At 41.1% G+C, this 72,089-nt stretch overlaps 1 long non-coding RNA gene across 1 annotated transcript; it reads left to right on the forward strand.

Annotated features, from left to right (window-relative positions):
* Positions 1-1,023: 1,023 nt before the first annotated feature.
* Positions 1,024-55,613, forward strand: LOC137499036 (uncharacterized). The gene is made up of 3 exons (XR_011017984.1): positions 1,024-1,136; positions 40,800-40,964; positions 54,264-55,613. It is a non-coding gene; the product is annotated as an uncharacterized lncRNA (long non-coding RNA).
* The last annotated feature ends 16,476 nt before the right edge of the window (positions 55,614-72,089 follow it).

Consider the following 72,089-nt stretch of genomic DNA (forward strand, 5'->3'; position numbering starts at 1 on the left):
ATTATTATTATTATTGCTAGGGGCTTTACGTCGCACCGACACAGATAGGTCTTATGGCGACGATGGGATGGGAAAGGCCTAGGAGTTGGAAGGAAGCGGCCGTGGCCTTAATTAAGGTACAGCCCCAGCATTTGCCTGGTGTGATTATTATTATTATTATTATTATTATTATTATTATTATTATTATTATTTACTTCCTTACATACCGAGCGAATTGGCCGTGCGGTTAGGGATACGCAGCTGTGAGCTTGCATTCGGGAGATAGCTGGTTCGAACTTCACTGTCGGCAGTCCTGAAGATGGTTTTTCGTGGTTTCCCATTTTCAAATCAGGCAAATGCCGGGGCTGTACCTTAATTAAGGCCACGGGCGATTCCTTCCCACTCCTTTCCTATCCCATCGTCGCCATTAGACTTATCTGTGTCGGTGCGACGTAAAAGAAAGTTGTAAAAAATTGACGGGCCCCGGGAGTTTTAAATCTGATACTGGTGGAAGAGAACAAGAGTTGACCAAGGGAGGTCGGATACGAAAGATGAAAGTGAGGAGTCTGACACAAGTAAGTACAAGCAATTTCAGTCTCAGCTAGAGACCCAGTAGTCACCACCCTACTCTCCCGAGTTGAGAGCCCCTTATATAATGATCGCATCTTACTACAGGCCCCGAGTCATAAGGGAATAATGTTACCAATGGTTCGAATGAAAACTACAGCAGTCCAGCCTATACAGAAGCAGCTTGTCAGTAATTTTTTAAGGATGGGACAAACAATAGGGTTGCCGATGACGAAATTCAAACCCACCTTCTTCCGAGTCTAAGATCCTATTAATTTATTACACTGGATGGACTAGCAGCATACAGCTAACCACCTTAGAAACAGGGGTGTTGGGTAAGGCATTCAAACAACGATAGGCAGTCAACAAACAGATTGTTTCGTCATCCGTAGTAAGCAAGTCTTGAACACTCTGGATTTCTCTGGTGCGTAGATGGGGAAGTGCGTCGTTGTCGAATGAGTCAGAGGGTGGTTCGTAAAGCAACTGTGGAGTGGTCGCTCGGTCGAGGACAGGCACACAAGTCGCTACATGCCAGGAGAGGAGTGGTGACGTGTTCCAGGACTGCGGCTGCACAACACAATATCCACCAGGTAAGGGATTATGTTACTAAATTAATACTGAATGAGATTTGTTTATCTAAAATGTATGCTACGCGAGACCAGTATTCACAGATTCCTGGAGTTCAGTAAAGCGGTAATTATTATTGTATGAAACTTCGGGAGTGATAACTCAATGCCATCGTTGATTGTTACTTACTAGAACATTTCTCAGGCCTCAATGATAGTTTCAATTGAGAGTGAAGTCGAATTCGCACCAACAAGCACAGACGTAATGTTTTACTTCGGATATTAGATGTTATTTGGACCATGTTTATGTTTATACCGAATAAATTCACACATTTTCCTTTTGTTAGTCCAGTATAGCTACTATTTTTAATACTATGCAAGTTTATGATATACAGCCGTTGAAGAAAAGAATGAGTGCATAGTAATCAGGTACACTTTCTCGGAAAAATGCAGTATATTTGAATGTATTGATCTAGTGTTGGTTGTGGGTATCCAGAAGGTGTGTATCTACACGGGGGGCGAAATATATTTTGATAATGATTAAAATTAAGTCAGATATAAAATTCTAGGAACATAAAATACCACGCGCTCATTCCGTTTTTGAGCGGCTATGCATAATAATTTAATAGTATATACAGTTGAGTAAGCTAAAATGGCCATTTAAAATAATTGGTCAACCTCAAGAAATTTAAAAAAAAATTCTTTTTTCACTTCAGGTGCTGTTACTAAGGAGCTCATAATCGAACTTGTAGTGTTTGTGCAGGGTTTTCAATAATTGTAAGTGTAAATAGAACTATATCGTTTTCTGCATCAAGCGTTAGAAATACGGACATTGCATATTCAGGCGTGTAATTATTTTTAAAATCCGACAAGCATTTCTCAAGGAGACTGTCTTCAAAACGTGCTTTGTTCGTCATCCCTATCCGAATGAATGTTGTCCAATTATATTTGCTTTACTTCCCACTAACTACTTTTACGGTTTTTGGGAGACGCCGAGGTGCTGGAATTTAGTTCCGCAAGAGTGCCAGTAAATCTACTGTCATGGGGCTGACTACCGGACTGAGCCAGGATCGAACCTGCCAAGTTGCGGTCAGAGACCAGCGCCTCAACCGTTTGAGGCATGAATGTTGTCTCTTGAAAGATTTAGCATATTCGTGCTTTCTTTACGTGTTATGTCCGGCTCCTCGGCTGAATGGTCAGTGTAGTGCTCTTCGGTTCAGATGGCCCCGCGTTCGATTCCCGACCAGGTTGGAGATGTTAACCTTAAATAGTTAATTCCATTGGCCAAGGAATGGGTGTTCGTACTGTCCCCAACTTCCCTGCAGCCCACACACCACATTCAACACTATCTTCCACTACAATAACACGCACTTTACAATACACGGCAGATGATGCTCACCCTCGTCGGAGGGTTTGCTTTACCATGGCTGCACCCGACTAGAAATAGCCACACGTTATTATTATTATTTTTTTTTTGATTCGTTGTGCCCAGCTGTGGAGCGCGTTTGAACTTATTTTGCACAATGTTTCTTCTTCTTTTCTTCCCAATATCTCTTCATTTTTTCACTGTGTTCCTTTCTGCGTGTTTCTGTCCAGCCTGTATTTTTTCTTGTTGGTTTCTCTGCAAATTTATGTTTGTTTACTAAGCTTCTAAATTTCATTCTATCTTGAATGGTTTCGTCCTCAATACCCATTTCTTGTAGATCTTCATGAATTTCTGCTAACCAATTGTTGCGGATTTTCAGGGTTAGAGCTAGATTTAGAATTTTCTTAGTCAGCCTGTTGTTATCCATTCTGTGTAGGTGTCCGTAGAATTTTAGTCGTCTCTTTCTGATGGTATCTGTGATTTTTTCTGTGAATTGAAAAATTTCGTGTGGTTTCTTTTTCATCCAAATTCCATTTTCGAACTTTGGTCCTAGGATTTTTCTGAGAATTTTCCTCTCTTGTTTCTCAATGCTTTTCATTTGTGACCTGCCGCCAATGATCAGTGTTTCAGATGCATAAAGTGCCTCTGGTTTGATGACTGTATTGTAGTGTCGTAATTTTGCATTTTTTGATATACATCTTTTGTTGTATCTGTTCCATGTGATTTTGTAAGCCCTTTGCAGTTTAGCAGTTCTTTCTTTGTTAGCTTCCTGATTTAACCCTGCTGGCTGAATAATTTCACCTAGATATTTGAATTTGTCTACTTGGGAAATTATTCCACAGTTGGTGATTAATGGTTGATTGTCGAATCTTGACTTAGTTCCTTCCATAAACTGCGTCTTTTCAAATGAAATTTGAAGTCCGGTTTTTGCGGCTATTTCATTCAATTTTTCTATGGATTGGATTGCTTCTTGTCTGTTGTTCGAAAGGATCGCAAGGTCATCTGCGAAAGCTAAGCAGTCAAGGTGAATTTTGTCTTTAAGAAGTCTGCCAATGTTTATACCTTTAGTTTCTTTTCTCCATTCACGAATCACTTTTTCCAAAACTAAATTGAATAGTAGTGGGGATAGTCCATCTCCCTGTCGGACGCCAGTTCTGATTTCGAACGGTTCAGAAATTTCTCCCAAGAACTTAACTTTTGATGTTGTGTTGGTCAGAGTTTGTTTAATCAATTCCCTCGTTTTCCTGTCGACTTGAAATTCCTCTAGTATGTTGAACAGGGTCTGCCGATCTATGGAATCATACGCTTTTTTGAAGTCAACAAAGGTGATTACTGTTTGTTTGGTTTTGCGAATCTGTAGTATGGTTTTTAGGTTTAAGATTTGTTCTGCGCAGGATCTCCCTTTTCGGAATCCAGCCTGATAATCTCCGATCAGGTGGTCTGTTTGTTTCTCTAATCTATTAAGTAGAGCTTTAGAGAAGATTTTATATACGAGTGAGAGGAGAGAAATTCCTCTGTAGTTGTTAATATCTGATTTGTCTCCTTTCTTGTGAAGTGGGTGAATCAATGCACATTTCCAATCCTCCGGAATTTCTTCAGAAAACCAAATGTCCTGTAAGATTTTTTGAATACTCTGGGCCAGTTTGTCACCACCAATTTTCAACATTTCAGCGATTATTCCATCTTCTCCTGGTGCTTTGTTGTCTTTTAAATCTCTGATTATTTGTTTGACTTCTTGTAATGTGGGGGGTTCTGAATCTGGATTAGGTGTTGGTTTTTCATAGGTGAATTGTTCCTTTGGAGATTCACAGTTTAAAAGGTCCATGAAATGGTTTGCTAGGAGTTCACAATTTCCCTTATTACTTGTTTCCAAAGTCCCATCTGTACGTTTGAAACAGAGACTAGGTGCCTGGTAATTGGATAATTCTTCTCTGAATGTTCTGTAGAAGTTCCGTGTATTGTTTTTCTTGAAATCTTCTTCTATTTCTACCAGTCTGTTTTGATCATATTTTCGTTTTTCAGATCTGATGATTTTTGAGGTTTGTTTCTGTGTTTTGAAGAATTCATCACGATTTTGATCAGTTTTATGGGAACTCCAGTTTAGCCAGGACCTAATTCTGACTTCTATGGCCTTGTCACAGGTGTCATTCCACCACCTGTGTTTGCGTTTCCTTGGGGGATTGCTGATGTTTTGTGAAGCTTTCAAGAGTGTGTCCTTGAGTTCTAGCCAGTTTGAAGGAGCATCGTTGCAGATATTCGCAAGGAAATTGTCTGAGTTCTGTCTCAGAAATTCAGGGTCGATTCTTGGGTTTCTGATTGTTTTGGTTTTCTTCCTGTTGGGTTGAAACTTTACTTTAACAAGAGATAGGTGGTGGTCGGAGTCAATAATTCCCTTTTTGACTTTAACGTTCATAATTTCTTTTTGGTTTTTCTTGGAAATAGCCACATGGTCTAGTTGAAATTCTCCTAAATGCATGTTCGGGGATCTCCATGTCATTTTCTTTTGTGGAAGTGCCAGGAAATGGGTTGACATCAATTTTAGATCGAAATTCTCGCATAAGCCAATTAAACGTTCTCCATTTTTATTGGTTCTTTTGTGAGCAGGGTAAAGTCCTACAGTGGTCCTAAATTTCTTCTCTTTGCCAATTTGTGCATTGAAGTCCCCCAGCAGAATTTTGACATGATGTTTTGGAACTTTGGCTGTAGTTTCTTCTAGTAATTCCCAGAAGTCATCTACCTTCTGTGGGTCTTTTTGATTGTAATTGTTTGTAGGTGCATGTGCATTGATTAGTGTATAAGCTTTGTTTCCTGATTTGATTGTCATTAGCGAAATTCTTTCAGAAGGAGATGTAAAGTATAATACCGAATTTGTGATATTTTTTCTCACTGCAAAACCAGTGCCAAATTGTAATATTTTGTTAGGGAGGAGGGTAGCTGGTTTACCTTTATAAATTCTATAGTTTCCTGATTCAAAATGATTTTCGTCACTGTACCTAGTTTCTTGGAGTGCCAGAATTTGGATGTTGAGTTGGTCTAATGTGTCTGTTAAGTGCTTCAACTTTCCAATTTTGCGAAGCGTGTTGATGTTTAAAGTGCCAATAAAATGTTTTTCCTTTGGGCGAAGAGATTTGGGAAGCTCCGATACATTCCCGCATGATGTTCTCGGTCCCCCAGAATCCGATGACCGAGAAAACCTAGTATGAATACTAGGGCCTGGGGTAGTAGTATCATTAACTGACGTTGCCATCATGCTAGTAAGTTGAAGATAATGGGGAGATTGATCTTTGTCAATCTCATAGTTACAACTAAGGTATTGAGCCTCAGAGGTTGCCTCAAGATGTTTTCTGGCTGTGCCTGTTTTTGGTCCGCGAGAGGTATTTTATTTCCCTCAAGCCCTCCGGACAAGTCCGGCGAGCCCCCCGATCCGCCACCTGGGACGCGCTTATTATTATTATTATTATTATTATTATTATTATTCTGCCTGCTGTCATTTCTTGATGGATACAGTACTTTTGCATACATCTTTTGGCACAGGCCAGAGTAAAGTGTAGCTTCCACCGAAGTTCCAGTCAACATCCATGGCTGTTACAGTATGAAAGCTGCTGGGGTATGGGTAGTGGTGAGTAATGGCATTCAGAGCACGACTAGTGCATCTGAGTGTTATTAAAGGTGCTGCTCATAGGATCAGTCGTGCTGCAATAGTACTTTCTGACCCAGTGAGGAAAGCAATGGTAAACTACCTCACTCCTCATCTTGTCTAGTACGTCTCATTTTGGTTCTGCCATTGGTTTTTGGGGTTTCCTTATAACCGCATAACCTTTCGTGGTGCTATTTGAGGATCCAACCAGCCTCTGGCCTGATGACCTAACAAACAAATTATTATTATTATTATTATTATTATTATTATTATTATTATTATTATTATTATTATTTGCGGAGCCCATGCATTACGAGTTATATGAATATTATGGTAGGAGGAGAAACCAGTGTAGTTCAATTTAGGTAATAAAAATTATTGTATTTAACGTTCCATTAACTATTTGTACGGTTTTTTGGAGACGCTGAGGTACCAGAATTTGGTCCCGTAGGAGTTCTTTTATGTGCCAGTAAATCTTCTGACATGGGGTTGACGTATTTGATCACATCCGAATAACTCCGGAATGAGCCAGGATCGCATCTGCCACCTTGAGGCTCAGAGAGCCGTCTGAGCCACTCAACCCACCTTCATTTTAGAAAGAATAAACGGTATACAGTTATCTCTTCAGATTACGACACCCTGGAAAATTATTGAAAATTCAGTAAGAGCCCCTTTAGCAACGTTATTGAAAACATTCTTTTGACATCTTGAATGACGAGTAATTTTAGGGGAACATTTTATCTGATTCTGGATTGTTAAGGCTGTAACACTTGAGGAAATTGGTCGTCAGAGTTGCGTACCGAGCAGCAAAGTGCCGTGCTACTGCTGTGGAGCCAAGCCCTACATTCGGGAGGTGAGTGGATTGGAAACCCACCGACGGCTGTCCTGAGAATGGTTTTCTGTGGTTTCCCATTTTCACTTGTTGGCGAATGACGGGACAGTTCCTGTTCGTAGGCCACGGCCGATTTCTTTCACAGTCTTATCCAATTTAATTCACCATCATTCATTTGATCTTCAGGAGCTCCTCAACTGAGATTGGCGACATGAAGGGCATCCGGCCGTACAAAATGCCATAAAATACCATATCACCTTATCTCCGACCCCAAAATCAGGAAACGGGTCATATCTGCTCATATCTGAGAAAGAAAGGAAGATCAGAAGTGGAAGGATGAAGAGGTTCTGGGAGGAGGAGGAGGAGGAGGAGGAGGAGGAGGAGGAGGAGGAGGAGAAGGAGAAGAAGGAGAAGAAGAAGAAGAAGAAGAAGAAGAAGAAGAAGAAGAAGAATCAAGTTCAATGCGGTCCATAGGCGGCCGAATTCGGAAACAAGAATAATAATAATAATAATAACAATAATAATTTTTTTGCTATGGGCTTTACGTCGCACCGACACAGATAGGTCTTATGGCGACGATGGGATAGGAATGGCCTAGGAGTTGGAAGGAAGCGGCCGTGGCCTTAATTAAGGTACAGCTGGCCTGTTGTGAAAATTGGAAACCACGGAAAACCATCTTCAGAGCTGCCGATAGTGGGATACGAACCTACTATCTCCCGGATGCAAGCTCACAGCCGCGCGCATCTACGCGCACGGCCAACTCGCCCGGTAATAAAATTTTTTTACGTCTCACGAACTGCATTTGAGTGATTTGGGAGAGGCCGAGGTGCCAGAATTTTGTCTCGCAGGAGTTCTCTTACGTGTCATTAAATCTACCGACACGAGACTGACGTATTTGAGCACCTCCAAATACCACCGGACTGAGTCAGGATCAAACCTGCCAAGTTGGGATCTGAAGGCCAGTACCTCAAACGTCTGAGCCACTCAGCCCGGTGGTAGGCATACAAGGCCGTTAGTTTTCGTACCGGATTGTACGTCGAATTGGTCGAATTATACCGATGCAGATATTTCAACGTTTACATTCTTTAATGATAAACATTTAAGGGAGGAATGGATATCTATGTGTGCACGAGTTTTGTATTAGCTTCTCCTATGTATCACCCTCCGTATCCTGAGATCGCTGTTTGAGACCCGGCGGAGGTAGTCGGACTTTTGGAGGGCGGAAAAGAGTACATTCGGCACACCTTTACTAAGTTTACATGGGGATTGCTATCGATTCGAATACACAGACCGTGCTGAATACAATCCCCACTTACATGCTGTATTGAGTATCGTACAAAATCCTGGAAGCAATATCGACATGAATAAACGATACAGAATCGCGGTGATATCGATGTGATATTTGTAAGGTTTCTATTTTCATACGTGCTTTCTAAATAGCCTAGCGAAGTGAAGTAGCCAGTAAGTTAATTATGGATGTATTAAAACCAAATTGGGGGTCAGAAGACCAGCGCCTTAACCGTCTGAGCCATTGAGCACGTCAGTAATAATAATAATAATACTAATAATAATAATTGTTGTATGTCCGGCGCTACCTTCTCGCTCCGACAGCCAGCTGCACGCGCGCCTGTGTATCATTCTGCTAGCTTCGACGCGCAGCCCTCAGTGCGCGTGCCTGACCATCAAGTGTACTATAAATAGGAGCTCCCTGCCTGCTCACTTGCCCACTTGCCCGGTGTCCAGCTCCAGAATACACCCTACGTCGAGCACGGAGGCTACTCCTCTTGAAAATGTGCTTCGACCAGGTGGACTGAATTTCTGGCAGTACGAGGTTTCACCTCTGGTCACCGCTCCCTTACCTGTTTCCACTGCCTATGTTCCATAATTCTTTTACAAGCCATTTTCATTCCCTAATTTACGCAAGCTCACTTAGTTTCGCTAGGTGGAATTTCTTCAATCAATTGAACTTGCTTTTTAGGAATTCAGGCACTTCAACCAACAAGGACTCTCAAAGACATTTATGTTAGTGTGCCAGATAGTTTTCGACTATCAACGTGTCAATTCACAAAGACTATCTTTTCAAGATAGGAGTGTATATAAAGACTGTAAACCTGTACATATTGTATAAAGACAGACTTTTCTCAAGATTCAATATTCCTTTTTGCTTCAAAATAATTTTCAGTTATTTGTGTAAATATCATAAAGTGAAGCAATAAAAGTTGTGTTTTGTAAACTTCAACCTTGGTTACAACACAACTCTATGGCGACGAGGTAAAAACGCGACAACCTACAATTCTTCGACCCCAGTTGCCAACTCTATGGAGACGAGGTAAAAGCAACACACTACACGTCATCGGTCCCAATCGCCAACTCTATAGCAACGAGGTACACACGACACTACAATTCAACAGGCCCAGTTGTCAACTCTACGGCGACGTGCTAAACAACAACGACACTCCAACCAGTTCTGACACACAGCTTACCTTACTCTTTCTTGCACCCATCTCGCAATGGCTACTGCGGAACAGCTCGCTACGGTCTTCCAAGCCTTACAGCAGCAACAACAACAGTTTATGCAACAACAACAGGCAGCATTACTTCAGGCTATTCAAGCTATTTCTGTCTCTACACAGCCATCAGCTATTCCTCCGTTCTCTGCTTTTGATCCGGCTAAGGAAGAATGGTCAGTTTATTTAGCCCGTTTACAACAGCATTTCATCTGCCATTCTGTCACAGATGATCAACGCCGCCGCGCACTATTTCTTAGTTCGGTTGGCAATGCTACGTGTGAATTACTACGTAAATTAAGTCCGGAAGAACACTTATCTGAGGTACCCTTCACGCAGCTCTTGGCCCGTCTCACGGAACACTATGCCAAAGCTCCTCACATAGTGGCTGCTCGCTATAAATTTTTTCAGAGCAGAAAGCAACCCCATCAGACACATACTGAATGGATAACTGAATTGCGTGGTCTAGCTAAACCCTGCCAGTTCATCTGCTCCAAGGACGGTTGTGGTTCATCCTACACTGATTCTCTCATTCGGGACATGATAATTTTACATACTCCTGAAGACAAAATACGTTTTGACGCTGTCAAGCAGAGTAACCCTTCTTTAGAAGACGTCCAGCGTAATGCTACGGTTTATGAGCTTACTACCAAGACTGCCGCAGCCATAGCTTCTCCACACGAAGTTGCACAAGTCTCGCCTCAGGCCCGCAAGTCCTCTGCTACAGTGAACCGTACGGATAAGGCGCTCTCCACCAAGCATTCTCGCCAGGTTCCCTCTCGTCATGCTACACGGAAGCCCAATTCTAAAAGCACCTCGAAACTCCTGCCTTCCTGCCGAGGTTGTTTCAAGCATCATGAACGTAGTGACTGTCGTTTTTTCAAAGCTACTTGTGAACGATGTAATAAACTTGGACACATTAAGACTGTCTGTCAAAGTTCGCTCCGCCCTGCTAAGACTACTGCAGCACGCCGGAAGCATATACAGCCCCGCCAAGACATGGAAGTTGACCAGATCAATCTTATTCTTCCCACAAAGGATTCTCACAAAATCATCATTCCTCTCTCATTCTCTGATCGATCTGTCGATTTTCAATTAGATACTGGATCACCTGTCTCTATTATTAACCTGACTACCTACCACGACTTAGGTTCACCTTCATGCTCTCCAGCTGACATCCAGCTCGTGACATTTAACAAGAAGAAAATTGACATCAAAGGTCAAATCAAGCTTCAGGCTAGTTATAAAGGAATTCAGAAGGCCATTCCTCTTCTCGTAGTTAACAACTACACTGCATCAAACATTATGGGCATGGATCTATTTAACTTATTTGGTTTCCAGATACATGACAACATTAACGTCGTATCTACATTGCATCCTACTTCTGACGTTACCGCTCTCCTAGCGCAGTTTCCTGAAGTCTTCGACTCTCAGCTCGGAACAGCCAAAGACTATACAGCTCACATACAGCTGAAATCCGGAGCTACGCCTCGCTTCCTCAAAGCTCGTCCAGTACCCCTAGCACTTCAAGACCAGGTCACGAAAGAATTAGAAAGATGGATACAAACTGGAATTGTTGTACCAGTTACTTCTAGTCAATGGGCTACTCCACTCGTGGTAATCAAGAAACCTGATGGTAATGTTCGACTTTGTGGCGATTTTCGATCTACAGTCAACGCACAACTCGACACAGATATCTTTCCTATTCCACGTCCAGAAGACTTATTCCGTCGTCTCTCTGGTGGACAATTCTTCTCTCGTGTTGATCTTAAAGAAGCATATCTCCAGCTACTTTTAGACGAAGAATCTAAGAAATTTCTCACACTCAACACTCCTCTCGGACTGCTCCAGCTCCAGCGTCTCCCATTTGGTGTTTCATCCTCAGCGGCTATTTTTCAGCGCTATTTGGCTCAACTCACCGCCTCCATTCCCGGTTGTGCTAACTACCTGGATGATATTATTGTTACTGGAAAAGATCATCAGGAACATCTAACCAATCTACGCCTCCTTCTCCAGAAATTGAAAGACAATGGCCTACGAGCGAATCTCGCTAAATGTACCTTCTTTCAGCCTCAAGTTCACTACCTAGGACATATACTTGATAAGAATGGAATTCGTCCTAGTACACAGAATGTCTCAGCGATAGTAAACATGCCAGCACCTCAGAACCTCAAGCAGCTTCAGTCCTTCATAGGCAAAGCGAACTATTATAATAAGTTCATTCCACGCTTCGCTACAGTGGCAGCTCCATTAAACGCTCTACGTAAAAAAAGGTGTTAAGTTTCAGTGGACTCCGCAATGCCAACAGGCATGGAAAACAATCAACGACGCCTTAATTCAAGCTATACAACTCACTCATTTTCAGCCCGACAAGATCATCACGCTAGCTACTGACGCTTCAGACTACGGTGTCGGTGCCGTTCTCTCCCAGAAGGATCGTCATGGACAAGAACGCCCCATCGCCTTCGCTTCGAAAACACTTAATGACCATCAACGTCGATACTCACAGATAGAGAAAGAAGCTTTAGCCATCATCTTTGGTATTCGCCGTTTCAATGAATATCTCTATGGCAACCATTTCCTGATCATTACCGATCATAAGCCTCTCGTACACTTATTCCATCCTGGTAATAAGATCCCAGAGAATTCCCTCAGAAAGCTTCAAAGATGGTCCATGTTCCTTTCTGATTATTCCTATCAGATTGTATATCGAGCCACATCCCAGCATTGTAATGCTGATGCCCTCTCCCGCTTACCCGTTGGTCCTGATACTGCCTTCGATTCTCAAGAATCTGAATGTCTTCAGTTGGACATAGAACTTGAAGATACTGTATCCAGTTTTCCTATTGATGCTACCTGCATAGCTAAAGCTACGGATAAGGACAGTACACTTGCTACTGTACGTACTTACATCCGCAACGGTTGGCCTCTTCAGAGCACACTTCCTGCCCACCTGGCACCTTATCATCGTATGCAGCATCGTCTCACGACTCGTGCCGGAGTTGTATTACTAGAAGCAGGCACCATCTTCCGAGTGGTTATCCCACTTAGCCTACAGAAACAAGTTCTCGAATTATTACACCAAAGCCCTTGGGGTATCTCCAGAACAAAGCAACTCGCCCGTCAACACTGCTACTGGCCCGGTATTGATGCCGCCATCGAAAAGCTAATACGTCATTGTGAGCAATGTCAAACGAATCAGAACGCCCCGTCTTCTGATCTTGCTTCATGGCCTCCTGCTACTACTCCATGGGAACGAGTTCACATAGATTTCGCAGGTCCTTTCCTCAATTCCATGTGGTTAATAGTCATCGATTCACTGTCAAACTTTCCATATGTCGTGGATATGCATTCGACTACTACAACCGAAGCTACCATTCGTGCTCTCCAGAAAATCTTTACTACAGAAGGTTTACCGCAAGTACTCATTTCGGACAACGGACCTCAATTTACAGCTACTGCTTTTCAGAACTTTTGTACACATAATGGCATTCGTCATATCCTAGCACCACCTTTTCACCCTCAATCTAATGGTGAAGCTGAACGCTTCGTACAAACATTTAAAAGAAGTATGAAGAAAGCTGTCTCTTCAGGCTTACATAAAGACCAAGCCTTGCTCCAACTCTTAAACAACTACAGAACTCTACCCGGCGCTGATAATATCACTCCTGCACAGAAGCTCCATGGACGACCTCACAGAACTTTACTTTCTCTGTTACAGCCTCTTCCGGCCCAGCATAAGACATCACCAACGAAGTTCTCCCTCAACGACAAGGTCTACACCAGGACATTCAAATCCAACCCACTCTGGATACCTGGAGTCATCTGCAGATCTTTGGGTCATCGTCTATACGAGATACAGACTACGGAGAAACGTATCTGCCGCCATCAAGATCAGATACGTCTGCGCTACCGCCCCTGTCCAGCTATTGATGCTATTGCTAAACCAGATAAATCTATTGCTGAAAGAGCTTTAGATCATTTAATAACAATGGGTTCCTTTCAGGACGAGACAGCGCCACTCCGCCCAGTTCCAGCTCCGGACAATACAACAGAGAAATCAGCAGCTCCGCCCCAGCATCGCAGTCGCCGCCAGCGCCGCCGCCGTTTCACGCCGTACCGGCGTATTTAGGAGGGGAGGGTGTTGTATGTCCGGCGCTACCTTCTCGCTCCGACAGCCAGCTGCACGCGCGCCTGTGTATCATTCTGCTAGCTTCGACGCGCAGCCCTCAGTGCGCGTGCCTGACCATCGAGTGTACTATAAATAGGAGCTCCCTGCCTGCTCACTTGCCCACTTGCCCGGTGTCCAGCTCCAGAATACACCCTACGTCGAGCACGGAGGCTACTCCTCTTGAAAATGTGCTTCGACCAGGTGGACTGAATTTCTGGCAGTACGAGGTTTCACCTCTGGTCACCGCTCCCTTACCTGTTTCCACTGCCTATGTTCCATAATTCTTTTACAAGCCATTTTCATTCCCTAATTTACGCAAGCTCACTTAGTTTCGCTAGGTGGAATTTCTTCAATCAATTGAACTTGCTTTTTAGGAATTCAGGCACTTCAACCAACAAGGACTCTCAAAGACATTTATGTTAGTGTGCCAGATAGTTTTCGACTATCAACGTGTCAATTCACAAAGACTATCTTTTCAAGATAGGAGTGTATATAAAGACTGTAAACCTGTACATATTGTATAAAGACAGACTTTTCTCAAGATTCAATATTCCTTTTTGCTTCAAAATAATTTTCAGTTATTTGTGTAAATATCATAAAGTGAAGCAATAAAAGTTGTGTTTTGTAAACTTCAACCTTGGTTACAACACAACAATAATAATAATAATAATAATAATAATAATAATAATAATAATAATAATAATAATAATAATAATAATAATAATAATAATAACAGTTGTAGTAATAATCGTAGCAGCAGTAGAGTGACTAATATTGTTTCAATTTATTGGGCAACCTTTTACTGAGGTCCTAAATTGATTCGTCGGTCGAACACAAAATATGCCTCCAGACTTCATTAAAGGTTTGGAGCGGCAGATGGATTTTCCTCCGCCTTTAAAAATCTGGCCACGTCTACTAGATTTGAACCCGCGATCTTGGGAACCTTAGACCGAAACTCTGTCACTGACCTCAGAACAAACTGGTGATCGAACTGATGGTTTTTCAACATAAATGCTATACTGTGTTTGCTTTGTTTAAAGGTTCTGCATAATTTCTGTGTTAGTGGAAATAGTGATTTTTGTTTACTACTAGCAGCAACCCGCGGTTTCCACCCGCAGTATATAACGTTGTTCGTATTACAAAATTACGACGTTTCGAGGTAATGGAATGATACGCATGATCTATTATGGTTATAGAATGTAATATTTTATCGACAAACGCTTGAAATATCACGAATAGAAATGGAATTACATTTGTTTGGTAACTTTTGAACTTACTGCGAATTATTGATATCGATTCGCAATTTTGTACATGTTTTTAAACCTCGAGGGCAGTGTCCTGGAGCGTGAAACTTTGGGTCGGGGATAAAATTGGGGAGGAGGACCAGTACCAGTTCCTCGCCCAGGCGGCCTTGTGGGGAGGTGGGAAGATTAGAAGAGATAGAAAAGGAAGAGGGAAGGAAGCAGCCGTGGCCATACGTTTGGTATCATCCCAGCATTTGCCTGGAGGAGAAGTGGGAAAGCACGGAAGCCACTTCGAGGATGGCTGAGGTGGGAATCGGACCCCCCTCTACTCAGTTGACCTCCCGAGGCTGAGTGTACCCAGTTCCATTTCCCGTACCACGTTTCAAATTTCGTAGCAGAGCCGGGAATCGAACCCGGGCCTCCAGGGGTGGCAGCTAATCACACTAACCACGACACCATAGAGGTGGACTAAGTTCCTCTTCAGGGAAAAATATTTTTTCTCTTTATATAGTTGAGAAATATTTGAATGGTAGAAAATTTAAAAATCTCCAGTTTGTCATAAAATTTTGAAACGTAGGGGTTACACACGTAATTTACGCACTTACGCAGTTTGTGGGTTGTAAACTAATTCAGACAGGAATTACTGTCCTAAAAATATAATGACCACATATGTGCCAATGTGCCTGAAGAGGTTAAAAAATCAAATTGCCCAGATAGCGTAAGGAATGACGGTTAAAATCGAAGTATCGAAGTATTTTTCAGTAAGTAAACTAATTTTTTTTGAAAGGTTGCGTTCTATGGAATCACATCAGTGGACTGTAACTAGTGGAAATAGGCCTACAGTATATTTGTCAGTTACCAATCGCAAACTTTTGAAAAAAGCTGTCTTTTTGAAACGTCAGACGATACCTTGAAAAGTAATTTGTGCATTTGTGTATCCGTTAATTGGCGAGTGAAATAGGGAGCCACGGGAATCCAGAAAGATTTCGAGAGGGGTCGAATCAGAGAGTAGAGTAGCCTGTTTGCAGTCGTGTTGCTAAGGCCTTATTCTTCAAGTTCATGTTTGGAGTATCCTAGAAATCGGTCAAGACACGGTCGTACTGTACCGTACTCTGGGCTTGATAGCCCACGCATATCAGAGTCATGGCTTCATAATGGAGCATTATTCCAGTTTCTCCATTTGAATAGCCAACTTGATTCGTAAGTGTCTTTTGATGTAGAAGTCTGAGGTAGTGAAGTGATCTCATGAATATGTAGCCTATTCGTGATTTTCTTCGCCAGAGGACAGAGATGTTTAAAATAAATTCTGCATACCTTAAAAACTTCTGTTTGTTCAATGCTTTCATTTCTCCATTTCAGTGACATGTGGGAGTATAATATGGTACATGACAAAAAATCATATTATTTTGCAATGCACATGGAACTTACTTGTTGCTTATCTGAACACTAACACTACGTGAAATCTAGACATAAATGTGTTAAAGGCACCTCTCTCGATGTTAATACATTACAGCACATACAAACTATAGCACAATGTAGGGACATCTGGCACTACTATGGAGAAGCTGGTTGGGGACGGTTTTCATGCTCATAACTAGTGCACATTTACCGGCCTGCCTTGTATACCTCGTAGGTAACGCCTCGACTAAAAGTCTCACACTCCAGGACAACTACCCTTGAGGCGGTGGAGGTGCGATCCCTCGCTGAGTCAGAGCGAGAAACCAACCCTGGAGAGTAAGCAGATGAAGAAAGAAAGAAGTACCTGAAAGAATTCAATACTCATTCCAGGCAATACATTGCTGTGCTGTATCATAGAGCAAAATACACCTCATGAAAGCAATCAGTTGATGCTCGTTTATTGGAATGAGGTTTATTTTACAGAGAATATATCGCCAGATTGTATAATACAGTAGATTTTGCTTGCTATTGCAAGTTCCGTGCTATTTCTTAGTCCACTCTATCCATTAAGAGTTTGCTATAACAAATGGCGCCAACACATAAAAAGTTCTTATCCGCATATCACATATTCTTAACAATTTTATTAAATCTTTGATGGTGTAACTACCTCTTCGACCTGTCAGAGTGCCCTATGAGCCTACGTGCAAATTTTGGTACTGATCAGTGGAGGCGTGTAGATTTGTTTAACTTTTGATTTTATAGACGTAGATTGTTTAGCCATCTGAGGACCACGTTAATTCGTATCAGCTTCGTTTCTTCTGGTCTTTCTCCTTGTCCAGTATTCTTTCATTCTCATACTTTGCAGACTTCTTCTCTCTTCTGACCATGATGATTTTGTTCTAGTCCTAGCTCTGTCTTGAAAACCTGTGGAAGCCTGAATTTTTGATTTAAAAATCGCTCTGTTGTATATCTCTGGTTCCTGTATTCCTAAGATAGTGTATTATTTTATCTAATAATCAGGTATCAATTATACGACGTTCTTCTTCTTCCACTTCTTACGATTATTAGTAACGCTCCCTCTGTGAATTAGTGGATCAGTGTAGAGTGTTGGCCTCTGTGTCTCACGATGGCGGGTTTATGTCCAGCGGAGGTAGCTGGATTTGTTTATGTATGGAAAAGAATCCCTTATGTCATACGATACTTGGTGACGTACTTCGTATTAAGTCGATCGAGCAAGTGGCCGTGCAGTTAGGTTCGCTCAGTTGTGAGCTAGCATTTGAGAGATAGTGAATTTGAACCCCGCTGTCGGCAGACCTGAAGATGGTTTCCCATGGTTTCCCATTTCCACACCAGGAAAATACTGGGGCTGTTCCTTAATTAAGGCCACGGCCGCTTCCTTTCGACTTCTAGCCGTTTCCAACCTCATCGTCGCCAAGAAAACTGTCTGTGACGGTGCGACGTAAAGCAAATTGAAAGATAAATATAACATAATATAACATAGGAGTTAAGTCAACAGTATTAATTAAAACTCGGCCATAGATCGTCGAAGAGAGTTCATTTTCTCTGCCACCACGATTCTTCTTCGTCTTCTTCTTGTTATTAATATTATTACAGTTAGTGTTAAGAAGGGCTAATAATTCCATTATGTTACCCTGGTAATGAATTTGTTGGATCACTGCTAGCCTAGACTGTTGCAATCCGATTACTAGACCTGCCGATATGGGGGTGGTGTCTGCCGTGTTTATGTGATAGAAGGTTGCGAGTTAGTTTCAGGAATGAACACTACATCAACCTACGAACTAAGGAGAATTTTCGCGTAGCCAGCCGTGACACATTCTAATTTTTCATTAAATTCCGAAAGTGGTTACTTGGGCTCGAAGCTGAGTCGTAACAGAAATCCAAAGAATACCTTAAATATGAAGTCTTAGAGATGAAAGCTTATTTAAAGTTGCAAGTACTTGCTATCATCCGTATTCGAAGCTCTTATGGTAGTCTGATAATGTTTAAATAAGAAGTCAAAGAATTTGAAGAAAAAGAAAATATATTTTATTAGAGTGGTAAGTGAAGTCCTCCAGCGTACATGCTATAAGTACATAGCAGATGTTATAATACTCTGATAGTGATTAGAAATTTACAGTTCATTTCAGCTTATTTATGAAACTCTCTTAATGGAATTTTAAGAGATTCACGTCTTGGACATGGTCCAGATTACAAAAGTCTCGTGGCATGTTGGAAAACTATTTCCGATAGGGAAACCGCCTGTGTCCTATGTTAACATTAGATACTGAAGGTCTGTTTGGCTTATGAGTAATAAACATACAATAACAGATAAGTGAAACTGAGCCTGGGAACAACAGGAGCAGTGTAATTATGTTGTTCAGGTTGGTGTACGATCACGCCACAAAATTGAACTATTCACGATTAAGATCCCAAGTTCCGACCGGAAGTCAAACCCAGGACCCCGATCAGTCAGCCACAGAGCCGAAAATTAGTCTCTTAAAGCTACAGGTACCACCACCATCTCGGTGAGAAACCTCGTCATCAGTTATTAAACAAAACTAGTCGACTAATGATGTTGGAATTGGGAACATGCATCATTTTCAAAAATATTTTTTTTGAAAAGTACTCCAATGAAATAGTACGTAAACGTATTACATTGTGGTATGTTGCCTTGTTTTCTACCACTAAAAAAATATTTAATAGTGCCTTTCCGCAAGGCGAGTGAAACGGCCTCTGACGTAAGCGGCGCGCTGTGACGTCACGATCCAGTACCGCATGGAGCTCTACCAGCCGTTGTGCATCAGCCGTTGCTAAAAGCCGATTGTTTATTATTCATGATCGCGAATAACTTAGAAATGACGGAAGAAAGGTTCAAAACAGCACAGTCAGACAATCTATCATGTGTAAATGTCATCATTCTTGAAAAATAGTGACTTTTGTGGCCGCAGAAATTCACGGATAACAAGCAAGTTTGTAAGTGGTGTCTTTTATATACGTGCAATGTACTGTAACCCATAGTATTAGGATAACAACGAACCTGGATAGATATCACATCACTTTCAACATTTCCTTCTAGACTGACTCCCCTATTAAAGAATAACATTACATTTTCGGGCTTTCAGCATTAGTAAAGCAAGAAATCGGATTTCAGCACTAACATAAACATATAGGTAGAATTATAGTACTAGTCCGCTTCTGTGGTGTAGTGGTTAATGTGTGCCACTCCCGGAGGCCCGGTTTCGATTCCCGGTTCTGCCATGAAAGTTGAAAACAAATAGTACGAGGGCTGGAACGGGGTCTACTCAGCCTCGGGAGGTCAACTGAGTAGAAGGGTTTCGAATCCCACCTCAGCCATCCTCGAAGTGGTTTTTCGTATTTTCCTACTTCTCCTCCAGGCACCTAAGGCCACGGCCGTTTCCTTCCCTCTTCCTTGTCTATCCCTTCCTATCCTCCCATCCTCCAACAAGGCCCCTGTTGAGCATAACAGGTGAGGCCGCCTGGGTGAGGTAATGGCCCTCCTCACCAGTTTCATCACCATACTCAAAGTCTCACGTTCCAGGACACTGCCCTTGAAGTGGTAGAGGTGAAATCCCTCGCTGAGTCCGAGAGAAAACCAACTCTGAAGGATAAACTGATTAAGAAAGAAAGAAAGAAAGAAGGAAAGAAAGAAAGAAAGATCATAGTACTATAGGGCTATAATCTATCATTCCCAAAAAATATATATATTTATGGTTGGGACAACTGGCCTACCCACTTCCGGGGCCCATGAAAGAGAATTAAATATCTTTGTGGAGGGAAAAAGTTAAACATGATAAAGATAAATATGACTTCATCTAGTTTTCACAAGTCGGGCCGAGTGGTTCAGACTGTTGAGGTGCTGCCCTTCTGACCCCAACTTGGAAGGTTCGATCCTGGTTCAGTCCGGTGGTAGTTGAAGGTGCTCAAATACGTCAGCCTCGTGTCGGTAGATTTACTGGCACGTAAAATAACTCCTGCAGGACTAAATTACTGCACATCGGCGTCTCCGAAAATCGTAGAAGTAGTTAGCGGGGCGTGAAGCCAATAACATTAATTACATTTGGCTTTTAACAAGCTGAGCATATCAGGAAAGAAAAGTGTCCTGGTGACATTTTAGTCGCTCAATACAGGAATGTCTTTGGGTGCTGTGACTTTTATTTTTTTGCTTTACGTCACACCGTCACATATAGGTCTTATGGCGACGATGGGACAGGAAAGGACTAGGAATGGGAACAAAGCGGCCGTGGCCTTAGGTACAGCCTCAGCATCGAGCTCACAGCTGCGCGCTCCTAACCGCACGGGCAACTCGCGCGGTATTTTTACCCTTCGGTTTATTGACTTGGCTTGTATAACCTAAAACTTAGGATAAGTTGGATAATATTTTAAACACCTACATCACTATTTTCATCTGTGTGCAATTATGTTATTCATTTCATTAATATTATGATAATTATTATAATTGAGCATTATTAACTTATAAGACCCCAACAGACAAGCATTGGTTTTGTGTAGAGTTATACATTTGTTAAATTCACGTTGTTTCCTTTCATGATGTACACGCTATTCTTTGTTACATTATAGAGTATTTAGATATAGCCTAAATTTCTTTACCAATTAAGCTCTTCAATAAAGACATACATAACTGTCCCATGCCAAGATATATTGGTAGAATTAGAGCTGTCAAAATGGTTCATAACCCCTTTGATTTATTATCTTGACATGAATCACCCAAAACATAGGTTAGGTTTGGAGAATACTTTAATAATCAGCATTATTTAATGCACTGTTTATTACTTTCATATTCCAAGATGTAATTGAAGCATTTAAATAAAGCACCATACATTAAAATTTAAAGTATTACCACTAGAACAGCTGACATGGAAAAGTGATTTGAAAATTCAAACAAATTCATCTTACGTTAAAATCTTCAAAAAAAATAAACTGTAGACTTTTCCGATATATCACCAGCATTTCTCCAGCTCGCCAAAATCCATTTCTCCCTAGTTTTAGCGTCTTTGGAACGTTTATAAACAATTTGTTTGGTATGCTATTGCACATCGGAACTCTACACCATTTATAAGTTTTCTGCCTCACTGTCTGCGCAGGATTCATTTTAAGTCTAAAATATACCACTCAGATTATTATCCAATGTATAGACCTCGAATTTAACCATACTAGACACTCACGTAAAGTAGAAATACGCGAAGTGTATCCTGCTTCTCACAGCACACTGTGTGTTACTTCGTCTGCTAATTCAGTCAACCTGTACGATGACGTCAGGCCAATGAGATCGCGTACTTGCGTGACGTGACATTTTCGTAGATTTTTATCATGTTTCGAGTTATTATTTGTACATTCTGATCACATTTTTGAATTCTGCATGCAATTTTGAATCAGATTAGCATATTTTTAATTAAAACCCCGGATCATGCATGTTCCCTATTGAATGTCTATCTCATAATCTAAACATTATAATACTGTAACTCTGTAATATGGAACACCGATTTACAGTGAGATTACATCAGTTCTGTGAAACCCCGAAGGGCCATGGCCTACCAAGCGACCGCTGCTCAGCCCGAAGGCCTGCAGAATACGAGACGTCATGTGGTCGGCACGACGAATCCTCCCGGCCGTTATTCCTGACTTTCTAAACCGGGCCTGCCATCTCGCCGTCAGATAGCTCCTCAGTTGTAATCACATAGGCTGACTGTACCTCGAACGAGCCCTCACATCAGGTCAAAATCACTGACCAGGTCGGGAATTGAACCCGGGGGCCTCCGGGTAAGAGGCAGGCACGCTACCCCTACAGGGCGGTCGGCACCAATGTGGACATATTCAAAAATAATGTTTTGGAAGACTGTGCTTGAAAAGTTTGGAAGATTAAATCAAATTTTCAGAAGATGTTTAGAAATATATCGATCTTTATTATTTTACTGAAAATTAAATGGACGTACAATTGGCACAGAACGAGAGAAACGAATAATTTCAGTCATTTACCTGAGGATTTCCTGTGTCTAAAAGGTTGACTGAGCGAGTTGGCCGTGCAGTTAGGGGCACGCTGCTGTGAGCTTGCATTCGAGAGATAGTGGGTTCGAACCCCACTGTCGGCAGCCCTGAAGATGGTTTTCCGTGGTTCCCCATTTTCACACCAGGCAAATGCTGGGGCTGTACCTGAATTAAGGCCACGGCCGCTTCCTCCCCACTCCCCTCTCCCAGCCCTTTCCTATCCCATCGTCGTCATAAGACCTATCTGTGTCGGTGCGACGTAAAGCAATTTGGGTATAAAAGTGATTCTTCGTCAGACGTAGAAACCCGTAGCAAGTTCAAAACCCTTGCAGGACGTAGATCTTATTTTACTCTTCCGCTGCCCGTCAGCCGGCTGTCGTTTAAGAGTCCTTGCGTAAGAGAAACCGTAGCATTGGCACGTTAAATAACTCATTTTCAAGTTGATATCTATATATCATCGTACTCCAAATTCTCATAAAACTCTTAGCAGTTGAAGGGAAGCCGTGTGGAGAGCACTTTCGCCTACGTAGTAGCTTATGTCTTTGAAGGGATATTTAACACGCACATTGTATTGATGGACAGTCGTGTAAAAGACTATGCCGAGTAGTTGTTTGAATGAAGTGGGAACGGAAAAAAAGTCAAGATTTGAACCTAAATTTGTATTTTCTGGAATATTTCTAAAAATCGGAAGATCTTCCAAAATTGGGATGATTCGGCAACAGTGGTAGGTATATGAGCACCAGACCTGCTTTCGCAGAGTGGAATGTTCACTTGTCGCTGAGAAGTTCTGGAAAGACACTTCAACTTCTGGAGAGGTACATGGCCCTGATGTTCGCTCAGCTTACGCCAGAAGGTTATGAAATCTTAGCTTCGCACTTCTCCAGGGGCCTTCATGGTTTGTAAGGAGATAGATCGTTTTTTATTTCTCAAACACGGACAGCTTGGAAAAATTGGAAGGTAAAAATCTACCTGGTGGTCTGCTGTACGTTACTCGCGACCAAACTACTGCATGTGTAATGGAATGATTCTTCTTCTTCTGCCGCTTTTCCCACACGTGTGGGGTCGCGGGTGCGAACTGTGTTGCACATGTGGATTTTGCCCTATTTTACGGCCGGATGCCCTTCCTGACGCCAACCTTATATGGAAGGTTGTAATCAGTATTGCGTGTTTCTGTGGTGGTTGGTAGTGTAGTGTGTTGACTGCATATGAAGAGAAAAGTGTTGGAACAGAAGAAGAATTAATCAAACACGATTTAAATCCCCGACCAAGCCGGGAATCGAACCCGGCACCCTCTGAACCGAAGGCCTCAACGCTGACCATTCAGCCAATGAGTCGGACCGTCTAAGAAGTAGATTATTTAATTTAAAGTGTTATTATTCTTGGAATAATAAGGGGACCGTGGTGAGCTCAGTGGTTTAGCTGCTGGTATCACACCCGGTAGGCTGAAACTCGAATCTCGGCCAACTCTGGGTTAAGATTTTCATCTCAAAAATCACGTAGCGTCAGAAAGGGAATCTGGCCAAAACGAAAATTACCAAGGGAGTTGGCCGTGCGGTTAGGGTCCCGTAGCTGTGAGCTTGCATTCGGGAGATGGTGGGCTCGAACCCCATCGTCGGCAGCCCGAAAGATGGCTTTCGGTGGTTTCCTGTTCACACAAAGCAAATGTTGTACCTTAATTAAGGCCACGGGCACTATCTTCCCAATCCTAGCTTTTCCTATCCTTGCGTTGCCGAAAACTTTCGATATGTAAGTGCGACGTTAAACCACTAGGAAGAAAATACCGAGCAACTGGCTGTGTGGTTTGGGTCACGCAGCTATCAGCTTGCATTCAGTAGATAGTGGGTTCGAACCCCGTTGTCGGCAGCTCTGAATAAGGTTTCCCCATTTTTTCACCAGGAAAATGCTGGAGCTGTACCTGAATTAAGGCCATGGACGCTGCTTTCCCACTCTTAGCTCTTTCCTGTCCCATCGTCGCCATAAGACCTATCTGTGTCGATGCGACGTAAAGCAACTCGTAAAAAAAAATATCTTGGAACTAATTGCCAATGGAACGCGAGAGGAACCTCCAGGTGTGTGACCGACACGCAAACTCTTCACTACGAATCTGGCACATTTTTCCTATAATAATAATAATAATAATAATAATAATAATAATAATAATAATAATAATAATAATAATAAGGGGCATAATAATCGAATGGTGTTTCCATTTCTTCTCTCCAAGACGGCCATGTTTCGATTCCCGGACAATGCAGGTGGCCGTTTTGAAATGAAAAGTCACGTTTCTGTGGCACGGATTCTAGCTATCATTCATATTTTGCTGTAGGTCCCATTACGGTTTTCAGAGACACCGAGGTGCTGGAATACTTTCTGGTATTTCTTCCGACACAAAGCTGGCGTATGTTAGCACCTTCATTTACCACTGGATTGATTCAGGATCGAACCGACCAACTTAGGGTTTGAAGACCAGCTCTTTTACTATGTAAGCTTCATGGCCTGTGGATATATTGTGAAATATTCTTCAGCTTATCCTAGCTACTTCTATGGTCACCAATGCCACCCAGTCTCATTTTGGCTGTGGTGGGATACTCTCCTTGACGTCAGTAACAATAATGACATTGTTTTAACGTCCCACTAACAACTTTTGACTGTTTACGGAGACGCCGAGGTGTAGGAATATTGTCCCGCACAAGTTCATTTAAGTGTCAGTAAATCTACCTACTGAGGCTGACGTATTTGAGCACATTGAAGTACTACCATACTGAGCCAGGAATGAAATTGCCCAGTTGGAGTCAGAAGGGCAGCACTACAACCGTCTGAGCCACACAGCCCCGCACCACAAGTTTTTTTTACAAGTTGCTTTACGTCGCACCTCCACAGATAGGTCTTACGGCAGACATGGGATAGGAAAGGGCTAGGAGTGGGAAGTGGCCTTAACTAAGGTACAACCCAATCATTTGTCTGGTGCGAAAATGGGAAACCACGGAAAACCATCTTCAGGGCTGCTGACAGTGGGGTTCAAGCCCCCTATCTCCCGAATACAAGCTCACTGCTGCGCGCCTCTAACTGCACGGCCAACTCGCTCGGTACTCTCAGATGTACTGTGTAACTTTAGTAGGGAAGTGTTGCCGAGACATGGCACCAATACATGTCCAATAACGTTGATTGTGTTGAATTGTTCAGACTGGCACCGTATCACTTTGCCGTAGCTACAGATAACGCAGCTGTAGAGAAAATATATTCTTTCCTAATTTTTCAGTGGACGGAGGAACGAAATAAGCTCACAGTTGAAAGTGGTGGTGGTGGTGGTGGTTGTTTTTTCGACAGGAAATATAACTTTGCAAACGAGATAGACGAAACGGGCCCAGCATTTAAAAAAATGGAGGTTTCGGCTAAATAAAGACAAGGGTCACGAAAATGATGGTCTTCCTAGGCCTCAAACGCTCTAATATCATCGGGGTTGGTAAAGAACAGGAGTTGACCAAAGGAGGTCGGATAGGATAGATGAAAGTGAGGAGCCAGGTACAAATCAGTGGAAGCAATTCCGGGACTCGGCCAAGCTCCCCGTGGTCACAACGCTCTCTCTCAAATTAAGAGCTCCTAGGGCTCACAGTTGAAAATGAAAAATTATTGTTAGTTGTAATGAACAACATGAAAAATGTAATATGTGTACAGATTTTTTTTTTTTACTATCTGCTTTACGTCGCTCCGACTCGTACATCTTACGGCGACGATGGGATAGGAAAGTCTTGGAGCGGGAAGGAAGCGATCATGGCCTTAATTAGGGTACAGCACAAGCACTTGCCTGGTATGAAAGTGGGAAACAGCCCTCAAGGCTGCCGACATTGGGGTTCGAACCCACTATCTCCTGAATACAAGCTGACAGGTACAGTACGTGACCCAAACCTCGCAGCCACTCGCCCATGTGCAGTACTATGAAAGCATAATCTCTAAGAGAGATTTTCTATATTTAAAAAAATCCTAGCAGGTGAAATATATGTGAGGTAAACTACTGGATATGAATTGCTCCAGTTTTTAAAATGTACAGTATGGCAACCTCTGTGTTTTTCAGTTTCAAGGCGTTCAGCTACCCATTTTTTGTAAACACGAGTGTTATGTAACTGATTTCAACAAGGCTGATAAGAAGTCAACAAATAGATTGTTTCACCACACACTGTAAGCTTGCCTAGAATATTCCAGGGTGGATTTCTCAAGCGCATAGTTTGGAAAGTGCGTAGTTTGGAAAGTGCGTCACTGTAAAGTGAGTCAGAGGACAGTTCGTAAACAACTCTGGAAGGATCGGTCAGTTGAGGGGAGACCGGGAAGCGCTCAGTAGTTGTGACAGACCAGGAGAGGCAGTGGTGGCGTTTGCCAAGACTGTGGCTGCGCACAGCCGTACATCAACCATAACGTTGTATACCAGGTAAGGAAATTGTTATTGATTGAGATTCGTTTATCTAAACAGCGTGTGTAATTGAAGAGTATTGAGTTATAAAGTACCGCATCTTCAACTTCTGGAGTAATAACTCTGTCATAGTTACCTGAGGCCGTTATTTAACATTAGTTGCTTTTGTTATTATATATTAGATTTCCAAAAGTCTGATAATCTCAAACAAACCAAAAACCCCATGGCACTACACCCCTTGAAGGGCCTCGGCCTACCAAGCAATCGCTGCTCAGCCCAAAGGCCTGCATATTGCAAGGTGTCGTGTGGTCAGCACGACGAATCCTCTCGGCCGTTGTTCTTGGCTTTCTACACCGGGGCCGCTATCTTACCGTCAGATAGCTGCTCAATTCTACTCACGTAGGCTGAGTGGACCTCGAACCAGCCCTCAGGTCCAGGTAAGAATCGCTGACCTGGCGGGGAATCGAAACCGGGCCCTCCGGGTTAGAGGCAGGCACGCTACCCCTACACCACGGGGCCGGCACTGATAATGTCATTATGTCGAATAATGCTCACTTCTTTATTCACCACCTAATTTATTATCTCGGTTTACCAAATCTAAGTTTTCGTTTCAATCTGAATTTCGACCTTACGTTTTTCATACTGACGCACGGAAAAGAAATGACTGTGCTGCCGGCATTATCGAAATGTAAGCAAGTGTTTAATTACGTTCGGTGTTTACAAATAATTTATGATTATGTTTGCTGTTGTCCGGAAAGGAAGAAACCTATAATGACATTCGAAGATAAGGAATTATTGAATTTGGTGGCAGAAAGCATTACCATCATAGAGAATAGGACAGCATGTTATAGCCTTCACATTGTATAATTTACTCAAAAAGTCCGCCTCCGGTGCGTAACGGTTAGTGTTATTAGCTGCCGTTCTCGGGGGCCCCGATTCGATTTCCGGTACTGCCAGAAATTTAAGAATGGCTGGAGGGTTAGAATGTGGTTGGAATAGTACATGCAGCTCTCCTCCATTGAGGATGTGCCTAAAAAGAGCTGCATCACCTCAGTATGAGGACACGAGTTTGCATTTTTGCTCAAAAAATACGGCATTATTCCTTACTTCTTCAAATACCGAACGGGCTGTAATCGAGAATTCGTCTTAGGCCTACCTGAGTGGTGGGAATTCCTAGGTATTTTCGATCATGCGTAACACAAACATTGAAGCTTTAGATAACCTAAAATGTGTTGTCAAAGTCAGTGTCATCGCAGTCCTCTCAAAGTATATAACGCGTTTTCTTATCGACAGCGCACGTTTTACTGCATAATCTTGGTGATATTCCTCGTCACTGTTAGTACGTTTACATGCAGGATTCAGATCGATCTGAGTACACTTTCCGTATTAAAAACGCCATGTAAACGGAGACTCAGTTCGGATTGAGTCTCAAGGTCGATACTGTAAAATCTGGGATCGTATCGTACTCGGTTCGAATTGAGTTCCATGTAAACGCGGATCGTACTGAGATGGTATTGAAAATGGCTGCGCACACACTCCATGTTTGTTCTGGCTGGTTCTGACGGAATCGTCATCATCAAAGTTCTGTCGAAATAACAAATATAATAAGCCAGTAAATATATTTACCAGTTACATTTGGAATACCACACATACTTTCAAAACTGAAAGTTATCTCCTGGGCTTCTACTATTTATTTCCACTGCACTGCATTTGTCGTTTTTAAATTTTAGGAGGTGATATCGATTTTACTACAATTCTGCATCGTTCGTATACGTCGATGTTGCCTGGCGGATTCAATACGATACTCAACTACTGTACATGTAAACGGGGATCGTATTCAATACGCTAAGTGTACTCAGATCGATCTCAATCCCCATGTAAACGTACTATATGACTTGCTCTTTCAGTTAAATATTCCAGCCGTCACCGACGATAGGTTGCTGGTAAAATTGGAAATCTAAGATAATAGCCTTTCGAGATGGCAGCTTGTAGACTACTGGAATATAATGAAAAAAAAATCACAGTCACGTAGAAATTGAAGAAGATTACGCAGTGAAACTACGCTGTGTATAATAAAACGCGTTATATACTTAGGGGACTGCTATGGCACTGATTCTGTGATAAATGGAGAACTTTATTTGTGGTAAACTATTTGCAAACACCGAACCTACATAAGACTTACTTATTTTTCGATAGTGGCGGCAGCACGTAGTAATTTGTATTCACCGAGCTCGATAGCTGCAGTCGCTTAAGTGCGCCAGTATCCAGTAATCGGGAGATAGTGGGTTCGAGTCGCACTATCGGCAGCCTTGAAGGTGGTTTTCCGTAGTTTCCCATTTTCACACCAGGCAAATGCCGGGGCTGTACCATAATTAAGGCCACGGCCGCTTCCTTCCAACTCCTAGGCCTTTCCTATCCCATCGTCGCCATAAGACCTATCTGTGTCAGTGCGACGTAAAGCAAATAGTACAAAAAGAAAAAAGAAAAAAATGTATTCTGTGCGTCAGTATGAAACATTTAAAATTAAAATTCAGATTGAATCGAAAACGGTTTTGGTAAAACAAGAAAATAAATGTCCGCCTCTGTGGTGTAGTGGTTGGTGTGATTAGTTGCCTCCCCCGGAGGCCCGGGTTCGATTCCCGGCTCTGCCACGAAATTTGAAAAATGGTACGAGGGCTGGAACGGGGTCTACTCAGCCTCGGGAGGTCAACTGAGTAGAGGTGGGTTCGATTCCCACCTCAGCCATCCTGGAAGTAGTTTTCCGTGGTTTCCCACTTCTCCTCGAGGCAAATGCCGGGATGGTACCTAACTTAAGGCCACGGCCGCTTCCTTCCCTCTTCCTTGTCTATCCTTTCCAATCATTCCATCCCCCACCAAGGTCCCTGTTCAGCATAGCAGGTGAGGCCGCCTGGGGGAGGTACTGGTCATCCTCTCCAGTTGTATCCCTTGACCCAGAGTCTGAAGCTCCTGGACACTGCCCTCAAGGCGGTAGAGGTGGGATCCCTCGCTGAGTCCGAGGGAAAAACCAACCCTGGAGGGTAAACAGATTAAGAAAGAAGGAAAATAAATTATGTGGTGTATACTGTACAGAAGTGAGCGTTATCGAGCAAATGACATCCCAGTTTTAGAAATTTCAGATTACAGGAAAAGTAATTAACGTTAGTCAATACGAGCCCTAGATCATGACTGACTTCAATGCAGTATATCGTTCACTCCAACGAGCAGATATGTTCAATCCTGTAATTCGGCCGGAGTAAGAAAGTAAAAGCAAAACGGATACAAACTGACCGAAAAAGGTGGAATTGAAAATACTTATCTTAAAATTGAAGTTATTTGCTAGGTGTTGAAATCATAATTTGGCTAGAGTTATTATTTATAAGCTAAAGCCCGGATTTTCATGCCGTAACAGGTTAGATTGCAAACTAAATTTGGTTAATGGGAAATGTCGGCCACCCGCTCTTCCATATCGTAGCAAGAGTAACATAAATTATAGGTGTTCTGATGGGCCATACCCCTAATGTTTAAGCAAACCCCATAGCATAATCGTTGTGGAGGTAGACTATACTTGCTGCTCGCTTCAGAAACTTTGCATTCTAACATATTAATGCGTAAAAATCCGGGCTCTATTTATAACGACTATTTTAATTCTAAAACATTGCATTTTATTCCCTGAGACATCTTGTCCGTTGTTTGTCATGCAAACGATGGGCAGCTGCGTCAAGAATTGATGTGATTATTTAATGTTTCAATGGGTTTGACAGACTGATAAGTAGTAGCAGATTTTGGCTCGGGGAGGAAAGCAATGTAACATCATTCCCCATTTCACTTGTACGACTTTTCAGTCACGCTTGGTCATCTGTGAGAGCTGATGGAGGGCCAGTTGAAGATCCGGCCAGCCTTCGGATTGAATACTGAACATAGTACATACGTATATTCCTCACAGACTCCTCAAAGGTAGGAGAAATCTGGAAGAACAATTTCAAATATTAAAGAGGGACAAGGAGAACTTACTTACTTCCTCTTCATGGATTAGGCTAATAGCCTGTTCCGACCTCAGATTTCATTTCATCTCTTCATAGGACGACCAATTTCTTCCCGTAGGATGGTATTCCAGGGCAAGTTTTGGGATTCTGTCGTTATCCATCCTCAGAATGTGGTTTTTCCAATTTATCCTGTTTTGGAATATTCTTTCATTCATTGAGAATATATTTAATTTTTGTCTTATCTCTTCATTTCGTATTTTATCTTTTAGGGAGTATCCTTTCACTGATCAGTGAGAGGATACTCAGGGAGAATATCTCAATTTTTTTGGGTTGGGAATTGTTCTCCGAGATTTGAGAACACAGGTAAAATATTAAACTTGAACTCAGTAGCAAGACTTGGCAGATTAACTTACTGTACCATGTGCTTTCTAACAAATCTGTTCAATATTCTTACCATCGTATGCAGTCTTGGTCCATGGCTAAGTGGTCAGCGTCTTTGCCTTTGGTTCTCGAAGTCACGAGTTCAATTCCTGGCAGGGTTGAGGCATTTTAATCTCAAACGGTTAATTCCCTTGATTCGCTGACAGGGTATTTGTGATGCAGCAAGAGACGTGAAAATCCGCAGTTTGTAAACCCTCGGGAAAGTTTGAGACCATTCCACATTAAATTAGCCACACCCTCTCACGTTTATTGGGTACTTTAAAAGTTACACTCAAAATCGAAGAAGGGGGCTGTGATGGGTTGAAAATTACAGAAATTTGGGATTGGCTGGATTCAAAACTGGCGGAAGGAAAATATAAATATTGCCAACTCAAAAATAAATGAACATCAATGAGTGAAAAAAACTTATGATTACAAAACTTTTCAAATCAAAAGTTCTTTCACTTCGCACCAAGGTGCATGATCATAGTTTTTAGCAGTGACATCTATGGAAGAATGTCCAAACTTCTTGATGAAGGGCAAACAAAACAGGTAGAAATACAGTCAGTTCAGGAAACTTCAAAATAACAAAATTACATCAGATTTCTGTGGTGACATCTTCTGAGTAAATTTATAAGTTGGTCTAGTTTCTTCACGGTTTCCCCAGTAGAGGAGTTCTTTTAGGCGCAAGATTTAAATGTGCAGCGTGGAGGTACAATTATTATTATTATTATTATTATTATTATTATTATTATTATTATTATTATTATTATTATTATTGTTATTAGACTCCGTGGCTCGTGCGGCAGCACGCCGGCCTCTCACCGCTGGGTTGCGTGGTTCAAATCCCGGCCACTCCACGTGAGATTTGTGCTGGACAAAGCGGAGATGGGACAGGATTTTCTCCGGGTACTCCGGTTTTCCCCTGTCATCTTTCATTCCAGCAACACTCTCCAATATCATTTCATTTAATCTGCCATTCGTTAATCATTTCCCCAGAGGAGTGCGACAGGCTTTGGCAGCCGGCACAGGACCTATCCTTGCCGCTAGATGGGGGCTTCATTCATTCCATTCCTGATCTGGTCGAATGACTGGAATCAGGCTGTTGATTATTATTATTATTATTATTATTATTATTATTATTATTATTATTATTATTCTGCAGCTAGCCTCGTGGTGTAGGAATACCGTGCTTGCCTTTTGTGCGAAATCCCCAGTTTCGATACCCGGCCAGGGATTTTAATGCTTAAACGGGGTTTACTCGTCTCCTAAACCAATCGAGAGTATGCTATGAGATACTGCAGACCTGCCAAGAAAACCGAGCAATAATGCTGAGGCTGAAGTCACGCTGACCGTGTAACATTCAAGTATCTGCAGGCCATACTGTTTCCATACACAACAGTCGTGTTGGCGGGAAAATGTCCGTATTAGACTGTTGCGACACGCTAACTACCGTTCGACTAAGAGTAAGCACATTTACGGGTATATACGACTTGGGTTTGCTTTATTAATTATTGTTATAGTTGCTGGTTTAGCTTAGCTCAGCTAATGATTTCGTTCTCCTCCCTGAAGGGGAGGGGCGGGCCACCTAGAACTTAACGCCTTCTCTCTGGCCAGGGAATTCGGCATGTTGAGAAGTTTTGAAGGAGGAGGGTAGTGAAATGTGATATGTGAGGGGGCGGGGTTGGCCACTTGGCTAAGGTCGCGGGTTTCTGTGACTGTTGATATTGTAATCATGACCTGGAATCTCCAGCCCGAAGCCCAGGTATGCATCCCACATGCATTGACGGGTATTTGAACCGCGGCCGGCTTGCTGAGAAGCCATTGTCGATATCGCTCGGCTATCACGCTCCTAACTTATCATTAGCATCTTATTAAGCTTCTACCAATAATTGAGGCGTCTAGTATCAAAACCGGCCAAGTCACAAAATTTACGAAAATGAGTTAAGGTTATAAATTTGAAGTAGAAGTATAGCACTATCAGGTGAAACAAGAATATGCTTTAAAATCGTCCATGTCTTCATGTTATAGAGCACTGAATTCTCGGTCGTGCAACAGAATCGGCCAAGTCTTGCAGCCAGTGAATTCAAAACCGGCCAAGTCAAGGAAGGAGCGACAATCTTTATGATGCAGCATTATTGTTTGGAATCTTATGTTGTTACATTAAGCAACAATGGGATAATATCAGTAGGCAAAATCGTTCCTTGTAATGTATATTCTTTGAAGTCATAATATTTTGTTTTTTGTTCGTTTGCAACACTTATTTACGTATTGGCGGGCTTCTTACCGTCATTGGCGCCAAATCAATCCTATTTCCGGTGTGCTCGTATTTTTTCATTATTGTGTGCTGTAACGTGGATATAGTTCCGAGTGGTGAACTGAAAGATTTACGTTCATACCTTGAGAAATTGTACAAAATTGCAACAAAAACGGCCAAGTCAAAATTTAAATTAACAAAAAAGATGGGTTAATTATGAGTTAGATTTCTCAAAACAGCGGAACTTAAATATTAAACCATTAAGGATATAACTGTGAAAAAAAATCTTTTCTGACCATCATTGCTTTGTCTCTACAGGTTTTTCGTCCATATTGAAAAATATGCCTTGAGTGACTTGGCCGGTTTTGATTCTAGACGCCTCAATTGTTTGCAATATATTAGACGTCCATAACTGTTAGGTTCTTCACTCTGTCAAATCTAATGTATGATTTTTAAAATGAGAAAAAAGCTGAAAAACAGATCATACCTGAAAAAGACGCAACTTGACCTATATACATAATTTTGTAGGGGGTCCTCTGTCTGTAATTTCGTTTGTTTTGCAAATTTTTCAGATATTTATCTGTTTTAGGTCAACTCAAGACCACATGAGTGGTTTTTATTTTTCGAGTCTGTTCCACCGTCATAGCGAAGCGGCTGGATGTATCTAGACCAAACTTCATATTTAGAGTGCACTCATACCGGGGAAGGTTTTGATATGCATATGCCTTAAAAATCTCTGAATAGAACAGTTTTCTTCCATTTTCTCATATTCTATTGATTTCCTGTAAAATCCGTGGAATATATGTGAAACGTCCCTTCATTAGAAACAGCTACTGTTATGTACATTATTTCGCTTACTCTTCAAATGACGGAGAAAATTACCGTTTTCTGCGGGTCTCATGCTCCGCATTGACTGCCCGAAAGACCAACAACGAACCTGCAGGTAACCATGGTAACGTCTCTGCTTGCCCGCAGGGAAGTAACGTATTGCCATTTTCGTCATCATTCCTGTGAACTCGTGGTTGTTCCCTGGGTAGAAAGCAAGAGAGACGTCAGTCGGCCATTCTGCGGGATATTGGCGGAATACCGTTGGAGGTTACAATCGTCCTCGAATAGCACTGAGGGGCGTTGTTAATATTTGAACAGTACAGCGGAGTGTAGCCCATTATTTCACACCGTAAGGTGTTTTCTGGCATTTACTATAATTGTTATTGTATTTCTATTCTACTTCTGTTTCCCGTTTTAAGTCTTGCCTCTGTCTTGCCTCTTTATGCTTAAGTAATAACACCATAAGTCATTTTCTTGTCTGTTTACCTTAGAATCCCTGCGCCTAAATTTCTCCTCTGTTACCTCCTTCTTATATCCGTAACTTATACCATCACAATTTATTAATGGCATTCACTTGGTATCTATATACCGTATATAAAATGAGTTTTTTGTCGTTACATTGCTCAGAATTTAAAAATAATTATATTTCTGCATCGGCCGTGTCCACAGCAACAAGAAAATGTACTTTTTACCTTCCTGTAATATCTGTCTGTCTGTCTGTCTGTCTGTCTGTCTGTCTGTCTGTACGCGCATCACGAGAAAATGGCTGGAGAGAATTTAATGAAAATTGGTATGTAAAGTTGGTGAGTGATCCACTACAATCTAGGCTATAAATCATTTTATACCGGGCGAATTGGCCGTGCGGTTAGGGGCGCGCAGCTGTGAGCTCGCATCCGGGAGATAGTGGGTTCAAATCCCACTGTTGGCAGTCCTGAAGATGGTTTTCCGTGGTTTCCCATTTTCACACCAGGCAAATGCTGGGACTATAAGGCCACGGCCGCTTCCTTCCTATTCCTTGACCTTTCCTGTCCCATCGTCGCCATAAGACCTATATGTGTCGGTGTTCGCCATAAGACCTATATGTGTCGGTGTGACGTAAAGCAAATAGCCAAGAAGAATCATTTTATTCCCGCTCAGTGATTTGGTAGTTTAGGGGAAGGCTTAAAATTTAGCTGTCAAATATTTATATTATTAGTGGTCCTATCGATAAATACTACATAAAGTTATATAGAATTAAATTTCTGGTCATTTATGTCATACATTTTTATCGTACCGGGCTATTGCAGAGATAACGAATTTGTATTTTTGTTGCTAAGTCTGTATCACGCCTTTGCTGGCAGGACCTGGTGTTTACAGTGCACTATGTCTGCTGGTATTGGCTAGAGCAATTTTGTTACTTTCATTCATCTGTCTCAGTCTTATCCTTGGCTTTGACAATGTGGAAGTGACTGAGGTATGAGCAATGCTAGTAATGCCATTCCTTATGCAGCCAGTCCCTGCTATGAATGGTGTGAAAATGTTGCTCGTAGGGTCGGTTGGTGCATGCATTTCAGTGGGCTTGGCAGACTGATATGTAATAGCAACTTCTGGCTCGGTGGGGAAAGCAACGGGAAACTACCTCACTCCTCATTTCCCTAGTAAGCCTCTTCAGTGATGCGTAGGCCATCTATGACAGCTGATGGCAGAGCTGTTGAGGATCCAACCAGCCTTTGGGCTGAATACTAAAACACACACACACACACACACACACACACACACACACACACACACACACACACACACAGCGCGCGTCTGTATCAACGCCGAGCTACGAGAAAATAGGTAAACAGAATTTAATGAAAATTGGTATTTAGAGTCGGGGAATAAGAAACTACAGTCTAACATATAAACAATTTTATTCACCCTGGATGAAATGGTAGTTTAGGGGAAGGCGTCTAAAATGTAATTTTTAAATACCTTTGTTATTGTTTCTATCGAAAAGTACTATATAACAAATGTTATAGAGAGTACAATTATGTTTTGTTCAATTTTACCGTACCGGCTAGGATAAGAGTGGTATTTCAGAGTCGAAAGAAAACTAAATTGATCAACAACAACATTGCACTTGCAATTGTTTGTTGCGATGTTCTTTTTCTCTTTTGCTGCCGGAGTTAGATAACTTTCTTCCTTAGCACGCCATTCCTCTCGTTCATTCATTTTCTGATACTCTTCGTACGTGGCACACTGGTTCATCTTATTATTCCAGCTTTTTGATCCCTACTCTGACGCGCCGATTGGAATGATCATCGTACGCATTTAACGGAATAATGGCAGAGGCTTGCTTATGATCTGATCTAGAATTATAGTTTCAACCTATTCCAAATGACAGCACCACAGTTCACAAAATAAGCCGTTTCTTAGGAAAATCTTCTTCTCTTCACCTATATTAAATTCTACATTCATTTTATTCCAAATTAACACCGAAGAGGGTGTTTCTTCTCTCTTTCCCCTGGCTTAGGGGAAAAATTGCCTCAAAGTCAGATAGTTTCTTTTCTCCCGCCGGTGTAGTGAATTGAGATTTTTCCGACTCATTGGATACTCCTAGAAAACTGACGAGTAAAAGGGCATAGGAAACTGGTAGTACAATCGCCGTACAATTTGGAGAGATCTACAACTTTGGTCCTATGACTTGTTTTCGTATCTCTATGCCTTATACGTTAAATAAAGCTGAATTTCTCGATTCCAGGTTAATTGTGTACTTTTTACACGTTCGACACACTTATAATAATAATAATAATAATGTTATTTGCTTTACGTCCCACTAACTACTCTTTTACGGTTTTCGGAGACGCCGAGGTGCCGGAATTTAGTCCCGCAGGAGTTCTTTTACGTGCCTGCAAATCTACCGACACGATGCTGACGTATTTGAGCATCTTCAAATACCACCGGACTGAGCCAGGATCGAACCTGCCAAGTTGGTGTCAGAAGGCCAGCGCCTCAACCGTCTGATCCACTCAGTCCGGCTATAGAAAATCACACTCAGCATGCACATTGACACGATCAGAGGTCGTAAGTTAACCACATTTTATGATTCCAGCTGTCACATGAGTATAAAAAATGTAATATGTGAAAACTACCCAAATTTCACCCTATTCAATTATTCTAACTCAACCTAACCCATAAATATAGGAGATACGAGAAAATGTCATAGGACCAACCATGTAGAACAGTAAAAGAGGCGTCTGATGGTGAAATCCCTTTGTCGATTTGTCGTACAGTTTCAAACCAGTAACTCTCGAAATAAAGTTCTGCTCTTATAAACATGCCCATGTTTATCTATATTAATAAAGTTGTATGGATTCCGCTGTCTGTAATTTCGTTTTTTTGCAAGTTTTTCGGATATTTATTCGTTTTAGGTCAACTCAAGACCGTATCCGTGGTTTTCATTTTTCGTATCTGTTTGTTCCACCATCATGGCGAAGCGGCTGCATAGATCTCAACCAAACTTCATATTTAGAGTATACTCATTGCGGGGAAGTTTTAGTTTTGTGTATGACTTAAAAATCTCTGAAGGGACGGGGGTTTTGGGGCGCCAAAGATTTCCTCCACATTTCAAAAATCCTACTGGATCTGCCGGTTTTGAACCCGCGGTCTTGAGATTGTTGTGACCTTGTGAAGAAGAACTGATAGTTAAAAATGTTACAACGTGTGTATTTTGTTCGGAGGTTACGCTTAGATTCTTTTAAGGGGAATTATTAAATTTGTATCTTTCTATATCCTTCTTCTTCTTCTTCTTAACCTGTTTACCCTCCAGAGTTGATTTTTCCCTGGGACTCAGCGAGTGATCACCTCTACCGCCTCAAGGGCAGTTTACTGGAGCTTCAGACTTTGAGTGGGGATACAACTGGGGGGAGGACCAGTACCTCGCCCAGGCGGGCTCACCTGTTATGCTGAACAGGAGCTTTATGGGGGATGGGATGGTTGGAAGAGATGGGCAAGGAACGGGGAAGGAAGCGTCCGTGGCCTTAAATTAGGTACCAACCCGGCATTTGCCTGGAGGAGAAGTGGGAAACCACGGAAAACCACTTCGAGGATGGCTGAAGTGGGAATCGAATCCTCCTCTACTCAGTTGACCTCACGAGGCTGAGTGGATCCCGTTCCAGCCCTCGTACCACTTTTCACATTCCCAGTGTGGCAGTGGGCTCGTCAGTTGGATTGCTACACCTTTCCAAGACGCTAGTGCGCCGTTGAGAAACCACTGCAAGCCTCTTATGGTGGTGTTATTGTTTAGGTCATTAGTCCATAGACTAGGTTGCTGCGGCTTTCCTTGCCACCCTATCCTGTTCTAAACTTTTCATTTCTACGTAACTACGACTTCCTATATCTGCTCTAATCTGTTTGACATATTCACGTCTTTATCTCTCTCCACCGCTCTTACCATCTACACTTCTTTTAAAAATTAACGAGACAAGTCCTAGATGTCTTAGGTCAAATTTCGCCAAATCGTTCTTTTCTCACAAGTTCGATTCACATTTCAAAAGCTTCCACATTGTCATTCCTTTTGAGTTTGTTATTATCCATGTTTCAGTTCCATTCAGTGCCACGCTCCAAACTGAAGTCTTCTAAAACATCCTTCTAATTCCTTTACCAAAATGAGCATATTTCCTTTCTTAAGAACGGCCCTTCTTGCTTGTGCTAGTTTGCATTTGATATCCTCACTTCTGCCATCATTAGTTATTCTTCGACCCAAATAACAATATTCATGTATGCTTTAATACTTAATTTCCTAATCTAATATTGCCTACATTAGCTGATTTCGTTGTCTGCACTCCATTACGTTTGTTTCTGATTTATTTATTTTCATCTTCTATTCCTTCTCCAAGACTGCGTCTCCATTTAGCAATTTCTCCGGATTTTCTGCAGACCCGGATAAAACAACAACAAAAGAAGTTTACTTTTGAATAGTAACGTGTAGTCTAGGACTAAACTCTTTGTCATGGCAAGCTTTGGAATGTAAGCAGTGACACAATCAGCGAAGTAATAGTAATTATTTTGTGCACACAGTGAAATTAGACACTGTACGTTGACAAGTTGAAGCTGAGTTGGGAGAAGATCAATTTGGGTTCAGAAGAAATGTAGGAACACGTGAAGCAATCCTGACTTTACGTCTGATCTTAGAGGATCGAATCAAGAAGGACAATCCCAAGTACATGGCATTCATAGATATAGAAAAGGCATTCGATAATGTTGATTGGACCAAGCTATTTACGATTCTGAAGGTGATTGGCATCAAATACTGAGAACGACGAATTATCTACAATCTGTATAAAAATCAGTCTGCAGTGATAAGAATCGAGGGCTTTGAAAAAGAAGCATCAATCCAGAAAGGAGTGAGGCAAGGCTGCAGTTTGTCCCCCCCTCCTTTTCAGTGTTTACATGGAACAGGCAGTAAAGGAAATCAAAAAAAAGAATTTGGAAAGAGAATCACAATCCAATGAGAGGAAATCAAAACCTTGAGATTTGCCGACGATATTGTTATTTTATCTGAGACTGCAGAAGATCTCGAGAAGCTGCTGAATGGTATGGACGAAGTCTTGGGTGAAAGTAAATAAGTCCAAAACAAAAGTAATGGGGTGCAGTCGAATGAAGGCAGGTGATGCAGGAAATATTAAATTAGGAAATGAAGTCTTTAAGGAAGTAGATGAATATTGTTACTTGGGTAGTAAAATAACTAACGATGGCAGAAGTAAGGGGGACATAAAATGCAGATTAGCACAAGCAAGGAAGAGCTTTTTTAAGAAAAGAAATATGCTCACTTCAAACATTGATATAGAAATTAGGAAGATGTTTTTGAAGACTTTCGTGTGGAGCGTGGCATTGTATGGAAGTGAAACATGGACGATAACTAGGTCAGAAAGAAAGAGAATAGAAGCTTTTGAAATGTGGTGTTACAGAAGAATGCTGAAGGTGAGATGGATAGATCGAATCACAAATGAAGAGATACTGAATCGAATTGGCGAGAGCAGATCGATTTGGCTGAATTTGACGAGAAGAAGAAATAGAATGATAGAACACATCTTAAGACACCCAGGTCTTGTTCATTTGGTTTTTAAAGGAAGTGTAGGTGGTAAGAACGGTAGGGGTAGATCAGGGTATGAATATGACAAGCAGATTAGAGCAGATGTAGGATGCAGTAGTTACGTAGAAATGAAAAGTTTAGCACAGGATAGGGTGGCATGGAGGCCTGCATCAAACCAGTCTATGGACTAATGACTCAAACAACAACAATGTTGTTTATCACAGCCAATCAATTCAGGCATCACATCGGAATACTTAACTCTGGCGAAGTAAGCATACGGTCCGGGAATATGGAGCATTTTTGGAAATTACATAAAATAAATTATTATCCATTATGCCTTTCCTGCCATTCCCAGGCTTGTCTTGATGCAGGATTTCTTCCTAGACTACTAAAATATTCCTTTTCAAAAGGAAGTGTGTGGGTACTGAGCTTGTGTGCAATCTTTTGAATGCCCTGTATATGAAGTTGGTGCAAGACTTTTGTTCACATAAAGAGGCCTTTTACAGACATGTTTTCATATCCAGGAATTTGATGCATGCTTTTATTTTCATGTCCAGGAATTTGGTGTACCTTCCCGAAATGATGAGTGGACCTGCTTCTCAGCCAACCTGACACAACATTCCACTTGGTATATACCGATACATCCACTTAAAAGGATGACAGAAAACAGTTCGATCGAGAGCTTTGGAAGTTCACCACAGGTGTATTGATACAAATGCCAGGTAAGCAACCTTTGGAAGGAAGTGTTATTATAAACGGCAGCGTAATACAAATAGCTTTTAGACCTCGGCATGTGCTATATGTGTGTACTCGTCAGCACTTACTACCCTAAAAGTTTATTTAAATTATGTCTACCTCCGCAGCTTAACGGTTAGCACTATTAGCTTCCGTCCTTGGTAGCCCGGGTTCGATTCCCGGTACTGCCAGAAATTTAAGAATGGCAGGAGGGCCGGTGCATGGTTAAAACGATACATGCAGCTGACATTCAATCGGGGCGTGCCTGAAAAGAGCTGCCCCACTTGGGGACGATGAAATGAAATGAAATGTCGTATGGCTTTTAGTGCCAGGATATCCCAGGACGGGTTCGGCTCGCCAGGTGCAGGTCTTTCTATTTGACTCCCATAGGCGACCTGCGCGTCGTGATGAGGATGAAATGATGATGAAGACAACACATACACCCAGCCCCCATGCCGTAGGAATTAACCAATTAAGGTTAAAATCCCCGTCCCGGCCGGGAATCGAACCCGGGACCCTCTGAACCGAAGGCCAGTACACTGACCGTTCAGCCAACGGGTCGGACTGGGGACGATGACACGAGGAGAAAGAAACAATTGGTACAGCATTTGCTCGCGTATATCTCCATTGGCGCTGCAGTCGCGTGCGAAGTTGAACGAGCGCGCTGTTTGGCAAAAGCTGGATTGTTTGGCACTATCGCTAGTGGAGTTTCTCGATAAATTTAAGTCTTATACTGCTCTTATGGAAAATGTCAGTCTCCTGGGCAGCTTATGGCTGCACAATGAGGTTCATAAAGGGCAAAGGAGTATCCTTTCACAGTTATGTTTATTTGAAATTCATTTTCGTGCGAATAAAATAATAATTTGTGTGACACTTATCGCCATGTGGATTGGCCTACTTGCGCTGACTTCATGGTTGTTTTCCCTGTCGGCGCGAATGAGATTCTTTGGATTTTACCGTGAAGACTGAAATTAATGTTTTAGGAAATATAAGGGAAGACATTTTCCTTTCACTGAATGGCCATGTCTTTGAACGCGAGTATCCAGAAAATCCAGTGAAAGAGTATACGAATATAGGCATATGTATGCATCGTGTTCGCAAATCATACATACATGATCCCAATGTTAGAAGTAGGTTAACAGAGACAATTTTGTTTCGTAACCAATAGATTGATACATTATAATGAGAAAGTAATTTTGATTTCTCAACATATTTCTTACACTGCTGATTATTTTGACGGGTATAATTAGCACCTCATGGCCATGATTACTCAGTGTTTAGGGGTTAACTTAATGTATTTCTTTTCCTTTCTTGTAATGCCACTGCTGCGCATGATACTGAGCGAGTGGTTGTGGGTTTTGGGTCACGTAGCTGTGAACTTGCATTCGGGAGATAGTGGGTTCGAACTCAACTGTCGGTAGCCCTGAGAATGCTTTTCCATGGTTTCCCATTTTTACACCAGGCAAATGCTGGGGCTGTATGGTCTATCTTAATTAAGGCTACGGCCGCTTCCTTCCCACTCCTAGCCCTTTCCTATCTCATCGTCTCTGTCGGTGCGACGTGAAGGAAATTGTAAAAACAAAAAAAATATTGTAAATATTTTTTTCAGTTCTCTTCAGTCATATCATTTACTAAGGACCGGAAGGCAAAGTGAAGAGTCGGGCGCTTTAAGGCGCCAAGGGCGGGAAAGGGTTAATTACTCCGTATGTACGCGAGTGCTAGAATCTACTGGATATATTTCCATCAAACTTCATATTTAGAATCCACCTGTCCTTGGGTTGGTTTTAGGGTAAATATTGTTTTTAAATCCCAAACTTAATAGAAATCTACCTGACTTAATGGAAATTAATTTCTAAACCGTTTTTCTCATGTGCATCATTTCGGTAAGACTACTAATAAGGAAGATATCATTAACGGACCGTTTTTCGGTACAAGTCCCATCGGACTTAACTCAAGCGTGTAAAGCGTATTTCTTACAACTTGAAAACTACTGAAGATATTCCAACCAAATTTTATATTTAGCACCCACCTGTCCAAAGGTAGTTTTTAAAGGTCAGTAACATTTCATGTTCCCGAAATGGACTGGCGGTTTATACGGGACCGAAATGGTGATTTTACTCTTCCGCACAAGACCAACCTGACCGGAAATCGACCAAACGTGATGGAATTCCATCTCTAAAACTTTGTTTTCATGTGCATTTTTTCGTCAGGATGATTAATAAGAGAGATATCATGAATGATCAGTTTTGCAGGTTAAGTCCAGCTGACATAGCCCAAAAGGTGTTGTACGTGGAGCAGATTCCTTATCTATGCATATAAATAACGACATACATAGCATTTGGCTCATATATGGCTACAGGGTGAGCCAATTTTCGTGAAGAGGTTGATGATTCTATATTTCTTATAGAAAGTATGAATTATACATGTAAAAAGTAACGACTGTGTGCCTCTACCTTGACTATTTTGGCGAAATTTTCGCACAGCTACCCGTTTGAGGGGTAATCATGACCATCTGCATATTTTTTTGGTTTGGTTTCCTGAAAGTCCTTATTTTTACCCTCATCGCCCAAAATCCAGATTGCGGCATAATCTGCCAGACTAAAAAGAAAATTTAAATTTGACAGAATTATACGTTTTAGCGTGTAATGAACGGAATGAAGATCTTTAAATTTTTCACTTTTTATCCCCGAAGAATATCGAAATATGCAGGCATTTTTAATGGTGGTGCACACGTTCGGAAATTCCTATCACATAACGGATTGCACAATCTCCGTTCAATTTGGAATGATCTACAACCTTGGTCTTATGACTTTTTGCCGTATCTGTATCCCTTTTACGTTTGATTTTTCTCTATTAATCGATGTTAAGTCAATTTGGAATTTTCACATGCATAATTCGTACGTTCAAATTACTTATATGAAATACACAATCATCTAACTCTTCACGAAAATTGGCCCACCCAGTAGCCATATATGAGCCAAATGCTATGTACGTAGCTGTCACATAATTATCCGAAAAGTAATGAAATGTGAAATAACCTTACAAAATCTTTATCCTGTTCAACGTTTCTAACTCAATATGACCCAAGAATAGATGAGATATCATAGAACCAGCCATTTAGGCCACTAAATCCGGCGTCTTATGGTACAATCGTTTGTCGATATGACGTACGTTTAGCAGCAGTTAATCTGTAAATGAAAGTCTACAATATTGTAAACACGCATATACTTTCGTATGTCGATCTATATATATTCACTGATGTCGATTTGTAGCGATCGAGAAAGGGTGTGTCTGCTATTGTAATCAGTACTCGCCACACCGACTTTGACTGGCAGTAGGAATGGGGTCCTTCTCCAACTCCTGTGTAACTGGCATTGGTAAGGAAGGCTTACCATTGTAATGAATAGTTCACTTCTCGATTTGACTTGTAGAAGGCAAGGGAGCATGCAGTTTTGTTTAAAACTCCCCTACCCGATTGTGTTTCGCTGCAGGCCAGGGTGCCCGCCATTATAAACAAATGTACCCATCTAAAATTTGACTGGCATCAGGCATAGTGCCCTGCTATTTTGATGGAATCTCACCAGTTTGGTGTGACTGGCAGTAAGCTGGCTGGCAGTAGGAAAAGGGGCCTGACATTATAATGATAACTGCCCAACTCAATTTCGACTGATAGTAGGGTAGTTGCCTGCCATTATAATAGAAACTCCTCAACTGTTATCTGTCTGGAAGTAGGAAAGGAAGCTGCCATTGTAACGAAAACTCCCCAAATTGATTGTGACCGCGCAGTAGGCAATGGGGCCTGCAGTTATACGTAATGTTAACTTCCCAACTCGATTGTGAATGGCAGTAGGCAAGTGAGCCTGCCGTTACCATCACAAATACGTAACAAACACTTTACATTGGAAACAACGTACGGGGACCTCCCCATGCTGTTTCTCGGTTAACGCTAAGAGACATGCAATTTTAAAACAATCTTATTCACTGGATGTACAGTATTTACTTCGATATTCGAAAACAAATTAGAATACCGTAGCGAAGCACGGGTACATTTGCTAGTCTACAATATATCACAAAAAGCCGGCCCCATGGTGTAGGGGTAGCGTCCCTGCCTCTCCCCCGGAGGCCCCGGGTTCGATTCCCGGCCAGGTCATGGATTTTTACCTGGACCTGAGGGCTGGTTCGAGGTCCACTCAGCCTACGTGATTAGAATTGAGGAGCTATCTGACGGTGAGATAGCGACCTCGGTCTCGAAAACCAAGAATAACGGCCGAGATGTGCTGACCTCACGACACCTCACAATCTGCAGTTCTTCGGGCTGAGCAGCGTCGCTTGGTAGGCCAAGGCCCTTCAAGGGCTGTAGTGCCATGCGGCTTGGTTTTTATATCACAAACAACCTAACATGATACGGACATGAAAACTGGTATCTAGAATCTCCTTTAAAAATAAAAGAACACAAATTTTTGTTTTCAGAAAATCCACCTAAGGGTTGATGAAAGAGGGAGGGGAGAGAAGGTGAAAAGAAGTGAGGAAAGATTTGAATTATTTATATGAGGATACATATATCTAAGAAACTGAAAACCGAGCTCGATACCTGCAGTCGCGTAAGTGCGGCCAGCATCCACTAATTGGGAGATAGTAGGTTCGAATCCCACTGTCGGCAGTCCTGAAGATGGTTTTCCGTGCTTTCCCATTTTCTCACCAGGCAAATGCTGGGGCTGTACCTTACTTAAGGCCACGGCCGCTTCCTTCCCATTCCTAGGCCTTCCCTATCCCATCGTCGCCATAAGACCTATCCGTGTCGGTGCGACGTAAAGCAACTAGCAAAAGGAGAAAACTGAAGATGTTACAGACTGTTAAAATGGGTACTAGGAATCTCCTTTAAATATAAATGAACACCCTTTTTTTTTTTAGAAAATCCACTTAAGGGGGTTAAATAATAATGAAAACGGGTGAATTAAAATGAGTCTTTTCTTCTTCTACCGCTTTTCCCACACCTGTGGGGTCGCAAATGTGCATTTGACCCTGTTTGACGGCTGGATGCCCTTCCTGGCGCCAACCATATGTCTAGGGATGTAATTACTATTGCATGTTCCTGTTGTGGTTGGTAATGTGTTGTGTTGAGTGAATATGAAGAGGAGTGTGTTGGGACAAATACAAACAACCTGTCCCCTAGCCAGATGAATTAATCACACGCGAAGGAAATCCCCGACCGAGCCCGGAATCGTACCCGGAACCCTGTGAACCAAAGGCCTCAACGCTGACCACTCAGACAACGAGTGGGGAAGTTTTTAAAATGATTATATCTACAGTATATCTCAAACTTAACATGTTACAGACGTGAAAATTCGTATTTGTAATCTCCTTTAAAAATAAAGAAACGTGTACTTTTTTTTCCCGATAATCAACTTAAGCTGGATCGAAAATATGTTAAGAGTTGAATTCTCTTTCTGAGGAACCTTATATCTCACAAACTAAGATGTTACAGACGTGAAAATCGGTATTTGTAATCTCCTTTAGAAATAAAGAAACCCTTTTCTTTTCGACTTAAAAGAAGACACTTTCTCACATGTGGAGTTCCATGTCGCATGTTCCAGATTTAGCTCTGCCAGGAGCCTGGTCATCTTAGCCCCAAAAGCCAATGGCACAAACGTGGTTTACAAAGAGGCTCTGGGGTAAATGAAATGCAATTTTTCGGTGAGTTTTTTATACTAAAGGGGTTTTCAGATAATGTCTTACTGCAATACCGAGGTACAATTAATTTTTATCAACTTACCAAATCGTCGCGAGCGAAGCTGTGGGTAACAGCTAGTTTTATCATAAATTCTCATCGCAGCCCTATTTTCAACACAAATTCCTCCTTATTACTCTTTTGATCATCTTCCTTTAATTCCTTAGTCCTCTATTAGGGCGAACATACTTCACATCACAGCCAACACCGTTGCTGGTACATTCGCATCACACATTTTGCGACGCTAACTTTCTGTCCTCCAGCCGTAAGAGTTATGTCAAATGTGCATATTGCACGAGTGCTGATAGTAAGCATACTTTTTCTTGATCATTCTTTTACCCTCCAGGGTTTATTCTTTTCCTCAGACTCAGCGATTGATGCTACTTCCATCGCCCCAAGGGCAGCGTCCTGAAGACTTCGGTACGGGGGATGGGGTTTAAAACTGGGGTGCAGGACCAGTACCTCGCCTAGGTGGCCTCACCTGCTATGCTGAACAGGGACCTTCTGGGGGAATGGGAAGATTTGCATGGATAGGCAAGGATGAGGGAAGGAAGCGACCGTGGCCTTACATTAGGTACCATAGCTTCATTTACCTGGAGGAGAAGTGGGAAAGGATGGAAAACCTCTTTCAGAATGGCCGAGGTGGGAATCGAACCCCCTCTACTCAGCTGACTCCCGAGGCTGTGTGGACCCCGTTCCAGCCCTCGTACCACTTTTCAACGCACACTATCCTACTTACTGCCCAAATACTTTTAATAACATTAGAATCGTGGCAGGGCCGGACCTCTGAGGGGGAGGGGGGTGGCAGCTAATCAAACTAACCACTGCACCACAGAGGCTGACTTTCCTATATCTGTGCAGTAAAATGAAAGCGTAATTCGCAGGGGAGAGTATTTAGCTAAGAATGGAATCCTGCAAACTTTCAATGCTTACTTGATTACATACAGTAACATGTTACAGAACATAATAAAATGCAACTTATGCGAAATCGTGATGCTTGATTATTGACATAAATAACTTAGAGCTAGGGATAATCCGAAAATATGTTTAAGAAAATAAGGGCCATGTAACAAAATGTGCGACATGTTACCTATCAACAATACCTTGAAATCTGTATAAAGGAAGCTGCGCAGGTCGTGAATCTGTATGTGATGGCCATCCATCAAGAACTTCACATCTCAGTCTGCGCGGTTGCTAGGTAACTTCGCGTCACACGTTTTATTGAAGGACGTATTTATGATCATTAAATTTTACCAAAGGGATATTTCATAATGTTTGAAAAGTATTTAAATCCTAATCGAGTTCGATTTACTAACTTCATGAATATACCTAGTGCCCCGCTTTTTAGGTCGCATTTTTAGGAAAATGTGGTAGATAAATACGAGTAAAACACGTTATTATTATTATTATTATTATTATTATTATTATTATTATTATTATTATTATTACTACTACCACAACTATTGGGTCTTAACCAGAGTCCAAAGATCACATATAATATAAAAATGTGATTTATTTGAGGACTTGTAAGTCACTTTTCCAATATAAGCTACGAACTACTGTAGTATATAGTAATTGATTATATGGTACAATGTCAGTGGTAATTTTACAGCTTGGTATGCACTCCTCACTTGAAACGTAATTGGTCAGAAGTCCATCATTTATGACGTGTGGTTATAAGACTTAGATGCAAAGAGTCTAAAACAAGGCAAGACAAGCTGCTTTGACTTAGATATGACCGTAAGTGATCGACTAATTTCTCTTAGAAACTCATCGAGCGAGTTGGTAGCGCGGTTAGGGTCGCGTAGCTGTGAGCTTGCGTTCGGCTGATAGTGGGTTCGAACTCCACTGTCGGCAGCCCTTTCCGTGGTATCCCATTTTCTCATCAGGCAAATGTTGGAATTGTATCTTAATTAAGGCCACGGTTGCTTCCTTCCCACTCCTAGACTTTATCATCGCCATAAAACCTATCTGTGCCGGTGCTACATAAGGAAAATTGTAAAAAAATATATATATTCATAACTCTAATGATTTGCGCAAAATTTGCGTAATTTTACGTATTGAAGGAACATTTCGAAATGTGGCCTAGGGCGCTCGCATGTCCGGCGCGGAGGAAGATCATCTCGAGACATATGAATGGACCAGTGCTGTACAGTCCTCCATGATTTTCTGAAAATGAACTACACAGTACTGAACAGATAATAATAATAATAATAATAATAATAATAATAATAATAATAATAATAATAATAATATGTGGCCTCCGAAGGGGCCTGGTTGCAGACGTCGTATACGCGACCTGCGCGTCTATGATGAATTCTACTGTAACGATGAAGAAGGCACACACACCCAGCCCGTAAGCCATCGGAATTAACCAGTAAAGCTTCAAAACGAACCCGGGGCCAAAGGCCAGCACGAATTACAAATCTACGTCCTCTAATATTTTTTCTTTGGATTTAGATAACTACTTTAGCGTATAGGTTATATAAAAGTAATTTTTTTTTAGGAACTTCAATCATTCAGACGGAATGAAATTATAAAACGATAACAGTAAACATAAATTTGAATCTTACGTAAGAAATATAAATGATAAGAGTAAAAAGATGGAATCGGTCTTCTGCAAATAATGTTATACTGTATAGAGTACTAAATAAGTTGCATGATTGTGAGCGATTGCAAAAGAAACTGGACAAAGTTGTGAGATGGACAGCAGACAATGGTATTTTCTGCATATTTTTATAGGTTTCTGTAGGCACCTGTGGTGCTGGTGGTGGTGGCTGTTGTCGTTATGGGTCCTAAGACTGATTTGAAGCATCTCTCTCATGGCACTCGTTCCTTGGTCTTCCCCTACTGTCCTTACTTCCTTCAAAAACAAGTCCTGGGTGCTTCAAGACGTGTCATGTCGATCTCTTCTCTTCCTTGGTCTGATTTCACGAAATCATTCTCCCGTCACCAACGCGATTCAGTACGCTTAATCTCTTCAGTACTGGCGTTTAGTCTTTCAGACCCATGCTAATTGTTTGTATACTTCGTGGGCGAATGATGGTAGTTGCAAAATATGTTTCTCTGTGTACCTTCCTCTCCCCTTAATCTAGTTTGACTTTGCACTCTAGTGAATTTCAACACTTTTCATGCAAAATCGCGAGCAGAATATGCCTTCTTTTATCAGATGCAAAGGCACATACTCGTTAAGCATGCGGTCAGTTCGATGCTTCGATATATTATTATTATTATTATTATTATTATTATTATTATTATTATTATTATTATTATTGTCGTCTTCCTGTCTGAATTAATTTTATAGCATTATTCCCATCTGTGGAGCTCGATTGAACTTGTTGACCTGATTTTGATTTTTATTCTCCCAAAATCTCTTCATCTGGGCACTGAAAATTTTCTTCCGTTCTGTAGTCTTGGTATTCATTTTCTCAGCAAATGATTTATGTTGACTGCTTTTTTTTTGAATTGGAGAAGATCTTGAATAATTTCCTGTGGGATGCCAGTTTCCTTACGATCTTTTTCTATTTCACTAAATCACTTGTTCTTGACTTTCATTGAGAGAGCAAGGTTGAGAATCCTTTTGGTGTGCCTGTCATTGTTCCGAGAATGTGGCCATGGAACTTGAGTCGCCTTTATGGTGTCGATAATTCAGAATGCTGATAAAGCTCTCGAAACTTCCCTTTAATCCAGATTCCCTCTAAATAGACTGGACAAAAGATTTTCCTCAATATTTTCCACTCACATTTCTCTGTCTTTAATAACTGATCTGACTATTATTATTATTATTATTATTATTATTATTATTATTATTATTATTATTATTATTATATAATTCGCTGGGGCCATCAAGGACCACGTTAAGTCTTGTTGCATTTGACACTGAACTTGGCCTTCTTTAGAGCCCAAATTTCCCTCATTCTTTGTGAGTGGGCCTGCTTACGCTCCCCTGTCCAAGGGGCACCGTGTCTTCTCTTCGGTTGCTCGTCTCGGTTTAGCCCGTTCGTCAATATTTTCTTGCGGAAGAGATCTCTGTTAAGGGCGTCTTCAGCTGAGATATGTAGCATTTGCAGGTCTTCTTTGGTATTTCTAAACCAGGGAATTGTAGTTTTGGGATTTGAATCAAAAATTTAAAAGATTTCTTTAGTTAACTTTCTTCCGTCCATTCTTTTCAGATGACCGTAAAATCGTGCCCGTCTTTTTCTGATTGTGTCAGTAATTTTCTCTATTTTGCTGTAGACTTCCTTGTTGGATCTCTTTTGATGGATTCTATTTCTGTACTTTGATCCCAAGATTCCTCTCACAATTTTGCGTTCTCTTTTCTCCAGTTCTTCAAGGAGTCCTTTGTTGGCATTTAGAGACAGGGTTTCGGCTGCATATAGAACTACTGGCTTCAGAACTGTTTCATAGTGACGTATCTTGGTGTTTTGGGAAAGGCATTTTTTGTTGTAGATTGTGCGGGATGTTTGGTATGCTATTTCCAGTTTGCGCACTCGCTCCTGAAGTGCTTCTTTGTCCAGTCCATTTTTCATGATGATCTCACCCAGGCATTTGAATTTGTCTACTTGGATGATGTCCCCGTATTTTGTATGGAGTTTTGGTGGAGCCTCTTTGATGTTAGTCATTACTTCTGTTTTCTCAAACGATATCTGCAAACCAGTTTGTTCGGCAATTTCCTTTAAAATTTCAACTTGAGCTCTAGCGGTTTCTATGTCGTTTGAGAGAACAGCAATATCATCGGCAAATGCTAAACAGTCTGTTGCGATCCCCTTGGATTTGGTTCCTATTCTCAGTGGACTGTAGTTGGTTTCCTGTAATCTCACCCGCCAGGTTCTGATGATCTTTTCAAGAACACAGTTGAAGAGTATCGGGGATAGCCCATCACCTTGTCGGACTCCTGTTTTGATGTCAAAGGAATGTGAGAGACATCCGTGGAACTTCACCTTGGATTTTGTATCGGTCAGTGTGGCTCTAATTAATGCCAGCAGTTTCAAATCGACTCCAAATTCATTTAAGATGTTTAGCAGGACTTCCCGGTCAATGGAGTCGTACGCTTTCTTAAAGTCCACAAAGACAGACACATACTGCTTGGACCTTAGTGTACAATATCTGATGATCGTTTTGAGATTTTGGATCTGTTCAGCTGTTGAGCGACCTTTTCTGAACCCTCCTTGGTATTCACCTATTTGATGTTCGACTTGTGCTTCCAAACGCTCCAGGATGGCAAGTGATAGAATTTTGTAAGTCACGTTTAGCAAAGATATTCCTCTGTAGTTGTTGATGTTCTTCATGCTGCCTTTTTTGTGTAATGCATGGATAAAATCTATTTTCCAATCTTCGGGTAGGGTCTCATTGTTCCAAATTTCTTCTATTTGCTTTTGCAAGATATCAAGTGATTCCTCTGGGGCATATTTCCATAGTTCTGCTACTACTGAGTCTTCCCCCGGCGCTTTGTTATTTTTGAGACGGGCAATATGGCGCTTGATCTCATCTCTGTTGGGTGGTCTGGAATCTGGGTACCTGAGTAAGGGTTCCTTGGTCTCAATGGCGCTTTGCGGTTTAGAGCAATTAAGTAAATTCTTGAAGTAATCTGCCAGAATGCTGCAATTTTCTTCATTTGACGTCGCCAGTGTGCCGTCCTTTCGCTCAAAGCATAGAGATGGTGGTTTATAGCCAGTGAGTTTGTGTTTGAAGGCTCTGTAGTACTCTCTGCTTTCATTCTTCCTAAAGTTTTGTTCTATCTTTTCAATGAGAGATTTTTCGTATTTACGTTTCTCAGTTCTGAACACCCTAGCTGCTTGGGTACGTTGGGTTTTGTAGGTTTTCCAATCATTTTCTGATTTCGTAGAGTTGTACCGTTTCCACGCATTGAGTCTTTCTTGGAGGACTGATTCGCAGGTACTATTCCACCAGGCATGCTTTTTGCTTCTCTTGATTTCTGCAACGTCTTTGGCGGCCTCAACAAGGAGACTTTTGGCGTTGTTAAAGTCACAGTCATTTGGTCTAGCCTTCTCGTGGAACTCCTCGACTCTTTGCCGAAGTTTATCATTGTCGAAGCGTGTGATCTGTTTGGTTGTCTTCCTTGTGTTTGCGGGAATTGGTTTGAATTTGATAAGAGACATATAATGATCTGAGGCCACATTGATGCCTTTCTTTACCTTGACATAATCTCGGGGCTGTTTCTCCTGGAGATTGCAACATGATCAATTTGGAACTCTCCGAAAGCTTGGGTGGGAGAACGCCAAGTCATTTGCTTTCTGGGTAGATGGCGAAACTGGGTCGACATGACCTGCAGGTTGTGATTTTCGCAAATGGACACCAGTCTTTTGCCGTTGGGATTGGTTCTTTTGTGAGTAGGGTAATTTCCTATAACTTTCTTGTACTTCTGTTCACGACCTAGTTGGGCATTGAAGTCGCCCAAAAGAAGCTTGACATGGTGTTTGGGGATTTTGTTTAATTTTTCATCCAGTAGATCCCAGAAATTATCAACTTCGTCTGGGCCAGACTTGTTCTTATCGTTTGTAGGAGCATGTGCGTTAACTAGGGCGTAGGTTTTGTTTGCGCATTTAATTGTGAGTATAGACAATCTGTCATTCACAGGTTCGAAATTTGCAACCGATTTAAGGATCTTGGTTCTAACAGCAAACGCGGTTCCAAGCATCACAGCTCCATTGAGGATTCCTCTTTGCGCTTTGCTCTTGAAAAATCGGTAGCCTTCGGATTCAAAAACCTCTTCATCTGGGTACCTTGTTTCCTGTAGGGCCATTATGGATATTTGATTTTCGTGAAGAGCTTTGGTAAGGGTTTTCAGCTTGCCAGTTTGTGTAAGTGAATTTATGTTGAAAGTTGCTAGAAAGGTTTTAGATTTTGGCCTGAGTTTTTGACTCTTCGGGGTACACCGAGACGCTCCGACTCGTCTCTTGCATGATGTCGAGTCTCCTCCAGAATCCGAACGAGACTCGTGCGCCGTGGTGTTCACGACGAGGGATTTATCCGAAGATTTACCCCCTGGGGTATGTTTCTTGAGATGTTGTGCCATCATGCTTTTTGACTTGACTTGACTTTGCTTTGGACGGGTACCCATCCTTTTACAACTAGGGTTGTTAGCCCTAGAGGTTGCCTCAAGATGTTTTCTGGCTTCTGGTCATTTACCAGACTTCGCCGTAACCCTGGCAAGGGACCAGTTTTTTTTCACGGTGGTATTTTATTTCCCTACTACCCTCTGACCCTGCTGGCGGCAGAGCCAGCGAGCTTCCCCAATTCCAATGGGACGCGCCCGGTGGAGGTAACCGGTAAATCCCCACACGGGTATTATTATTATTATTATTATTATTATTATTATTATTATTATTATTATTATCGTCGTCTTCCTGTCTGAATTAATTTTATAGCATTTTCCCCATCTGTGGAGCTCGATAGAACTCATAGAACTTAATTATTACTACTACTAATAATAATAATATTAATAATAGTGGCGGTGGTGGTGGTGGTGGTGGTGTGGAGGCAAACCTTTAATTTTGTGTAAGTAATGCACACTCCTTGTTTATTTTTTTCGTTCTAGAAAATCGAAAATTCCACCGAGAGATCTTCAGTCGCCGGGCGTGTGCTGTATGAAACGCTAATGCGGCTTACACTTGCAAACTGATGGCTCCAGTTCCACAAATCAGGCAATAGAACCTCGTCAGTCATGAGACGATTTCTAAGGGGTTTCGATGAGGGAAAGTGTGTTGCCAACTTGCAGCAGTTAGTTGGCAGACTGGTTAGAAGATGATAGCTGTCCAGTCAGCAAGAAAAGAGAAGCATATGGGGCACAGAATGATGGGTAGCAGTATTACAAACAAGATAATAGAATCTGCTCTTTCAAGATAGAAGATGTCGAAGCGGATTCGATGTTGGAAAGTGTGTCGTCAACTTGCAGAAGGAAGTTTGAAGACTGCTCAGAAGATGGATAGTCTTCCAGCCAGCAAAAAAGGAGAAGCACATGTGGCAGCTTATCTTACAAGATGAAGGAAGAGGAAGGTAAGTCATCTTCAGAGAGAGAAATCGTATAATATTGAAGAAATATTCTGAACAGCAGAGAAATGTCCTTTGCACAATGAGTTATTTAGAATATGCCCAGTAGTGGTAGATATCTGGAAATAAGATTTGATAAGCAGCATATCAAGTCCGGCTAGTCTTAACGATCTTGGACAAGGAATTGATAAGGTCTGTGGTTTGTCATTTTGGGGGAATGGAACAATCTGCTTCAAATAGTTGTAATTTAATGGAATTATCATCATCAGTGTCCCACTCCAGTCGCCCGGGTGTGGTTTTAATGGAATTGTATTTGGTAAAATTTATTTATAGACATTTAAAGGGAATTGCGTAGAGGCAATAGGAGTTTTAGAATATAGTATTTTAGCTTACTGGGCCTAGTTTAACTGTACTGTGCACGCCCATTATGTGAAATTAGAGATAACAGTGTTGCTTTTCCCCTTTAAAGGAACGGTCTCCACCAACACGACGAACATCCCTCACCCCGGGGCCAAAATTTTGGTGACGGGTCTTAACCTCACACATCTCAAAATGAGTAAACTATTCGACGTGATTCTCTTTTCTAATTAAATAGTACAAAAATCCATTTCTACTTTAGATACCATATGCCTTCCACTGTCATCTTGTTGACTTTGCAGAATATAAAGAACATGAGACTCCTACTCGGACTTCCCTCTGTTTGAGCAAAGAACTGCATTTTACTGAACTCCCCTATTCGCGCAGGCTAAATCCTGCTGTCTGAATGAGCACCGTCCTTCTAATTTTCTCGAACTGTGAACTGTCTTCGTCTGGAAATGCCCTCTCATATTCCAAGTTATAATTCTCCCAACACTGGAAGTGCTCGTATACCGACAGTTATACAGAGATTACATTGTCATATATATATATATATATATATATATATATATATATATATATATATACCCTCACAATCGAGGTGTTTGGCCTCTGGCCAGACCTATTGACCGGTTTACAATTAGATACCAATATGTTACGAAGTTCCTTTTCTTAGAAAGTTGGAGTGCTGTCGTCATTAAGCTAAGTGAACAAATCGTTTAGGGTTGATATGTTAACGACAAATAGTGGCTGTTGGCTAACGACCAGGCGAGTTGGCCATGCGGTTAGGGGCGCGCGGCTGTGAGCTTGCATCCGGGAGATAGTGGGTTCGAATCCCACTGTCAGCAGCCCTGAAGATGGTTTTCCGTGGTTTCCCCATTTTTACACCAGGCAAATGCTGGGGTTGTACCTTATTTAAGGCCACAGCAGCTTCCTTTCCTATCCCATCGTCGCCATAAGACCTGTCTGGTCGGTGCGGCGTAAAGCCACTAGCAAAAAATTGTTGGCTAACGACCAGTACAAATATTAATATAAGGAATACATTTGATATAGTTTTAAAATAATTACTTCCTCCTTGATAAGTATGCCGACTCTAGTCATAACAGACAATGAAATGGATTCTGGTGAACAACAAAGTATTTCTTAATAATTTATGCTGGAATGGGAGAGTTGCTTGCGTGGTTACTCCACACTTACCCTCTTAGAGACAAAAATTACTTGGAAAATTTTAGGGTATATTAATGTGGGTACACTTTCCACATCAGGAATATAGGTAACAAAAGGGTTTTTCTCTATATTGCGCCTGTCCAGGGCTTCAGTGCATAAATAATAATAATAATAATAATAATAATAATAATAATAATAATAATAATAATAATAATAATAATAATAATAATTCGTAAGAGCGATGGCTGAGTGGAATTTGTACGATGTGATCTTCGAAGAACAACCCCGGAATCGAAGTCCCATCACCCCTACTTCATGGTATCCGCGACTAGATTTAAGAGCAACTGGTCCGATGGTCTGTTCGTAAAAATGGGCATTATATGAAACATTTATAAAGTAGGGGATTCTAAATATAAGAGCAATACAGCGTCACTACTAAATTAGAAGAATGGTATTCTATATTTTCGAATATCATTTTAATTAACCGGGAAAAAACACACCAAAAAATTCTATATAAAACTGTGCCATAAAATTTTACACTAAAAGGAAATATATGATGGATTCAAAATTGATAACTCAGTGTTTATCTGTCCTTACAGACTTTTCATTTTGCATCATTTAGCCGTATAACACTTAAAGAGGCGTCCCCGTTATTATCACTTCACTTGCTAATACTCATTTTAAATTATAAATAATTATACATAATAAAAAAGGCACATTCGCAATTACGTATTGCGTCATTATCATGAATTTATATTCGTAAATTCGAAGTTCATTGTGTCTTGATATCATGTGATTAAGGCATTGAATGAATTATGATAAGCACACCTCCTAAGTATTTGAAAGTCATATCGTAACACCAGCCTATTAACCCTACTTGAATATTATTTACAGTAATGGAATTATCACACGAGCATGTTTCGCCGGGATATGAATAACACTATTTAACGAGACAATTCAGAGACAACGTTGTTTTCTGTGGGACAACACATTGACAACAACACCATAACACTATGTACAACAAGATGTCGCGTAGCGAGTCGTGACACTTTAATCAATTTTGATACTGTTTGCCGAAAATGGTTACTTGGGTTCGGACCTGAGCCTTAACTCGAGTCCAAAGATGATGTTAAATTCGAAGTCGTAGAGAAGATAGATTATTTAAGGCTGCCAAGTGTAGGCTACCTAACGTAGAAGCAGTTATTCAGACACATGGAGAATCTTTAAATAAGAAGTCGAAGAGTTGAAGTTTCATAGTAGATAGGTTTATTAAAGATGTGAAGTAAAGTCCTCCAGTGCACAGCTACAAGTACATAGCAGATATTATGATGGTGCACTGACAAATCATATACATTTCCTTAAGCTTAAATAGTCTCTCCAAGGAGAATTACTGGCCTCTGGCCTGCCCTAATGACCTGTTTATTTTAGATATCATTACAGTATATTGTGAAGTTCCTTTTAGAAGGGAAGGACCGCAATGGCCATTACTCATTATGATAAGTGAAATAACCACTTAGGGTCGTTATGCTAACATCCGATAGTGCCTGTCGGCTACTAACCAGTGCAAATATAAATACATTCCAATACAGAGTTGAGTACATTTGACATAGATAATTATATTTACTTCATTTACTTCCTCTGTGAAAGGAAGGCTGACTCAAGTCATAACAGATAAGAGATAACGAAATGGAGCCTGGTGAATGTCAGAATATTTCTAAGTAATTATACTTGAGTGGAAATGCTACTTGTGTGATTATGCCATACCTCCCCCCTTTTGGAAAAAATTATCATTTCTTAAAATGCTAATTTTTGTACATAGACCATAGTTCTCTTTTCTTAAGCCTTTCTGATCTCCTTAGTTGTTGATCAGATTCCATTTCTGCATTATGTTTCTCTAATTCTGTTAGTTCTGGTGCTGAAGGCAATGATCTTACTGAATTACTTCTCAATGGTTGGTTTAATAACCTTGGCATTTCCATTAGACTTTGTCTTTCAATTGGAATATTTTCTAATGATAAATTAATTTGATGTACAGGATTATTTGTAACATGAATTCTAGGACAAAATTCTTTTGATTCCTTCCACCATTTTCTTGGAGAACATTAATTAATTAGCCAAAAGCTCATCTTGCGACAGCAAGAACAACAACAGCATCCACAAAACCAAATGCCAATTAACATTATTATTGATAATACATAGGTGTACCAAGAAGTACCAGTTCTTTTCCAAGAATAATTTTTCTGTTCCTCTCTAAGCTTCTGCTCTTCTATAAATTTATCTACTTCATCTATTTTAAAACTAGCAATTTTCAAGTCATTTAATGATGATACAATATTTGATAAAGGAAGTTTCAAGGGTATATTTTTCATATTTTCTTGTTGAGGAAGGGTTAGACAACAATCGATATCAACATCTACAAATGGAAGGATATCATTTTTTGTTAAATTAGTTTCATGATGTGACAATGAAAATAATGTAGTTTTACTACCTAGACCTTTACAGTCTGTTCTTAAGCTAAGTATACCTCTACCTTGTAATCGATTGGAGTATTTTTCTCCATTTTGACATATTGTTGTAAACAACTCCATTTGAGGTGCTACAAATAACCATGAATTACTCCTGTGAAGTGGTAACCACATCACTTGTTTTAAAGGTAAGTAATTAAAAGTACAAACACTGGGTGCCTGAAAAGTATTAGGATGCATTAGTGTGGGTACACATTCCACATTAGGGATATAGGTATTAATTGGGTTTTTCTCTATACATACATAATTATTTTCATTTGGTTGGATACACTTATCCAACTCATACTGAGTAATATACCCATATTTTTCATTTAACATGCCTGTAAATATATACTCTTTCTGTACATTTAAAAGTTTTGTTGTCATTAGTTTTCATCATCACAGGAAAGGGTATTACTTTGTGTAATATAAATTTTGTTTCCATTGTCATATCCTAAGGATATGGCAAGTTGGGGACTGAAAAAGGGTTCTAAAATGGACTATACTCTACAATGATAACACCAAGTTAAGGTGGCTAATGCCAAGAATTAATATATTAAATTGCCCAAATTAATTCACTGTACAATTATATACATTTATATACAACTCTTGACTGTTACTTTGATTTTGAGTTTAGGGAACTACCTATTCTACTCGACAATCTTGTCTAGCTAATAAGTCCTTAGTTCCCTAATTAGTTCATCTATTACCAGATAATACGTATCTTCCGAGAGGATGAAGTCTTCCACGACGTCTTCTCTCTTGAAGCCTGAATTTCACTTTCACAAATTATCACACGCAGATTTCTGGTTCCCTTCACAATACCCAAGGGATGCAGTTCTGAAAAGTCTTTGTGTTACTGTCCTTGTGACTCCCTAGTGTTGACCTCACGGCGTATACTGGAACCTGCCGCTCCGTGGTTACTTATTCCCAACTATGTGGTCCAAATCTCGTACAGTTCGTTTCCCTACTCGACTCTATGGTGGGCTCCTCTGAGCCTCCAGAATTATGATTTCCCTTGAGTTCCTCTTCTTCACTTATCATAATAAATTCTGAGGTCGGTCTTATTATTACCTATTGGTGATTTTCATTTGCCACTGGTGTGGGGAAAGGAAGAATCTTGTAAACCTTGTTCGTCACTGAGAGGAGTCGTTAGCACATACACTAAGACACCTTGATTAATGATAGCTTGTAATTTGGCTATCTTATATATTAAATACTCGTGAGTTGTGCCCAATTCAAATGGTAGGGTCATCTTCTGAGGGAGTTGTCCTAATGCCTTTTTATAGGCCTTAACTATTTCTGCGGGGCTTAATATCTGAACATGAATAATTCCTAGTTGAGCATATGTAAGGGCTGAAGTTATTACATTATATTGTTCACGTAGTTGGACTAACAAGTCCTCAATTTCTATTAAATGTTGATTAATGTTAACCTCTATGTTGAGATGGTTGTATGCTTGTTCTAACTGTTCGGTTCCATTTTTTATAAAACTTTTAATTTGCTCTAAATTTTGACTAAGTTTTAGTTCATTGTTAGTGACGTCATACAGTATACTATTCATGGATTGGAGAGTCGAACGTACGACCAACATTTGGTCTTTCGCAATTTTAATCATGGATATTTGTTCTTTCTCTAATTCGGATATTTTATCCTGATAAAAATCAGCATCATTTTGATCCATTGTTCCAAACAATGACTTGGATAGCGTGCCAATAAAATTGAATAGACCTCTCTTGGTTCTCTGATTTTGTCCTCTAGAAAATTGTTTAATTATATTTTTGAGATTTTGAATCTTTTGTAGTCTAATTAATTTTAGTTGAACTTCACGTTGACAAGTGTTGTTTAATGTTTGTGGTAGTCTGTAACATAGTGTTTGTGTTTTCTGAATCTTCTTTCGAACAATGGTAAGTGTTGTGTGGAGCTTCGTTAAGTTTACGTATGTAACTTATTTCCATTCAGTAGTAGTAAGTTGTATTACTCCTTGGTCTTTAAAATAAATGCCTGGAGTCTTTTCATAAGGGACGACTTGGTAGTCTAGTGTACTGACCATAATTATGTGGTACATTAATACTACTGGTATGACGATTAGAAGGTGGGTCGCCTTCGCAGTTAGCTGCACCCTCTTGTTCAGTGAGAGTGACCAGTACAGGCTTGGTTTCTCAGAACCGACGTATGCGAGGTGCGAGGTGCGAGGCCCGCCTCGCACAAATCCAGACTGCACGAGCTTACGCAAGTGGTTTCTCAAGCTGCGCGGTGCGCAGTGTGCGCAACCTCGCAGTGAGACCTCGCAGCGTCACCGCGCACTGATTCGTCCGGCCAGATTTGTGCGAGGCGACAGCAGTGCGAGGCGACATTGTTTCTGTTCTTGTTTTTACTGTTTTAAGCAACACGATGAGCTTTACGGACGAAGTGGACGAAGAACTGATTGAAGAAGTTCGAATACACCCAGTGTTGTATAACTTACAACACAAGAGCTACAAAAACAACGTTGTGTAAGACAACTTATGAAAAATGATATAACTGAAGTTGGATAGAACAGCTAATAAATGTTGCTAGTTTTATGTATTATACGATGGTCTTGAGAAGGAAAGATTTCGTAAAAATAGAAACTCCAAAAAACGGAGGTACCAGACGATTAATGTTAATTTACTGTCATTTGGAACGTCCGTTCTTAGGATTCTTTGCTTTTTCATTGATGTGGTAGCTGCCTCTGTGGATTGGTGGTAGGGTGTCTATTATTATTATTATTATTATTATTATTATTATTATTATTATTATTGATGTTACTTATAACAAATATAATGAGTTCAGTTTCAAAGGATTAAATAATTAACAGATTTAGAAATGTTATATCAACCAATAAATCCATTACTTTAATATCAAATATGCCAATATATATAATTTTACAAAATTTGACTTCAGTATTGTTCATTTAATAAAATCACGTGTTTTATTTTAATAAGGGTGTTCATTCTGTTATTATGCTAATTGGGTCACAGAAAAAGTAAACTATAGGTAAACAAATACATGTTTGTCCGTTAGAAAAAAACTTTCACTCCACCCTGTTAGCATATTCTCTTTGTCATACCGATTCTCTCTCCCTGCTACAAAAATATTCCTTGAAGCTGTCTCTTATCATGAAAGCATCATGTGTAGAATTACCTCCGTTGCCAGCTGCGAGAGGAATCATGTTTTCTTCTGTTAATTCCAAATTGACAATAAAGTGTTGATTTGGGCAAGGAATTCGCTCATTCCGGAGAAGGTTGTGGACGATACAGGCTGACATCACAAGATCATCAACAGCTTCCATTGATACTGCTATAGGGGCGAAGAAAACCCTCCAGTACTGACACATAATCCGCTTCCTCTTCCAACATTAGCGCACAGGCTGCGAGACATGTGCTCGGCAACTGATCCGCTTCGCAGCCTGGGAAACCACGAGCCTCGCAGCGTCATTGGGACGAAAGTACGCAACGTCGGCCTCGCACCTCGCACCTTGCATGCGTCAGTTCTGAGAAACCAAGCCTTAAGAAAGAAAATGTACTTCAGTACGTTGTAATGTTTGTGAATAGTAGGCTACATGTGCACAGTACTCTTTTTAAATGCGATTGAATTTAAATTGCCTCACTTTCCTGTGATAGGGAGTGTAGTGTATGTATTAATGTCCTTTGGGGTCGGCCTTTTGGCTCTTAGGGTATATTTTTAAGCAGTTTTCTCAAGGTGGGTCCTAATATTATTTTACGAGGGTGACCCATGGTCACGGAAGAGTGCCTTGCGTGAGTAACCATTACTGTGCTCTTGTCCGTGAAATTGAAGAAATGACACTAAGGAGTCTCGTGGTCAGGTGGATACATGTAACTTCTGGTGTGGACATTCCTGCTTTTATCTTACAGTGTCCGATATAGGACTTAGGGTACACCTTTAAGCAGTTTACAGTTTAAGATGGTTGTAATGAGTGGCTCTCTATGGTGGTGGCTAGCGGCCCCTGACTAGTTAACCTCCTGATACTCAAGATCCTAGAAGGAAGACGGCTGTTCCGGCCCAAGGGTAGCATCACCGTAAATTTAAGTTTCAGAATTTTACCTTATGAGTCGTTGTTCAGAGAGTTGTTACTACTTAGAAATGCTGCTCCGACACAAATTTGTTCTCTGAGTGACAGTCGCTATGAATTCCTACTGTCATGAAACGTACCATAAGACTATGGTTTGTCTGTCAGGACCCAGTTCTGGATCCTCGTGGTATCCTCAAGTACCTTGCTGCTCATTGCTACTGGGTTCTGTTGTATTTTGGAATAAATGGTTTATGATTGAGTAATTAGTAGTTCTGTATTTACTATGTGATTTTATATGAGTTTCATCTCGCCCTTCTAACTGCTACGGGCGAGGAAGGTTCCGTTAATACTTCTTCCCGTCCCTTTATAAACTAAGGACGAGGTACTTGTGTGACTTCTACTGTAAGTATTGTGTATATTTTGGTGTCTGGTTTGACTCACCCATGTCTTGCTTCGCTTGTGAGGTCTTATCTACTTTCACTGTTTGCTAGTACAGCTGTGGTGCTGTCTTATCTTAAGGTCACTCATTCATTCAGTGTGGTACCTTCGCTAGGATTATGCATTACGATTACGTAGTATGTATTACATATTGTTACGTGTCCTGGTACAGGGTGTTCACTAAAGAGTGGTCACTTCTGTTTTGCTTTGACATACTATCAGGCTTGGTGTGTATGAAATTTAATTGTCAGTCATATTATAGCGTTCTATGATATATGGTAGGGTAAACCATACCCTAAGTTGCGAGAATACGTATGAGTCATGTCCTCGCCGCTCATGACTCTTTACTGAAAGATGCTGTCCAGTTACGCGCACTGCGTCCTGCGCACCGATATTCTAGGCCCTTTTTGATTTAGGTCGAATTTCTATACTCCCCTGGAAATTTAGCACGATGGTTTGGCTGAGTATTTCATATAACTCTAGCACCAACCTTCGATAGATCCAAAAAGCCATTGAGGTAGAAGGGGGTGTGGTCTACCGTGGCCAAAATAAGGGCCAATAGTCCTTTAAGATGCGGGTCAATTAATAAAAAGTTTAAGTCGGTTTTTGTGGACTTTTATAAGTTTGCCCCTATTGTTAACTTTTATCAAGCAATTCACTCCGTCTACCTTTTCCACAGTGTAAGGGCCTCGATAAGGCTGTGAAAATTTAGAGCTACGACCTCGGCGTAGAGTTTCATCTCTAAGGGGTACCTTGTCTGCTACCTGAAAGGTTATTTCATGTGACTTTTTATCATAAATTTCTTTCTCTCTCTGTTTGCTACTAATAAGGGTTTTCCTAGCAATTTCCTGGTTTTGCTGTAACCTGTGCGTTAGCTCTTCACCTACATTCTGATATTCATTATAGGTGGCTTCTGGTTTTCGTTGTAGTATACCAGGAATATTTGCCTTACGGCCAAAAATTAGCTCATAGGGCGTGAACCCTGTGTTCGTATGTGTAGTAGTATTGTACACAAATGTAGCAGTGGGGAGATACTTATCCCAATCATTCTGCTCTGAGCATATATAATGCCTTAAATACTCCACTAGCGTACGATGCGCTCTCTCCATACTACCATTGGATTGTAGATGAAAAGCAGTAGTGTGCACCTTCTCTATTTTTAACAATCTGCACATTTTCTTGAATGTTTGGCTCATAAAATTACTACCCATATCGGTTAGTATAATATTAGGAATCCCAAAAATACTGATTACGTTCATTACTAGTGCCCTAGCTATAGTTTCCGCCTCTTGATTAGGGATCGGAATAGCTATCAAATATTTAGATAACAGATCTTCCCAAGTGAGAATAAAGCGATTAGAATTCTCGGTTACTGGGAGTGGGCCTACCACGTCCATTGCCACCTTTTCAAACACAGTCTTGGGAGTATCGGTCACCTGCAGAGGAGCTTTAACTGCTGGGCCTACGATTTTGTTCTTCTGACAGGAAGGACAAGAACGTATAAATTTCTCTATGTCCTTCTTCATACCTGGCCATTGGACAATTTCTTTGATTCGGGCTAACGTTCTAGTCATGCCCTGATGTCCACCCACAAGTGAACAATGCGCTTCCCGTAGAATGTTCTGCTTCTCTTCCTCAGTGAGGTTCTGAACTTCTACTTCAGGTGAACTCTCCTGCTCCTGGTCCTCAGCTCCCTCTGACTCAGCATTTACGGGGCTGGGATTTCGGTTTCGATTCTCGTCTAATCTCTCTGCTTGCGCGTTCTCGAGGTCATCCCTACTAGAGTTTCCTTCCTGTTCACCTGTTAATACGGCTTCTTGGCCTTCAGCGCCTACTGCTCGTACCGCTGTCTCAATTCCGTCTTGTCTATTCCTTCCGACTCTACTGGGATTCTGCTTAACGCATTTGCGTTCTTATTAGTTTTTCCCATTTTATATACGATTGTAAAATCGTATTCTGCTAATTTCAACCTGAACCTGATCAGTCGTGAAGATGGGTCCTGAACATTGAATAACCACTTCAGCGGTTTGTGGTCCGTAATCAATGTGAAGTGTCTGCCTAGCAGATAAGGTCTGATATATTTAACTGCCCATACAATGCCTAGGAGCTCCTTTTCTGTTACAGAGTAATTTTTCTCTGCCTTGTTCAGTGTTCGACTTGCATAAGCTACTGGCAAGTCTTTTCCTAACTCTCCTTGTTAGAGTACAGCACCGAGGGCAAGTCTTTTCCTAACTCTCCTTGTTAGAGTACAGCACCGAGTGCTTCTCCGCTTGCATCCGTAGTTAGAATAAATGGTTTCGTGAAGTCGGGATACTGCAACAATGGTTGCTCTGTTAGCTTCTGCTTTAATATACAGAATGCCGTCTTTTGTATATCGGTCCACACGTAAGGGACATTACTCTTCAAGAGCTCATACAGCGGCTTCGCGATTTTACTATACTCTGGTATAAATCTGCGGTAATAGCCGCTTAATCCCAAAAATTCCTTGAGCTGTTTAGTGGTGGTGGGCCTAGGAAAGTTCCTCACCGCTTCCACTTTTCGCTCATCTGGCTTAACACCGTCCTTCATCACTACATGTCCTAAAAATGCTACTTCCGTGCGCAAAAATTCGTACTTGTCGGGCTGTAACTTTAGGTTGTGTTCCCTGAGTTTCTGGAAAACCTCTCTGAGTCTTTGATGGTGCTCTTCCATCGAACTCGAGTACCGGTATATAAGAATATCATCCAGATAAACCAGCACTTTAACTCCTAATAAGCCTGCCATGGCTGTATTCATCATTCTGACGAAGGTGCTTGGGGCATTGCGCAACCCCATGGGCATTCTGACATACTGATAGTGGCGCCCTAAGGCTGAGAATGCCGTCTTTTCACGGTCTTCGGGACGTACTAGCACTTGGTGATAACCGGACGCGAGGTCCATGGTCGAAAAATAGCGCGCTTTCCCTAGTGCGTCTAATAGCTCAGTGATTAAGGGAATGGGGTACGCGGACCCTATTGTTACATCATTCAATTTTCTATAATCCAGGCAAATCCTAAATTTCTGCTTCCCTGAGGCGTCCATTTTCTTTGGTAGAATTAACAGTGGGGCACTCCAGGGACTAGTGCTGGAAGTGATTATCTCATCCTGCAACATCTTATCCAACTGTTTCTGCACTTCGTTTTTCAGTGCTTCGGGAATTCTATAAGGCCTCACATTTATAGGAGGTTGATTCTCCTTTATATCTATATTCGGCGCAAATCGCATACAGCTTTTCTCTATCCCTGGGAGTTAAATGATCTACCCGTAATTGCTCTATGAGCCTTTGTTCACGAGACTTATTTTCATGTTGCTGCGCCTGCTGCGATACTTGTTGTACTGTGCGCACTTCCGCTTGATTAGGGGCTTCGTTCCACTGTACTTGGTGGATATTTATTAGCGGGCTATCAAATGTCACTTCGGTATCTCGAGTATTTAAAATACTCACTATAGCTCTGCGATTGGGTGCTCGTGTCACACAACTAGCAAGATACACCCCTGGCAGTAGTTCTTCCTTATCTATTATTTCCTCTGCCAGCGCTTTATCAGTATTTACCGATACTATTGTTTCTGTCCTTGGTTGGAGGTTGATAACTTGACCCTGAGGGGTCCTCTTAGTTATACAGTAATGCACTCCATTTATCTCAGCACATCCCGTTTTATAATTTAATATACTGTTATGGAGTACATTTCGCCCTATAATCGCATCATATTGGAATGGTACTCCATTGTGAACTACATGAAATTCATTAAAGTTTTCCTCTATCAAAAGGTCAAGTGCGAAACTACTTCTGTCTTAGGAGGCACGAACTGATCCTTTAAAAGAGATATTGGACTTCCTGTGTCCAATAGGCATTGTAGTAGACTTTTGGAGTCTCTCAGCCCAATTTCTGCAGTGCCTTCAGTTTCATTCTGAGAGTTTTCACTTATTACGCGAACGTGACAGACTTCCTGGACGCTTAGTCCCATAGGATATTTCTGTTCGAAAATTTCAACGTACCCTTCCTTGAAATTGATAATACTGTCTTGTAATAGGTCTCTATCTATTAATCCGTCAACAGATAGCCTGAAGTCATCTCCTACAATGTAGAACTCGGGGTAATATTCCCCTATTTGTAAAGTAGCACACCCTCTGGTGCGCGAACTTCGTCCTGTAATCCCGGCCAGTTCTAACCCTGGCTTCCTATGATAAATCTCTTTTTTGGCACGGTATGCTCCTTTAGGAGGCTTACATCTGCTCCAGAATCGATTAAAAATCGAAAGGGCCTTTTCCTCTCTTTGGCATAGACTAGGATCGAACCCAAGCGATCATGCTCTACACGGCTCTGTCCTTGACAGTGCTGTGTTCGGTCAGGCCTTCTATTTTCCTTACCTACTTCTCTTATTTTACGTGGGCTGGACGTTGTGCGGGACCCGTGATCTTGCCCTGAGTCACGGTCCCGAACCCGTTTAAAACTTTGGAGGGCTGGTCCCTCTCTCTCCACTGGGAGCCATTTCCCGCTCGAGCCGGCGGCTTTCCTTTAGCTCGCGATCGGCTCTGCGCACTTTGGTTCGTAGGAGGCCTTTCTCCTTTGTCACGAAACCAACAGGTACGCTGTCTACGTCCTTTTCGCCCACATATAAACCATTTTCGTGCATCCAGCTGGCGGAACTCTTCCCAGCATTCTGATTGCACGTGCCCCATTTTATTACAATTATAGCACCTAACTATTCTACACACCTTTATTTCATGTGGACTGCTTGTACTTTCCGTACGCCTGGACCTACATTTCTCCGATGCATGACCCGGTTTCTTACAATATCTGCAAACTTGAGGGCCCTTTTTTTCGGTTTGGCAGCCGTACAGTCCCTGGCTACGTGTCCTTCGCGATTACAATTATAGCACACCACTCTTACATTAGCCTTCCTATAAGGCCTATGTCCTGAGGACTTAGCATTAGTAGTAGTTGGGTTTCTATTTCCCGAGGGTGGCTTATACCCGCTTGTAGAGCCCTTCGACCCCATTATGTGCTGTTTAGCTTTTGAGAGATTATTGCGGTCTCTTCTTCCATAGCTATATCGATAGCTTGTTCCACTGTCTGGGCGTACCTACTCTTTATTAAATTCTGAATTCTCTCATCCCGTAACCCTTGTACAAAGCTAGCTTTAATTAATCGCCTAATAAATTTGGCTTGATTTTCTCCTACTGTTCGGGACTCGTCTTCTGTCGCTGCGTCTCGAACATTGGTTCCGATTTTATCTATTCTATGAGACCATTGTGATATGGACTCCCCGGGCTGTTGTTTGGCTGCAAATAGCTGACATGCATAAAAGTCTACTGTTCTACGTTCGCAATAGTATTCCTTTAATGCGGCCTTAATTTCTGGCCATGTTCGTACGTCTGACCGTACTAATAATTTACTTCGGGCTTCCTTAGTAAGTTTTGTTAGAATTAGTTTATAGAACAGACCTCGTTTATCTGGCCTCACAACCTCTAATGCTGTCTCTACTGTTTCGCAAAATTCCCTCAATCTATGGGGTTGTGAACCATCAAATTCTGTATTTATTATACGTAAAGCCTCAGTCACTGACATATATTGCTCTACATGCACTAATTCATCATGATCACTGATTTGGCTAGGTGCCGGACTGGTTGATCTAACTGACCCTTCCATTTTACAAATGTGGCTTCAACTTACCCTACTGTTGATTGCTGACTTCTGGAATTGGGCTCTCCTCTTTGTGCGTATTCACCAACTACCTCTCAGTGCACGTACAAGGTTCTTCCCCTCCTTTCCAGCTATGTGAGACTTGTTACTCGAACAAATTTTAAGACCTCTGAAACAGTTAGCAAGAGAATCAATTTTCAGCTAAAAACTTATTAACCTATGGGCAATCACTTTTGCAGTAAAGTGTAGTTTAATTAGTGCATTTACCCCACAACTGACACCAGAATTTTTAAGTCCACTTGTCATATCCTAAGGATATGGCAAGCTGGGGACTGGAAAGGGTTATAAAATGCACTATACTCTACAATGATAACACCAAGTTAAGGTGGCTAATGCCAAGAATTATTATATTAAATTGCCCAAATTAATTCACTGTACAATTATATACAATTCTTGGATGTTACTTTGATCTTAAGTTTAGGGAACTACCTATTCTACTCAACAATCTCGTCTGGCTAATAAGTCCTTGGTTCCCTAATTAGTTCATCTATTACCAGATAATACTTATCTCCGAGAGGATGAATTCTTCCACGACGTCTTCTCTCTTGAAGCCTGAATTTCACTATCACAATTTATCACACGCAGGTATCTGGTTCCCTTCACAATACCCAAGAGATGCAGTTCTGAAAAGTATCTGTGTTACTGTCCTTGTGACTCCCTAGTGTTGACCTCACGACGTATAATGGAACCTGCCGCTCCGTGGTTACTTCTTCCCAACTATGTGGTCAAAATCTCGTACAGTTCGTTTGCCTGCTCGACTCTATGGTGGGCTCCTCTGAGCCTCCAGAATTATGATTTCCCTTGAGTTCCTCCGAGTAGTGGAGTGAATATTAACTGGGCTCCTCCAGAGACCTTCATCCGTAATAATGAACAGTCAGTAGCTTTTACCACTCTCCCTGTAATTTAAGTCCTTTCTAGCGGTAAGGCTTAAATGTTTCAATTGCCGATCAATATACCTGTACGTTTCCCTGGTCGCAAATATACTTAATGACTTCCCGTTTGATTTAGCTGAATTATAAGTTTGCTGGTGTGTTCCTTTACACTAACACACTATTACTGGAGTGTTTAAACTTATTGGCACAACGTCTACAATCAATATTACCAATGCTGGTAATTCTGAGTTGAACTTTTCTAAAGTTCTATTCGCGACCTGATCGGCTTATTGTCCCCACCAGACTTCCAGCTTAACTTCCCAACAACCTCTTCTGACTGTGAGCTATGAACTAACTGATCACCTCTCTGAGTTCTCCCTTAAGTTAATTCTGTATTTCGCTGTTGCTATGCTCAGCCGAACTTTGAACCCTGTATATTTCTGATTCGTCTTATTCTCATTGGCTGGCAGCATCCCTTCCCTGAGGGAATTCTCAACCTTCTCAATTGTTCCAGAAGGTCGAACCTCGGAATTTTCCCTGTACTACGTGCGGTTCAAGCTGTGCTCTGTCATTCCTTTAACCATTTACATACTGTGATAAGGAATGACCAATATCCTGTGTTTGTTCAAACATTTCACCACTGCCTGAAAGCTTCTACTGCTCAGAACTGCATCTCCTTAATAATTCCCAATGTATATTTCAATCTCATTTTCTTACACATACAATTATTTCCTCTTGATGCCTTAAGTTCTATTTCATTTTCTGACTCAAAATTTCTTACCTCTACTTTTATTTCTGCATTGTGAGGTCGCGGTTCGTATTTATTTTCGAACCGCTTGCTCACGCATTATGACATGCGGGAGTGCCTGATCAGCGATACGACACCTCCCCCTTCGAAAAAGAAGTGTGTTCGTCCACATGACGCAGGCACTTCTCTTTGATACTTATTTGTAAGGACTCTACTTATAGGATACTCTTTTATGTTTCCCTGAGAGGTTCCTAAACTCCCTTCTTAATAATCATTTTTAATTTTACTCTTATGCTCTTGTGCATGACTTTCTACCTAGGGGTGATTGCACCTGACTAATAGTATCATCTTCACTTTCCACTTCATGAATACTGACACGACCTGTGACAGGTCTACTTCTATCCAAGTGTACTACTAAGTCATCATCTGAACTTTTAGCTTTAACTTTACTTTCATTTATAATCTTTCGTGTGAGACAAATTTCAGTACAACACCCCAAGGTATCTTTCCAACATTTTTTATATGTTGGACCTAAATAACAAGGACAACGTTTACAAAAGGTGAAAATTCCTATTAGTATTATTATGGCTATAACTATCCACACTATAATCTTGTAGACATTGAAATGTGAATACAAATGATTAAATTTCACTTCCTTTTCTTTTTCAGTAATTAGTTTTTCTAAATCTTCTACCTTCCTACTTGTATATTTGAGTTCACTTTCATGTACTAGTATATTACGTAAGGGAGTTTCCTTTAAATCTAAATCTGGTAATTTGAAGTTTACATTCAAATGCTCACAACAATCATATGTTAAAAAGATATCAGGAACTATGTCCTTTTTGTTAGTAGTATTCACCTGATTTGAGGATTTTAGTTTTATATTTGGCCCGTAGGCAGTGCAAGTTTCATAAAAGGTAAGAATACCTACTCCTTTTATTGTTACATCACTTGTGTCTTGACATACCATGGTTAATTTAGTTGGTTCTGTAGCTACATAAATATATTTATTTCTACTAATTGACATCCAAAAAGACCGCTGTACTTGCACTATATCCTTAGGACAGTTTAATGGTATGGAGCTAGTACCAGTTAATAAAGTTAAAATACAATCATTTTCTCCATGAGTAATTTTTAAAGGAAAGTCTAGTGGACATGCATTTTTGTCATCAGCAATTTCCTTTCATTTGAGCATTTGTTCCTTAGATAAATAAGTATACAGCTGTTGTTCTTCACTTATCATAATAAATTCTGAGGTCGGTCTTATTATTACATATTGGTGATTTTCATTTGCCACTGGTGTGGGGAAAGGAAGAATCTTGTAAACCTTGAAGTTCTTTTCGTCACTGAGAGGAGTTGTTAGCACATACACTAAGACATCTTGATTAATGATAGCTTGTAATTTGGCTATCTTATATATTAAATACTCGTGAGTTGTGCCCAACTCAAATGGTAGGGTCATCTTCTGAGGGAGTTGTCCTAATGCCTTTTTATAGGCCTTAACTATTTCT

The sequence above is a fragment of the Anabrus simplex genome, chromosome 3, assembly GCF_040414725.1.
Source record: "Anabrus simplex isolate iqAnaSimp1 chromosome 3, ASM4041472v1, whole genome shotgun sequence".
NCBI lineage: Eukaryota > Metazoa > Arthropoda > Insecta > Orthoptera > Tettigoniidae > Anabrus > Anabrus simplex.